Source organism: Pyrus communis, chromosome 11 (genome assembly GCF_963583255.1).
Source record: "Pyrus communis chromosome 11, drPyrComm1.1, whole genome shotgun sequence".
Lineage (NCBI taxonomy): Eukaryota > Viridiplantae > Streptophyta > Magnoliopsida > Rosales > Rosaceae > Pyrus > Pyrus communis.
The window spans coordinates 23,083,724-23,142,144 of NC_084813.1; the positions used below are offsets into that span (position 1 = coordinate 23,083,724).

General features: G+C 39.0%; 8 protein-coding genes and 1 non-coding gene across 13 annotated transcripts in view; 7 read left to right on the forward strand and 2 right to left on the reverse strand.

Annotated features, from left to right (window-relative positions):
* Positions 1-624, forward strand: part of LOC137749186 (alpha/beta hydrolase domain-containing protein VTE7-like) — an 8,619-nt gene extending 7,995 nt beyond the window's left edge. The window contains exons 8-10 of the mRNA XM_068489303.1: positions 1-27; positions 132-197; positions 496-624. The exon at positions 1-27 is cut by the window's left edge and continues 69 nt beyond it. Coding sequence (XP_068345404.1) covers positions 1-27; positions 132-197; positions 496-624 — 222 coding nt within the window. The remainder of the gene's footprint in view (positions 28-131; positions 198-495) is intronic.
* A 1,148-nt stretch (positions 625-1,772) lies between these two features.
* On the forward strand, positions 1,773-6,791 carry LOC137708514 (ribosome biogenesis protein WDR12 homolog). Its single transcript, XM_068447610.1, has 14 exons — positions 1,773-1,986; positions 2,092-2,192; positions 2,996-3,102; positions 3,535-3,570; positions 3,679-3,764; positions 4,098-4,156; positions 4,236-4,346; positions 4,481-4,606; positions 5,168-5,311; positions 5,463-5,571; positions 5,679-5,815; positions 5,920-5,955; positions 6,059-6,154; positions 6,477-6,791. Exons 1-13 carry the CDS (start codon positions 1,824-1,826, stop codon positions 6,149-6,151), a joined length of 1,308 nt encoding a protein of 435 aa, XP_068303711.1. The 5' UTR covers positions 1,773-1,823; the 3' UTR covers positions 6,152-6,154; positions 6,477-6,791.
* Positions 6,792-13,639: 6,848 nt separating this feature from the next.
* LOC137709241 (uncharacterized) lies at positions 13,640-19,125 on the forward strand. Its single transcript, XM_068448337.1, has 13 exons — positions 13,640-13,723; positions 13,813-15,310; positions 15,421-15,452; positions 15,714-15,846; positions 16,157-16,254; positions 16,559-16,603; positions 16,744-16,849; positions 17,187-17,313; positions 17,455-17,570; positions 17,785-17,861; positions 18,116-18,250; positions 18,415-18,483; positions 18,557-19,125. The coding sequence occupies exons 1-13, from the start codon at positions 13,640-13,642 to the stop codon at positions 18,827-18,829; spliced, it is 2,793 nt and encodes a 930-aa protein (XP_068304438.1). The 3' UTR covers positions 18,830-19,125.
* A 146-nt stretch (positions 19,126-19,271) lies between these two features.
* On the reverse strand, positions 19,272-19,344 carry TRNAA-UGC (transfer RNA alanine (anticodon UGC)). Its single transcript has one exon. It is a non-coding gene; the product is annotated as a tRNA-Ala (tRNA).
* Positions 19,345-21,213: 1,869 nt separating this feature from the next.
* Positions 21,214-29,105, forward strand: LOC137707596 (uncharacterized). Of its 5 annotated transcripts, none has more exons than XM_068446502.1 (10): positions 21,214-21,482; positions 22,268-22,545; positions 22,754-24,457; positions 24,539-24,998; positions 25,213-26,098; positions 26,165-26,982; positions 27,126-27,174; positions 27,280-27,527; positions 27,670-27,777; positions 28,253-29,105. In XM_068446502.1, exons 2-10 carry the CDS (start codon positions 22,392-22,394, stop codon positions 28,479-28,481), a joined length of 4,656 nt encoding a protein of 1,551 aa, XP_068302603.1. In that variant the 5' UTR covers positions 21,214-21,482; positions 22,268-22,391; the 3' UTR covers positions 28,482-29,105. The 5 variants fall into 5 exon arrangements, with proteins under 5 accessions (XP_068302603.1, XP_068302604.1, XP_068302599.1 ...); XM_068446503.1 differs by having other exon boundaries at positions 25,213-25,282; positions 25,418-26,982; XM_068446498.1 differs by having other exon boundaries at positions 25,213-26,982.
* A 3,664-nt stretch (positions 29,106-32,769) lies between these two features.
* LOC137749147 (UDP-glycosyltransferase 83A1-like) lies at positions 32,770-34,573 on the forward strand. Its single transcript, XM_068489260.1, has 2 exons — positions 32,770-33,270; positions 33,355-34,573. The coding sequence occupies exons 1-2, from the start codon at positions 32,790-32,792 to the stop codon at positions 34,236-34,238; spliced, it is 1,365 nt and encodes a 454-aa protein (XP_068345361.1). The 5' UTR covers positions 32,770-32,789; the 3' UTR covers positions 34,239-34,573.
* A 4,501-nt stretch (positions 34,574-39,074) lies between these two features.
* On the forward strand, positions 39,075-40,830 carry LOC137709322 (UDP-glycosyltransferase 83A1-like). Its single transcript, XM_068448407.1, has 2 exons — positions 39,075-39,570; positions 39,655-40,830. Exons 1-2 carry the CDS (start codon positions 39,087-39,089, stop codon positions 40,536-40,538), a joined length of 1,368 nt encoding a protein of 455 aa, XP_068304508.1. The 5' UTR covers positions 39,075-39,086; the 3' UTR covers positions 40,539-40,830.
* Positions 40,831-48,856: 8,026 nt separating this feature from the next.
* Positions 48,857-50,942, forward strand: LOC137709461 (UDP-glycosyltransferase 83A1-like). The gene is made up of 3 exons (XM_068448548.1): positions 48,857-49,249; positions 49,589-49,714; positions 49,799-50,942. Exons 1-3 carry the CDS (start codon positions 48,892-48,894, stop codon positions 50,680-50,682), a joined length of 1,368 nt encoding a protein of 455 aa, XP_068304649.1. The 5' UTR covers positions 48,857-48,891; the 3' UTR covers positions 50,683-50,942.
* A 1,456-nt stretch (positions 50,943-52,398) lies between these two features.
* On the reverse strand, positions 52,399-54,272 carry LOC137707770 (small ribosomal subunit protein uS9c-like). The gene is made up of 2 exons (XM_068446688.1): positions 53,839-54,272; positions 52,399-52,877 (listed from the first exon to the last, which is right to left on the reverse strand). The coding sequence occupies exons 1-2, from the start codon at positions 54,187-54,189 to the stop codon at positions 52,590-52,592; spliced, it is 639 nt and encodes a 212-aa protein (XP_068302789.1). The 5' UTR covers positions 54,190-54,272; the 3' UTR covers positions 52,399-52,589.
* Positions 54,273-58,421: the final 4,149 nt, after the last annotated feature.

Sequence of the window (58,421 nt, forward strand, 5' to 3'; positions counted from 1 at the left end):
TATAATGTCGTTTCCCAAATAAAACAGGTAAACTCTCGCCATCTTAATGGGTACGATATATAAGTGGTATGCAGAATTCCGCAAGTCGGGTAGGCAATAGTAAGCTTGTATTATGAAATTTTATTTTACAGGTGAAGCAGAAAGTACTAGTGATTTGCAGCGAGCAAGACAATATTATCAGCTACAAACAAATATTGGTGAGTTTTGAGCTCTACCTGCTACTTAACTTTTCCTGTCGTACTTAAACCAAGCATGTTTCGCAATCATTTTAAGACGGAGGACTTAATTTATTCTCTTAATCTTAAAAAGCGCACGAGAGATTGCAAATCCTACTTCAAAATCGTTGCAAATGCTTGATAGGCCTGTTTGAAGCGTTTTGGAAAACTTGAGGCGAAATGTATTGTGCGACCACTGACATTGCCGGTTGCACATGCTAAGATGTCAACATATATGCATGCCTTAATGAGTCTTCTTCTTGTTGTAATCAAAATACAGAGGCTGCGTTGTGAGCTTCCGTCTGCAATCATGCGTCTAATACCGGATAGCGGTCATCTCCCTCACGTTGATAATCCCGCCTCCATTGCAAAACTAATCGTAGGGTTTGCTCGGAACGGTCGTTGCTGAGAGAATCCCACCTCTGGTCCTCTGTGGCAGCATTATAGGACTTACTCCCTGCTAAAAGGCCCCTTCTTCTTCTTAGCAATACTAAGTTTTTCTTTGAACACTCCTTTTTTTATAGTTGTAAGCTAATGAAAGATTTAGCGCAAAACCGAGTGTAATGATGTTATATAGTTCATACAGCCGACCCCACTTAATGAGATGAGGCTTCGTTGTTGTTGTTGTACTTATTTTTATTGTTGTAGTTGTAGTTCCAGCACTTAACATTTATCATATTTGTTTATATAATATGAATCTGAATAAGAGATTGAACAGCAAACCAAGAAATATTATGAATATTAGAGACAAAAAATAATTACGATTAAATAGTTTAGTATACAAGTCTTGTGTTCAAAGTTCCCTTAACTGATATCACTTCTATTGAAAAATACAAAAAATATTGGTTTGCATCTTTCACTCAGTAAAATATCAACAGACTTATAGATACTTGCAATCTTATTTTTTCTTCACACTTCTAACATAATATGAAAGAAAAATTGCAATGTTTGTTTTGTGGTGCATATGATTGAGTGATCCAAAAAATTAATAGTTAGATCTTGCATATATGAATCTAATAGAACAATAAATTTTTGTAACAGTTAGATCTTGCGTAAAACTTATACTATTGAATAATAGGCGCTATTGTAGTCGAACCTAGATATCATTCGGTAAACCTACTTTATATAGATTGGGAAAATCGTACAGTTTTTTTAAACCATGTGCTATAGCTCAAATCCATAGTCAAATTTATTTCTATTTCCGATATTCGGATAATTCTGATTTCATTTAGAACATTGATGTATTTTAAGCTTTAAATATTTACTCACATTGTACTTTAAATTAATTTAAACAACGAGAGAAGATTCGAGCTTGGTGCAGGAACAAAACATTGCTCTAGCTAATATATTATTTGTCTTCTTCTATCATATATTTTAAAGAACTAAATTATTATTGGTTCAAAAATCCACTAAATATTGGAAAAATAATTTTCTCTCTTAACCACAACGGTGCGTTGCGAACGGCTCTTGTTATTTTCAGTTACTAAACCCTAGTTTCCTTCCCTCGCTTTTGTCTTAAACCCTGCTGCTAGCCTGCTACCACCTCTCTCTCTCTCTCTCTCTCTCTCTCTCTCTCTCTCTACAGTCTCATCCGCCAGAAGCAAAGCGATGGACGCCGACGGAAATTCCGAAGAGCCGTCGCTGTTGGTCCTCGTCCGCTTCAAAACGGACCTCGGCCAGCCCTACAAAGTTCCAGAATCCTCCATATCCATCCCCGCCAGTCTCACCCGCTTGGGCCTCTCCACCGTCGTCAACAACCTCATTACATCAGGTAGCCTCTCATGTTCTTACACTTGTTTTTCCCTCCGCCGTTGATTCTCTAAGAAAGGATTTTACTTTTTTGTGTTCTGAAGCTTTGATTGGTGATTGTGATCAGGAAACCCTGATTGGGAATCGGAGCCTTTCGATTTCCTTATCAAGAATGAGCTGGTTCGGATGTCGCTTGAAAAGTTCCTTCTTGCCAAGAACATTTCCGCGGTGTGTATTTCCAATTTGTCGGATTCAATTTGCAATTTGTTGTGTGAATTGTGTGCATAAGTTTTCTGATAAAATGCTGTATGTTATGCAATTGCAAGCAACGTGAAATAGAAGGCAATGCTGAGAGAATGGATAAAAGTGAACTGAGAGAATGGTAATAAATGACGGGATTGGAACAGCGGAAGTTAGAAAGTTATCAGCTTGGTTAATGATAGGGCTTCACTGCAGGATTTGTAATTTACTTGTTCCATCTTAAAACAAACTGACGTAAACTTTGAGAAAAAGAAACATAGATTTCCATTCGTTAGCGGGGTTTTCTGAACTACACCTTGTTAGGCGTAAATTGAACTCAGGAAATTCAGTTTCAGAGTAAATTGAACTACACCTTGTTAGGCGTAAATTGAAGAAATGGGATACTTGAAAGATTTGGGATTTGTACATCCCGTATACCATTAAATCCTGTATTGAAGTTCTGAATCCAAACTGGTGCTAAGAAACCAACAAGAGATAAGTTAATTGGATAAATTATTCCAGTTAGCCACATAATATGAGTTTTTCAATTATTTTTTTCGGTTTCACAACTATGAAAAATTGATTTCACCGATTATTTATTGTGTTTAAATTTACTGGTTGAGTTTGGAATTAGGGTTTTTTTTGGTGTGCATTTTTAACTTTAGTGCAAGTGCAGCTCTAGGGTTGCATATGTTGCTCTAACAAGCTGATTTGAGAGAAGTAATTTTCATCATTGTCATTTTATCCACCTTCTTATTTGATATCTAATGATGGGTTTATGACTATGACAGGAGAGGATATTGGAGATAGAATATATACGGGCTGTGGTCCCACGGAAAGAAGAAGAACCTTCTTTACACAATGAATGGGTTAGTGCAGTTGATGGTTCTAGTCCCAGGTACGCACATCACAATTTGTAATGTGCACTTCGTTGCTTCATTTCTTATCCTACAATCTGCATGGCTTGGGTTATCACCTCTCAAATTAATTTACTGTTCACATGGTGCTAGGTGATGTAAGTAAACGATAAGGATATATCTGTTGCTAATAAAATTTAAAGTTAAAGTAATTTATTTGAGCTGGGGAGTTTTAGTTAGGTCCTTGTACTATTAAATAAGGTAGCATGGAGTAGCTCCTTTCAGTTCAACTCCAAATCTCTTCAGAGGAAACCTCCAATTGTCCTTTTTCAGAATGTTTGCTATTCATTGGATATATTTTCTTGCATCCCAGCACAATATGAAGTTATCTCTGAAAACATTATTCTAAATTTGATATTCTTGTTTTGGCCCTAAAGTAGTTTGAAACTCTTGTAATTTGTATTATGTGGCAGGTTCTTTTTGACAGGCTGCTATGATGGCTTGGGAAGGTAATTGCACTAATTTTTTTCTTCTTTTCTTGTATACCTTGCGATTTCTTACGCAGATACATAATACCAAAGCTTGATATCTGATTTTTTGAATTTATCATCTTTTAGGGTGTGGAAAGCCCCTGGGGCATGTACACATATACTGGAAGGACACAGTGGACCTGTTACTTCAGTTAGTATAATCAATCCAAAAGGTAGCTATAAGATATAAGTGTTCATGATTGGCTTATTCCTTGTTGAATATGACCAGGATACTGTTGTTATCAGTTCTCTAGTGAATGTCAATTGGCACTGTCAACTACTTACAATTTTTCAGTTCTGGCCTTTAGAGGACCGAGTTATTATGGCATCCTCATTGTCTTTGCCTTTGGATTTGAAAACCTTTTCATGTCTAATGGGATACTTCTGTGCATGAATTTCTGTTTGTGTTAGGGAGGTGGTCTTTACATGTTAGCTGCTTGGGTAGTGCAGTTCCCAGTATCTATCTTGTCGTAAGTGCTTAAGCTGGTATTCATTTTTTTATGCAGGTGGAGAAAGTGTTACCGTAGCTGCTGCTTCGAAAGATCGGACACTGAGGCTGTGGAAGGTAATTGGATGACCATACTGTTTTCATAAGGATAGTATGATGTGTATACTAAATCTTTATTATTTGTTTTTTGGGAAAGTTCAATGCAGAAGAGACCCGAAAAAATCCTTTGAGGATAAGAGCATTCAAAATTTTACATGGACATACAGCTGCTGTTCAAAGTGTTGCTGCTCAGACGTCTGGAAACATGGTCTTGTCTACTTCTGATTTCCAACATATAATTTGACAAGCCCAATATATAATTTGACAAGTAGTGTATGTGAGATTGGGCTTTGGCATAAGTCTATAATTTACCTTTTCTTTTGTCTTCTTACATATGCTTAGGTATGTTCAGGCTCTTGGGATTCCACTATCAATTTATGGCAGACAAATGAGCCTGATGCAGAAGGTGATACTGTGTCAACAAAGAAGAGAAAAAAGATTGGTCAAGAAAAGGAATTGCAGTTGGAGGTATGTGATATGCGTTTATTATTTTATATAAAGGGGTTTAATAATTTTGGGGTGACATTCAGTTGACTAAGTGGGCACAAGCTTATTAAATATTTAACTCGGGGTGCACACGGTATATACAACTTCCCCCTAACAAATGGCTTAACACTTTGTTATCGATTGAAATTTTTGCACTAGTGAATTCTTGATGGTTTCTTTGGTTCTGCCATAAGTAATGGAAAGATTGTCATTTAAAGGAAATATCTATGTAAGAAAAAGAGGTTCAATTATTTCTTTGAACGGGATGTCTAACGGCTTGGTTATTTCTTTGAGAGTTGTTGAGCTAGAAATGAATGAAATGTTTCCTTTTTATTAAAGATTTAAAAGATTATTGCATCAATCATCCTGTTCTGACATCCTATGTCACTTTACTTTTTCCAAAATTTCATTTTAAATTAGACTAGCTTGTGTCCTTTTTGACAATTTTTTTTTTCTTCTGAAAATATTATAATATTAAGATTTTAGTGAGCCAGATTGTTTTTCCTGTTATTGATAGTTATTATACATTATATTACGTCACAGGGGGAGGCTGTTTCTTCTCTAGTAGGTCATACACAATGTGTATCTTCTGTAAAGTGGCCGGAGCCTAAAACAATCTATTCTGCATCATGGGACCATTCTATTAAAGAGTGGAATGTTGAGAGAGGCACAGCCACGTCGACAATAGTAAGTACAAATAGCCTTAGCATTCTGTTGTCTGAAGTCTTTTTCATAATCATGCTTGCATTCGTTCTGTGGCATCAAATCACTCAATATGTGGCATTGGCTCTCTCAGAGTTATTAAATGTTTGTATGATAAACATTCTCCTGGTGACAGTACCATGATAAAGTACTCAACTGCATTGATATTGGAGGTGAAGGTTCTGCTTTGATTGCTGCTGGTGGTTCTGACCCCATTGTTAGGGTATGGGATCCTCGTAAACCAGGTCCGTTAGATGAGTCAAGTGTTATGTTCTCTCTTTCTCTCTTCCATGCACACAAACAAACTAAAGAACACAAGCATCTGACATGAAAGCTTTTATTATTTTTGTAGGAACTTCTGCTTCTATCAAAACTTTCTCATCTCACACTTCTTGGGTTACGGCATGCAAGTGGCATGACAAGTCTCCGTTTCATTTAGTCTCTGCATCTCATGATGGAAAAGTTATGCTGTGGGATACGAGAACTGCTGTATGTTTTCTTCTTGTTTTTGTTTTCTAACAACAGTTCACGACTGCTGCCCAGCATGAACTTTAGATAAATTCGTTACTCAATAATAGTGTTTTCTCTTGCAGTGGCCCTTGTTTATCTTTGATTCACACAAGGACAAGGTGCAATGTTATTCTTTCTTTCTATCATTTTTCTTTTCTTTTTCCGTCAGTGTTCAAAAATTCAATCTACTTTTTATAATTCGGTGATCTTTGCTGTAATCAGGCACTCTGCGCCGACTGGTGGAAAGGTGATACTGTGCTTAGTGGGGGTGCAGATTTCAAGCTTTGCATGACGTCCGGGGTTTCTGTGCTGTGAGAGGTAAAAGTTCAACTTCTATAGGTTATTTGGAAAATTTAATTTAAGTTCGGGATATGTCCCTCCCAACTATCAAATCACAGAAAGTTACTACGCTCATTAGAGGAACAAGATAACATATATCTATCAGTTCTATGCCTTCTCTTTGTTCATCTGGGTGCATACCACATAGATGAGCTTTGTCTTATAAGCCTGTTGATTTGAAAATCCCGCTTTTTTCTGTGTTTACACGTAGAATCAAAAGCTCACAGATACTGTCTAAATATTTGCGTTAATTTGTGCTTTTGCTGGACTGTAATTTCGGTACTTTTGCCTTTGTTTCCAGCTATAAGCAGAAGAGTGATTTGAAGGCGGAAGGACTTTTGCATAATTTGGCACGTCGTTGGAGCTCTCTCTGCATTTTTCATGATCTGGAAATTGGTAGCGAGAATGGGCAGTCTTAAGTTTTGTGTCTAGTGGGGAGGTTTGACCGGGATTTTTGGTGCTCGGTTGTAACATGGCCGGAGGATATATTTAGTCTCGGAGCTATATTTCGGTCGAAGGCGGATACCATGGCTTGAGCAACATCAACAGACCGACTTCTTTATACCTGCGCTCGATGTATAATTGAATGATTTATATCTTATAATTCTTTTGGTAATTCTGTACTTTTGGAGGTTTGCTTGAATTTTGTAACTGTGTAAGTCTGAGAATCGAAGGCGACGGGAGGGGAGAATAGGTTTTTTATTTTAACGAAATTACAAAAACACCCTAAGTTAACGGATGGTTAATGGGTTTGCGGATTCACCTGACCAGACAGAAAAAACGATTGATTAACAGGTCCATTCGATATTTTTGTTGAATGCATGGTGTAGCTAGGATTTTCAAATCATGTATAACCCTAGGTTCAAACCGTCTTAATTTGATAAGGCGGAATGTTAACAACCCGATCCATCAAGTCTCCTCCCAAATGTTGATTTAAACGGATGAGTTGGGTCCGGTCCGGTTAATGGGGTTGGGTTGAAATTGCCACCCCTTCTCGGGTAGGGGAAGAATTTTGGCGCGAGAGTTCAGTTATTAGTTACGGGTGCTTCTATTTGTACCAATTAATGTCTCTTCCTACCCAATCCCAGCATTTTGAAGTTCCTATTTTACCCCTGCAGACAATGCCCGAGTGTTATTGGATAACGACTTCCGTTGATGAGTTTGTTAGAGGCGGTTCGCTTCCGTTGATAAGTTTGTTAATTAGAGGCGGTTTTAACTGATCAGTGTAATTAGAGAGAGAGAGAGGGAGGGAGAGTGTGAGAGTGAGAGAGAGAGAGAGAGAGAGAGAGAGAGAGAGTATATATAGCAGTACGTAGCTAGTTCATTTCTTCATAGTTCTTCATAGCACTCTGGCCTTCAACTTTGATTCTCTCTGAACTTCCCAAAACTTCCCAGAAACCCTCTACATCTCTGCCTCTCTCTCTCATCTTCTTTCTTTCTCTCACATCTTCTTTCGTTCTCCTTCTCGCTTTTCTCTTGTTTCCGTGCTTCTTGCACATCATGGAAGGAACCGCCACTGCGGCCACCGAACAGAGACCTGACTGGTTGCTTTACTTTGAGGTGTGGTTTCTCAATCTGCTCGAGCGCCTCCGCCAGACTGAAAGAAGTTGGGACGACGGATATCCACTGGCGTCTCTCAAACAAGATTTCCGCTTCGAGACTGGCTTTGAAATCGATCACCAAGCGCTCGGCTTCGACAACTTGAGAGGATTCATTGCCCGCGGTTACTCTCGCATCTGTACGGTGGAGACGGTCGGCCGTGGAAGGAATCAAAGGCTGATCATCCGCCCCATCAAGGCTCCTATCGGTCACATTTCTCCGGCCGCCGAGTTCTTCTGTGTCTTACTTTTTGCTGTCGCAGTCGGTTTGTGCGCTTTTTTCATCATCAAAAACATTCTTCCGGCTATGTAGGCGGCCTCTGATGATTGTTTCTTTAATTTCCGCGAGATCTTAGGCTAGGCTAGGCTTATTAGGTTAGGCTAGGCTTATTAGGCTAGGCTTGGCTTATTAGGCTAGGCTTGGCTTAGGGTTTGTATTACTTTCCGCGAGGTCAAGAAGGTGCATGCATGGTGAGGAGATATAGTGATTGTATAGGACTTCTTGACACATTGGTATTTTTTAGAATCTTGATGTAATAATAATCCAATACAATAATAATAAAAGAAGAATTTACGTTTTACTTAGTGGGTAATGATTGTGTCTTCTCGTGATGAACCGTCTATTTGTTTAAAGATTTCCAAATTAGATTTGAAATAGTTGACAGATATATTCCTGATCATCATCAGGCAGTAAGAAGTTGAAACACCGAGCTGTTTTCAGAAAACCCTCAGGACGCCACGAAGCGCGACCAATCCGGTCTTCTTGTACAGGGAGAAGCAAGGAGAGCGTAGATTACGCCACGGAGGTTGAGTTTTGCTTGCAACTGCCATGTAATTATCAACAGCGGCTCTCCAAGAAGGCATACGTACTCGACGAAACCAAAGATGATCTAGTGTCACTAAATGTCTTTCGGAAGTTTGGATTTCGAATAATTGTGATTTTGTTTGGAGGAGATCATCGTATGCTAAGATATGTTTCGATGAGCCTGCGGTAAGTAACCCATGGAAGAGTGAGGATTAGCAATGTTAACAACATAATTAACAAGCAGAAGCAAGTAAATATAGCTTGAAAAACTGCAGCAGAAAATACAGTCAAGAAACTTTCCTTGTATGCTTTCTTGTAATATATGTATCACATGTAAGATGCTTTAACGAAATTCTCGAATTTAATGTTCATATTTGGGAATTTTGTAAGTCTTTAGGGGCATAAAAAAAAGTTCAGGGAAGGGAAGTGGGAGGCCTGGATTGCCCTGAGTTGGAGGAGGACTTGAGGAGTGTAACTGTGTAAGTCTGAGAATCGAAATCAACAGGAGAGGAGAATAGGTTTTTTGTTTTAATGAATTTACAAAAGCACCCTTAGTTAACAGAAGGTAACGAGTTTGCGTGTTCACGCGAGACCAACTAGAAAAAACGAGTGATCAACAAGTCCAATTTTATATTGAATGCATAGCGTAGCTAGGACCTTCAAATCATGTTTGAGCTTATGGTCAAACCGCATTTTTTATGAGGAAAATAAATGAAAAGGGATTGAAAACTTTAAATTTTAACGATAAGGACAAAATAAAAGGTAAAATGAATAGTACCAGAATTGACTTTTTAGTGTAAAAATGTGATTTTTCGTTAAAATGAACAGGACCGAGAGTTTTTCGTTAAAGTTCATTTTTTTATAAGGTGGAATGTTAGCAACCTGATCCATTAAGTCTCCTCCCAAATGTAGATTTAAATGGGTGGGCTGGATCGGGTTAATGGGTTGGGTTGAAATTGCCACCCATAGGGGAGGGTATGGATTTTGGCGCGAGAGTTCGGTTCATTAGTTACAGGTTCTATTTGTACCAATTAAATCTCTCTTCCTACCCAATCCCAATATATTTTCAAGTTCCTATTTTACCCCTGCAGACAAAAGCTGAGTGTTATTGGATAGCGACTTCCGTTAATATGTTAGGCGGTTGACTTCCGTTGAAAAGTTTGTTAGAGGCGGTTTTAACCGATCAGTGTAATGTGAGAGAGAGAGAGAGAGAGAGTGAGTGAGTGAGAGTGAGTGAGTTGGAGAGAGTTAGAGGGAGAATATGTATATATATAGCAGTTACATAGCTAGTTCATTTCTTCATAGTTCTTCATAGCACACTGGCCCTTCAACTTTAATCCTCTCTCAATTTCCCAAAACTTCCCAAAAACCCTCTAGATCTCTGCCTCTCTCTCTCTCTCTCTCTCTCTCTCTCTCTCATCTTCTTTCCTTATCTTTATCGCTTTCTCTTCTTTCCGTGCTTCTTGCACATCATGGAAGCCACCGCCACTGCGGCCACCGTACCGGTACCTGAATGGCTGCTTTACTTTGAGGCGTGGTTGCTCAGTCTGCTCAACCGACTCCCGGGGACTGAAAGAAGTTGGGCCGACGGTGACGGATATCCACTGGCGTCTCTCAAACAAGATTTCCGTTTCCAGACCGGCCTTGAAATCGATCACCTAGCGCTCGGCTTCGACAACTTGAGGGAATTCATTGCCAGCCGTTACTCACACCTGTGCACGTTGGAAACGGTCGGTGGTGCAAGGAATCGAAGGCCGATCGTCCGCCCCATCAAGACTCCTACCCGTTTCATTTCTCCGGCGATCGAGGCCTACTGTGTCGTATTTTTCGCTATCGCAGTTGGTCTGTGCGTTGTTTACATCATTGACAACATTCATCGGGCTGAATAGGAGGCCTGTGATGATTGTTTCTTTAATTTCCGCGAGATCTTAGGCTTGGCTTAGGGTTTGTTGTATTTTCCGCGAGGTCAAGAGGGTGCATGCATGGTGAGGAGATATATTAATTGTATAGGACTTGTTGACACATTGGTACTTTTTAGAATCTTAATGTAATAAATCCAATACAATAATGTTAACAAAAGAAGAATTTACGTTTTACTTCATGGATAATCCTTGTGTCTCCCCATGATGAAACGTCGAATTATCAACATTGGCTTTCCAAGAATGGCATACTCGAAGACACCGAAGATGATCAAGTATCCCTAAACGTCTTTCGGAAGTTTGACTTTCGAATAATTGTGTGTTTTGTTCGGAGGAGATCATCGTCTGGTTATATGTTTCGATCATCGCGATCAGCTTGCGGTAAGTAAACCATGGAAGAGTGAGGATAAGTAATGTTAACAACATAATTAACAAGCAGAAGCAAAGCAAATATAACTTGAAAAACTGCAGCAGAAAATACAACCAAGAAACCTTCCTTGTATGCCAAGAAATCTTTCTTGTAATGAAGGTATCCACATGACTGGCCGCGAAGCTAATCGGCACATATATTCAACGCCAAAAAAGATCATCTCCAAAAACTCAAATCAATTTCATGTCGGTCGACCTTTTGGGATCGTTGATTTTGCAGGCTGTTAAGATTTGTATCTTGTCATTTTTTTATTCATAGTTGAAGTTTTTCACTCGTTCGATATGATGTGATCTATAAATTGTAAATATGAGGGTGTCTCCAAATCTAATAAATTTCAAAACCAGCATTCTAGAGACCTAATTAATTTAAAGAAACTATGTTTAAATTTAAATGATATATATCATTCAATAATACAAGCGTTTTAACTTTTAACCGTTATATCTAACTTCATAAATATTAAATCGTTTGTTTTCAATTACAATCACATCATAGATTCATAGGTATTATTGAAGCAAAATCCAGGAAAATAAGGTAGTGTTTGGTGCTTTGAATTTACTTAGACACCACCTAAAGGAGAAAAGCATTGACTCGAAACACAGCCTTCAAGGCTTCAACTAAAAAGAGGAGTCAGATTTGGGAAAAGTGACCGTGCTTTTCCAGGTGGGTCCGTGTGTGCTCGTGGGAACCCGTGAGTGTGAGCACAACCTTTAAAATGACTGAACTACCCCTACAATATGACTAAAATATCATTAATGTGATAATATAAGTAATTTTCGTATTAACTAATAAATACTTTAAACTCTAATTACATGTTTACTTCTCTCAAATTTTCAATCGATGCTCACACGATATCAAGAATTTGACTCCTAAAGAAATGAATTGAGTTCTTGAGCAGGGGGAGTAGCATTCTAATTGCTCGAGAAAAAAGGTTTTTCTGAGATGATTCTCTACCACAGTTTCTTCAGTTTCTTCCTTATGTTGTTCAAAATCGTTGATTAATTACCATGACTGTTGAGGAACTTTTTTATTAATTTTTTTATTCTAATAGATATTTTTAATCATTTTATCTTTGGAAACAGTTCTAGTTGCATTAAATAATAATTTTAAAATTTTGATTCAATATTCTGAATCAATTCTTACTTGTCGTGTTCTATAACTAAAAAAAGTCTCTTAAAATTTACGTTGTTGTGTGTCATTTCGATTTCATTTTTCGTGCTCATTGTACACTTACGCTATTTTTAAAACTTCAAATTTGCTTAATTTTAACCAATAATAATTTATTTAAAACATGAACTTTTAATAGTTTGATTCAGACTCACGTGAAATAGTAAAACAACGTATGTGAAGTTAATATTTAGACCTTTTTTATAGACTCTAAATTTTGACTCGCCCAATTGTCCTTAATTCATTGGAAGGTCGATTACCTAAGGAAAATTGTCCGTCTCTTTGCAATCAAGTTCACAACCCCCTCCGATTCTCTTTTTCTCTTCATCTAACTATTTAACCCACTAACATTTATCGGTCTCTGTGTGAAGATGCATACAAATAATCGAGGGGCATTAATGTCATTACAAGGATGGTCAAACACAAGGGAACCCCGAGCTTGATTCGAAGCCGCTCAGTCTGCGCGCCATTGCATTTCCTTCTCCTCCTATTTCTCTGCTCTGTCTCTCTCTCGCATCCTAATACAATAATCCAATAATCCATCCACACTAAAAATTCTCCACCATTTTTCTTATCTTTCCCAAAATCATGGGGTCTCTCAAGTTCCTTTCAGATTAGCTCCACCATTTTTCCATCAGGTTTTTATATCTATACATTTTTATATACGATTATATTTCTTTCTGCGCATAAATTTATTGGGAATCTCAAGAAAAAAAATGGATCAAATCAGCTGATCAAGTGTTTGATGTGAAAATTTGATGTAAACTGTTCTGTGGTCGTTAATGTACACATTGCATGCTGTTTGCTGAATTTGGTTTTCTGGGTTGTTATTGCTTGAATTTTTGAAATTCTACTTGAATACTATGTAACCTGGAATCATAGATTTGGGTTTTCTTGGAAAAAATCATATTTTTATTTTTGTTGTTTGTAATATTTTATTGTAAAATCAAACAATTTGAAGTGAAGATTTCTCCTTTCAGTCCCTTGCAAAGCAAGGTAAGGCTCCGTACAATAGACGTTGGCTACACCCTCGCAAAGTGGGAAGCTTTGTTGGCTTCGGTCGCCTTTTTTTACTCATTAATTTGATGAAATAAGTTTTCTGTGTTTACATTTTTTTAATTTTACTTGTAATTGAAAATTGTGGAACTTAAATTGTAGAACCTGGGTTTCGTTGGTACAACGTCATTTATTTATGTTTATGTTTTTGTGTGCCTGATATCTTGGTAAAGATCAAAACTTTGAATTCCTTGCAGGAAGAGATGAATACAATTTCATTGCCTGAAATGGCAGTTGGGGGTATTCGCCGCTGCTCCATTGCATCTTCAGGTCTACATTGCAAGTATGATACGAGTTTATGCAACCTGGGGCTTCGCCCTCTTGTCTTCAGAACTAAGTCGAACAGAAAAAAGTGTGTAATTTCTCTCCACTGATGCTCATGTGAATTTGTAATTTCATTTCTGTATTGTTTGTTGACATTTTACTATGTTTCCTTCTTTTACGTGAGGCGGAAACTGTTGCAAGTTATGTGAAGATTGCGTTTTCAATATCATGACCGAAATGAAATCGTGCAGGAACCTTTTCTGCACGCCACATTGGTTATGTAAATCAAGAACAAGTATTTTTTCAAGCATGGTAATGTCTTTTCATGTTAAAGGAATGATGTATCTCTCCTCGTAGTATTCACGGTTTTTGAGACTCATGGCTTCTGATTTTTATTACAGGATGATTCCAATGACACTTTTACCGACGTGGTTGATACTTTAGGAAGTAGTGAAGTGTTGAATATAGAAGAAGATGAATTAATCACAGCTAGAAATGGTCTTTTGGAGGCCCAAGCTAAACAAGAAGCCACTGAGAAAGAGAGAGATCAATTGCTTGAAGAGTTGGCCTGTTCCGAGGGAAAAGAACATGAATATGTTGCTAGCATATTGCACGACAAGGAATTGGCTATTGCACAACTCGAGGCAGCCAAGTCGCGGTTCCATCAGAAGCTGCGGGAATCTGTTGAAGAGAAGTTCAGCTTAGAATCTAAGTTAGTTCTTGCAAAACAGGATGCGGTTGAACTTGTGGTGCAAGTAGAAAAGTTAGCGGAAATTGCTTTCCAGCAGGCCACATCTCACATTCTAGAAGATGCCCAGATGAGAGTTTCAGCAGCAGAAACTACAGCTGCTGAAGCAGCTTATCAGATCGAAAAACAAATTAAGGAGGTGACAAAAGGTAGTATATTGTCAATTGTGGAACAGTCAAAACTTGCAATAGAGAAGGCACTGGATGTGGCGGAAAAAGCTGGTGAGCATGCATCAAAAGCAGTATTAGAATATACTGAAGGTATGAGTCCACTGGATGAGCTTGCTTCCCTCCAGTCAAAAAATATGATGTTACAGGGTGCCGTAAATGATTTAGAATCTCAGTCGTTGCTTACAAGACTTGACATTGATAGGTTGAAGTTGGAGTTGCAAAAGACCCATGCACATGCAAATGCGTTTGAGCTCCGAGCTAATGATGCTGAGAAATCATTGCTTGAATTTCAGGAATCAAGCAGGAAAAATACTCTCCAGAAAGAGGAGGAAATTATGTCTTTGTTGGAGAAAATGAAGAAAGATTCATCAGAAAGAAAGAAGTCTTCTTCCAAGGCTTTCAAGGCTGAGTTGCAAAGCATTATGGATGCTATTGGTGCTGCCAAAGAAATGGCACGTTCGAAGGATGACGCATACTTGAGAAGATGTGAAGCACTGCAAAGATCATTGAAGGCATCTGAAGCTACTACAAAGATGTGGAGACAGAGAGGAGAAATGGCAGAATCATTGTTGTTGAAGGAAAGACCGCTGGGTGATGGGGATGAAGATTCCATTTATGTTGTTAATGGTGGACGGATAGATCTTTTGACAGATGATGATTCACTGAAATGGAAACTTTTAAGTGATGGTCCTCGCCGAGAGATACCTCAATGGATGGCTAGGAAAATTCGTACTATCCGTCCCAGGTTCCCACCAAGAAAGATCGATGTAGCTGAAGCCTCCAGTTCAAAGTTCAGATGTTTGAACTTGCCCAAACCTGATGAAGTATGGTCTATAGCTCAGGAAAAGCCAAAGGAGGGTGATACACTTATTGAGCATGTGCGTGAGAAAGAAACAATACAAAAGAAACGAAAAGCTCTGGAGCACGTTCTTCAGAGGAAGACCATACAATGGCAGAGCACCGAGGAACAAACAAAGTTAGGTTAGTTTTCTTGTATTTGCAAAATTGCTAATGTTACCGAGAAAACATGTGTCCCAATTCCCAAACAAGGCCTGTATCTGACTTGAAATTGTGCATTGACTTCAATGCAGAGCCAGGAACTGGAACCGGACATGAAATCGTGGTATGTATTTTCATACCCGTTGGTTGAAACTTGAAATACCAATATGTCATCTCAATTGTAGTGAAGATTGGTTATGCAAGACTAGATTTTCAAGTTTTTCCCCCAAAGGTTTTCAAGTTTACTTCGATCAAAATGTGCCTGCTCTCTCTCTCTCTCCCGCTCCTTCTCCCTCCCTCCCTATATTTGATTGTTTTACACGGGATAAAGATGCAATTCCTAGATTGTTTCTTCTACCGACTGTTTATTCTATTGCTTTTGAAGTTTCAAGGCTTCAATTGGGAAAGCTGGAGAAAGCAGTGGTACCTGGACTTAGCTCCTAAAGCTGCTGATTTATCAAAAATTGGGGTAACGGCAGTGTGGTTGCCACCACCAACAGAATCTGTTGCTCCTCAAGGTTCATCTCTTCCTCGTCCACTTTGTTTTTTTTTTATCTGTCTTGTAATCGAATTTAAATATAGCAAGATTAATGCCTTTTTTAGATATTCCTGTGCATGCATATAATCATTCTGGATGGCAATGATACCGTTTAGGTGTTATTAACAATGTTGCACTCCTAACATGTCCCCTGCATGTGTGTGTTTATCTGTAGAAATATACTTAGGACCTGCATTAGTATATTTGGTGGCATTAAAACATGATTTGATGAAGTTTGCGGCTCTTCAATAATTGTACAGAATTTGTAACCAATATGAAATGTCCTGCAGGTTATATGCCTTCTGACCTGTACAATTTGAACTCATCGTATGGTACCGTGGATGAACTTAAACACTGCATTCAGGAAATGCATTCCCACGATCTTCTGGTATGTATAATCTTAGGCATCGAAGGTCAATTCTTGAACTATTTAATGGGTTTTTTTGTTTGATAAGAGGTTTCCTTTATTATTCTTTTGTTCTCTTTGTTCAAAAAAGTAAAAGTTGTTAAGAAAGTGAATTTGGCTCGTCATAGGCTCAAAACAGAAATCGTTTTTGGATAATCAAATCATGGGGCCAAGTGAGAATGATGCCGTGGATATGTATAGGAATATTATCTGCTTTAATTTTTTTCTGTTTGATTATCATGTGAATAGTCGTGTTGGATTAGTAACGTATTTTTCCTGTGAGCAGGCCCTGGGAGATGTTGTCCTAAATCATAGATGTGCACATAAACAGGTAAACACTTGATTTACTGTTCCTGTTTCAAAACTTTAGGGTATTTTACGACATTAGATCATTATTTTCATGTTGCATGCTTGGTTGGTCATATGTGTTGTCACTCCTCTTGGTAAAACTCACATTCTTGCCGATTTCAGAGTCCAAATGGCATTTGGAACATTTTTGGTGGGAAGCTTGCTTGGGGGCCTGAAGCAATTGTTTGCGATGATCCAAATTTTCAGGGCCAAGGAAATCCTTCTAGTGGTACTTTATTTTTTCTTTGATTGTTGTGTAAATTTTATGATCCTTGGAAGGGTTCATCGTTTTGATTGTTTTAGAATCCCTTCCAATCGACGTTATGATTAAGATGGAAAGGGTGAGAGTCTATGAGACATAATCTACGCTTCACTTCTGGTCTTGATCGTTTGGTTTAGTTTACCTAAAACAGTTCAGACCTGAACAAGACATGATATTTACCACCCCACATCAGTGTGGGAATGTTGGGATAACCTCATGAATTTTACCAGTATATGCATGTCTTAGAGGCTGCCGAAATTTTAAGCTTACCCGTGTACTCATCTGCTGTTAATGCTGTGTGTAGGGGATATGTTCCATGCAGCACCCAATATTGATCATTCGAAGGACTTTGTAAGAAATGACATAAAGGAGTTGCTAAATTGGCTTCGAAGTGATATTGGTTTTGATGGATGGCGCCTTGACTTTGTAAGGTGAAAGTGCTTTCTTTTGGGGGGGCGAAGGCCCAAGGTCTTTTCTTAGTTTGACCCAAAGTGCAGATGTCTGAAATCTTTAGAAATTTCTTTCTCCTTTTAATCCATAGCATGTGATTAACTCCTTTTGTATTGTTCCAGAGGCTTTTCGGGTACCTATGTAAAAGAATATATTGAAGCTTCGGTTCCTGCATTTGCTATTGGAGAATATTGGGACAGCTTAGATTATGAAAATGGAAATTTGTGCTACAATCAAGGTATGAACTTGTGAACCCTAGATTGAATTTATAACGTTGAACAAGAAGATAGAACAATAACAAAGAAGATAACCACAATATTGTTACTGCAAGATACTATTATATGCCTCCTTAACTTAGTAAAACTCCTTTGTGGCCAGAAGCAACGATATGATTACTGTTTTTCTTAGCATGGTGAACTTAACGAAAAAAATTAACTTTTCTGGTTCTGTAGATGCTCACCGGCAACGAATTGTTAATTGGATCAATGCCACAGGCGGTACTTCCTCTGCATTTGATGTCACAACAAAGGTACTTGCTAGACTGCATCTGCTACATCCTACATTAGTTTGACTCACAGAAACAAGGCTAAGAACAATGTCACTCGAGCCACGGGGAAAACTTGAAAAGTAGTGTGATAATTGATATGGTTTTGCTTGTCAAACCTTTGTTATCTTTTTATAAATAAAAACGAGAGTTATATCTGATAATTTACGTAATGGTGAAATTTATGTTATGTGGCTGCATATTTTAGCCCAATACATACTTAGTATTGCATTTTTCAGGGAATACTTCACTCCGCTCTTCATAACCAATACTGGAGGTTAATAGATCCTCAAGGTAAACCAACTGGAGTTCTGGGATGGTGGCCCTCTCGTGCTGTCACGTTTTTGGAGAACCACGACACAGGATCAACACAGGTCTCTCTTCCCTTTTCTCTCACACACACGCACACACACACGAGCACTGAACCCAAATATCCCTTATACGATGTCATTGTACCATTAACGAAGCAGAAGAAGCCAGTTACTGGTTTTTAAGTGCTAGAAGCCTAATGTAGGAACTTTCTTTGATTTTATTTCAGGGCCATTGGCCGTTTCCGCGAGATAAGCTTACGCAGGGTTACGCTTACGTCCTGACGCATCCTGGAACAGTGAGTTCTTAATCCCTTAGTTGCCATTACAAATGGCTGCTATTTAACTTTGCAATCTTTACCTCTGTTGCAGCCTGTCATTTTCTATGACCATTTATACGACTTTGGTCTCCATGACATCCTAACCGAGCTAATAGATGCTCGGAGAAGGGCCGGGATCCATTGCCGGAGTTCTGTGAAGATATACCACGCGAACAATGAAGGCTACGTTGCACAGATAGGTGATACACTGGTAATGAAGCTTGGAGATTTCGATTGGAACCCGTCGAAGGAAAACCATTTGGAAGGGAGCTGGCAGACGTTTGTTGACAAAGGGTCGGATTATAAATTGTGGGCACGACAATAGTCCGACTCAAATGGATACATATATACTTGTAAAACCTGGGATTAATTTATAATTGTAACTTCTTGGCACCAGAAATAAGTGCAAAATAGATGGGTGTGTAAATAAGTTCACCCACATTTGCCTCCGTTTACGTGGTGATGTTTGTGGATTTGTGTTCGTGGGGGAATTCTTAGGTTTGGATTGTTTAACTGCCCGATAAAATGATGTCACATCGTTATTTACTTTTCATTTAGATTCACAAACATTTCAAACATGTATAAAACATATAAAGCAATATGAACGACATGCAATTGCTCTCCGATAAAGTGATGTCACATAGTCAATAATGTGTTGATATACTTGTCCCACGCCCAATCGCTCTCCTTCCTGTGGGCATGAGATAGCAGCAAAACGGATTATTTTAGAGAAATAATAATAAAAAATACATAAAAACTGAATGACTTGGAGATGCAGGGGATCGAACCCTGTACCTCCCGCATGCAAAGCGGGCGCTCTACCATTTGAGCTACATCCCCGTTTTGGTGTTTATACCCAAACAAATTCTATTAATAAAAAAAAAAAAAATTTTCCCTCAAAAATCGTCGATCATGTGCTCTCTCTCTCTATCGGGGCAATTTAAAAATGTACTGGTTCAGCCACATCAATGTTATTGTGGCATGATAGGTGTACTAAGAATCAGAAATTCTATCACCAACCGCTGCAATACTCTACTATCTTTAAGCATGAACGAGGGAGATATTTTTTAAAGTGTTAGAAATACGATCAAATACATTAAGTGTTATACTAGTAGTTGGATACTTAAAAGAACAAAAATTTCAACTACCTATATTATGACACTTAATGTACCGAATTGTGTTCCCAGCACACTAAAAAATTTATCTATATTATGAAGTATCAAAATCCACTCTACCACTACATAAACGCATGTTATATATTACAATCACACAACTTGGTTATGTAGATGTTCTTCATCGTTGCTAACGCATTGTTCATAAATTATGAATCATACATGCACTAACAGTTAAATTGTCAATTTAAAGCAGTGTTTGGAAGAAGGTCGGTGTCTATCATTGACTTCTACTATAGCCAAAGCCTAAAAAGCAGTAGCTACTCTGTAGTGGATATCAACATTTTGAGTTTGTTTACTACATGCATCAATGATTACAAAAGTCCACCTGTAAGTTGTGTTCATGGGAATGCTATTGTCCATCATTGACCCTTATGATAGAATCAACTGGGGCCTAGAAGACGATGATGTACACTGTTATAAATGTCAGGTTTGAGTTCCGCTCATCTAAAAATTGTTGATTTAGTTAATATAAAGCTGCATGATAAAACACACCTTTTCGATTCAGCTAACGTTACATACTTCATTTCGTAGTTGGTCCTCAGATTAGTTAAACCCATGTTTTGGTTTAGCTTAACCAATACATAAACACGAATTGACCAAAGATGGTTGCATTTTTATGTTTCTCTTCCACAATCATAGTTGCTAAGAATGTTGATCTATCGATTTATTCACTATTGGGCCTTGAAAGTTAGGTGGCTTGGCCCAAACCTATAACAACCCTAGACAATTAAACACTTATGGCTCGTTTTTTTATTATGTAATTAGAATGAGATAAATTAAATTAAATTGATTAAGAGTTGGAATGAAGTGGATTCAAAATTATATTTATGTTAAAGTTGTTTATCTCGACCATAAAAATACGTTCTTCTAAAGTTTATCTCAAATAACACAATTATTGTTGACGTGTTCTCTTATCTATTGCCATTAAACCCAGGAAAGAGATCCTAGGGCATCTGATCAAGTGATTCAGACCCTTGAAATTTGATCAAACAGCTAAAGTTATTATAACTTTTAAAGAGATCCTCTGTTTTTAGCTGTTAGATCAAATTTCAAAAGTTCGGATCACTTGATTTCGTGATCTTGATGAAAGAGATCCGGAGAATATGTCATTTCTTAAACCCACTTCGATTGCTTAAACCAGCAGCGGGAAAATAAACCGAAAAAATAAGAAATAATATAAACTTATTATCTACAAAATTCTTAAAAAAAAACAAAAAGCTCAAAAGTTTGGCTTGAAAATAAAGTGCACCGCTCCACGCGTGCACAAAAGCGCGTGAAATCCGAATATCCCGTCCACTTTTCCTTTCAAAGCCACAAGCAATGACGCACACTTGCTACGTCTCCCCACTAAGCCAACCGTCGATCATCCAAATTTATTGATCAAACGGTTGAAAGATCACAGCACACCAACACCCGCGAAGCACACTAACGCCTCTAACCCCGTGCCGTAGGTTCGGTTGCTCGAACCTTGTCCGAACCTGAGATTCGGATTCCGAGGTTGGGGAGGCGTTTTCTTCTGAGACTCTCTGCAGTGTTTGTTGGAAGACAATTTTTTCGGAGCGGTGTTTTGGTTGGATCGCTTTATCTTCGACTTCGGGTCCGAAAAATGAATTTCGGTTTCTCACTCCTCCAGTCCTAGAGAGAGAAACTTCAGTACCGGAGAGAGAGAGAGAGATAGCCATTTGCGACGTCGTTTTGGAGCTTAAGCAACTGCTGTGTGAATTGGGAGCTGCGAAGAAGCAGAACGGCGCCGTACTGTCCGCGATTTTGAAGAACCCTAATTCTCCTGGCTTGGATCACAGCGTGAGCTCCCAAATCTCCGGTTTTTGCTCGTTTGTGGTTTTGAGTTCACACTCTGTTGCTTTAGCTTGTAAGAGTGAGACATTAGAGTTGGAGCTGTTAAGGTCTTCTGTTTGTAATTTTAGTCAAATTACCTGGGAATTTGTTAAATTCAGGTGGTTTCCTAGTATTTTTGCGAGAATTGAGGTTCCATTGGCTGTTGGGTAAGATTTTGTTGGATTTTTTAGGGTTTTTGGGTGGAAAGTTTGAATCTTGGTTTTGATTTAATTTGGGTTTCTGTTGCTTAATTATAGAGTTTAAGTGCTTTGTGTTTAGTCTTTGATTTGTTTTTTGAAATCCCGAGTTCGCATTAACTTAATTTTCTGCTGAATTTGCTATCTTTCTCATGTTTTGGTATTAGCTGTCATACTCTCATAAGATTCGTAAATTCGGGTGCTGAAAAGAAACTGTGAATATCGAAAAGTTCGAATCTTTTTCATTTCAGATGTTTGAGAAAGTTTGAATCTTGTAGCTGGACATCCAAGTCCCTAATTTGATCTCTCTCTCTCTCTCTCTCAAAAATTTTATTTTGCAAGCAATCGAATAAGACACATGCAACTTTGTTGTTGCGGGTACCAATTGGCAAACTGTTTCAGCGGTTCTCCATAATGAGACCGGCTTGAATTTGAAATCTGATGTAACTGTATGTTCGAGGTTTTCGTGTTTAAATTTTCAATATTTATTATTTGGTCTTTTGTCAAATTGTCTGTCAGTACTTCTCATCTCAATTTGTCCAATGAAATATGCAGGACAGTTTGGAGAGTGCCCAGAATTGGCGGGATAAGGGTGCCGTATGCATAATGGTCTCATATATAGTCGTAGCTATTTTTCTCAGAAACAATTAGCTGAGAAAATTTGGTGCCTGGGAATTTAATGCCTGGTAACGAAATTGAAGGCAGGATCCATAATTTTTATCAGCTAGACAACTATTCCCGTCAATCTCAAGTTGCAGACGGTAATTGGCCTGCGCATATATATAATCAATGGCAGGGAGAACAAAGAGAGACGAGTAATGTACATCAACTAGGTATAAGTGGCTTTACCTTCTATGGTCTTCTTGATTGCTTTATAGGTTCTGTGTTTTGATTGTCATGTCTGCATTGGAGTTCGCATTCTGTTTCCCAATTAGTGGATAAATCTTTAAATTTTCCCCCAGGACAATTGCATAATGTAACGTATTAAATACGAAGTTCGTGTTTTTGAATGCCCTAATGTATCTGTTGTGGTATTTGCAGATTCTGGGAGAGGACGGGGCGGTGAGTCCTTGAGGTTTGATAAAAACTATTCACAGTTGTCTCAGAGACCGGAATTGTCTAGAAACCAACTTCTGGAGACAAATGAGTTTATGCTTGGACAGCAGGATTTGCAGGAAAGCCAGTTTTTTGGTGATAGCTCAGGTTTCATTCCACATTCTTTAACCTCAAGAGGCTTATCTTTCCTTCAATCAGAGCAAGAAAATGCATCATGCGATAGTCCCACTTTGACTACCAATTCAGAAAGGTCTGAAATTACTGAAGCTTCCAGCGAGTTTAACTTCGTTGAAAGGCAGCAACAACTTGTGAGGGGACAACAACAAGGCATTCCACAGCTTCACTCGATGCAGCAGTCTGGGTACAATGACATGCAGATGTTGCAGCAGCACCTGATGTTTAAGAAACTGCAAGAACTTCAGAGGCAGCAGCAAGTACAACAGTTCGGTGATGCAAGGCAACATAATGCAGTAAATCAGCTCTCTGCAATCAATAAGCAGGGTTCTGGGGTTCATTTTTCCCCACTAATCAATGGAACACCCCTTAATGATACGCCACAAATGTTTATGAATTGGGTGCAGCGGGGTGGATCGCCAGCAGGACAAAATGTTTCTAATAGAGTTATTTTTTCTCAAGAGCAAGGTCAAACTTTGAGCTCAATGGGTCTTACTTCTCAGCAGTTTGATGTATCTTTATATGGTACTCCTGTTGCTAGTGGAAGAGGGACTATGAATCAGTACCATCCCCCGGCAATGTCTCAGGATTCTGAAAATTTGTTGACCAAGGCTAATGATCAAATGCAGAAGCCTGCTATGCAGTCATCAGCCTTCAGTAACCCCTTTGTAGGTGATCATTGTATGACTGCTTCTCCGGACCAGATTTGCTCACCTCAAGGGGGTTTCGTATCCCGACAAGACTTTCAGGGAAAAAATGTATTTGGACACGTTACTACTCAGGGTTCAAATTGTGGATCCCCATTGGGTAACCTCCAGCTAGGGAATACCTTGCAAACAAATACATCACTTCAAGAACTCAGTGGAAAGCAAGATCAAGCTGGCTGGCTGGGAACCTTTCAGCAAAAAACAATGCAGCATGGCCCTTCACAGGGTTTGGTTCCCCTTGATCCAATGGAAGAGAAGATTTTGTTTAACATGGATGATAGTACTTGGGATCCTTCTATGGTAAAGCACAGTGATATTGGGGCTGGAGGCTTTGGAGATGCATTCGAAAGTTCATTTCCTTCTCTCCAAAGTGGAAGCTGGAGCGCGCTTATGCAGTCTGCTGTAGCAGAAGCTTCTAGTAGTGATACTGGCCAACAAGAGGAGTGGAGTGGTTTGACTTTTCAGAATACCGAGCTGTCAACTGGTAATCAGCCTTCAAACATCGTGGACAATGAGAACCAACAAGGAAGTTGGGCTGATAACAATCTGCAGAGTGTCTCTTCCTTAAGTTCAAAACCTTTTCCCATGCTTAATGACTCAAGTGTTAATTCTAGCTTCCCCGGCTTTCCGCAGCCAGACATCCAATTCACATCTGAGCATCGAGAAGGGATTTACCAGGATGAATCTCATGAATCCAATCAGAAGTCTCCCAAAAACTCTAACGAGTGGTTGGATTGTAACCCTCAGAAGGTTCAGCCACATATGTGTTTGGACGGCATATGGACCAGTCAAAGCAGTAAACCAGAAGGTAAGATTGTTCATTTTTGACCCTGTAATGGAAATGATGCTTGTTTACGTTTCCCTGACATTGTGGGTGATTGTTGGACAGGTGATATTAACGAAGGCACGTACAATAGGAACTCTGAGAGTCATATGTGGAATAGGGAAGGTGATTCCAGGGTAACTTCATTTTCCAGACCAACTGGACAATTGGAGCAAGTACAATTGGGCTCAGAGGATACTCTCAGGAACAGAGAAAATTCAAATATTTTTAACTTTCATTCCGTGCAAAATTCACACATGACTAATGTCCATCAGGAAACCAGTCACCAAGTCCAATATAATAATAAGCTTGATTACGGGAAACATTTTATATCTAACAAGAAGGAGGATAATGAGGCCATTGGAGAAAAACAGCGTCAAATGAGTGACAGCTCTCGTGTTATGCGTAACTCTTATGGGAGGGAAGGTGGAACATATGAGCAGCAGCAAAATTGCTACCAGAGGGACAACTCGTATGACCGGAAATCAGAGGATTCTAATGGCATGCGTGTGACCGCACAAACAAGGTAGTTTTCTTTCGAATACTAATGAACATTAAACATTCTCTCTGCAGCCTTCCTTATTATTTACCTTACATATTCGCATTCGTTAGCATATTTACTATTGCGTTGTTCCAATATAATTTTATTGTACATTCACTCTCTTCTATGTTGTATATTCTTGTGGAATCTTTGGATGGCTTAACCGCAACAGTCAAAATATGCTTCATCTTCTTAACAGGGTTCACCAGTCGAAGGAGAATAGTTCTATCGTGCAGTTTGGCCCTTCTGGATTTAATCCATTATCTGAGGTAACTGAGGCAAAAACTCCTGGAGCTTCTGGTTCTCATATCTACAATCAGTCTTCTGCTTCTCAAGGTTTTGCTTTGAAATTTGCTTCCCCATTTCAACAACAATCCAATTCAAACACTTTTTTCTCTTCTCAGGGTATGATCCAACCAGCTACTAATTCCAATCAAATGCAAATGGATTCTAGTTTAAGAGAGAAAAATCAGACCTGGTCTACTCCGTCCCCTTCTCAATCTTTGCCCCAATCACATGAATCATCACCAAGATCCCGTTGGGATGATAAATTTATTATCGGTGGACAATCGAGCATCCCTGCATCTTATATGCATGGAAGCTCTATAGCAGAAATTACATCCAGTCCTACATTTTCAAGGAATCAGCTTCAAACGCAGCATCTGTTTAATGTACCTGGTCCATCTAATCAGACAACATTAACTGGTTCTGCTGCAAGACATCCACCTTCCAACCTTGCTCTATCTCAAGATATTTCTCAGCAGTCTTTTGTCAACTCTGGTGGTCAACAATTCCCTGTTCTTGAAGCTGCTCCAGTTTCTCAGCCTCCTTTTATGTCAGGCATACCTGCACGGGGTGGAGTATCAGTGAAGCCACAGAGTTTATGGACAAATAACCCAAGTCAGCAACATCTTTCTGGCATGGAAACTACTTCGTTGGCTTCGAAGGAGCTAAATGGTCTGAATACCCAGGATGGTGGATATGGGTCATCCGAATTTGGCCATTCCTCTACAAGTTTACAAGGCTTTATTTCTGCACAAGAGCAGCAAGGGAAAGAGAGGATGCTTGATGCTTCACAGACAGGGGTAAGGAATGTCTCCGATCCTAGTGCTTTTGCCTCTGGTTCATTGTTGAATCATTCGCAACTGCAGGATCTTGGTGGAATACAACATAGCAACAACAATGGCCTGGCTCCCTCTGCAAGAAATCTTGGATTTCTTGGCCATGCTTTAAAACATTCACATGGATTTCATCATGACTACTCCCGGCTACACCAAGTGCAGGCTACAAAGAATGAAGAGGCCGATCCAAGTAGGAGGGACCTGGATGTACAACAGGTAACTGCTATGGAAGGACAGCAGTCAATTTATGGTCATAACAATGATGGTGAACTGAATTCTACACCAGCTCACAAGTTATCGCCACTTGGAAATTCCAATGCACCAAGTTTCCTGGCAGATGCAAGAGAAGGTCCAAGTGTAAAAACTTCTTCACAAGCTGCTTTCCAAGCCCAAGGCATGGTTGCATTCGGTGAAAGTGATTCTCAGAGTCAATCTACTGGCAATAATGAGTTATCTCATAATGGTGAAACTTCTCGGGCGAATCTAAGCATGGCATCGAACTGGTTTAAACAGTATGGGACTTTCAGAAATGGGCAGATGCAACCAATGTATGATGCAAGGCCTGCTACGGGGCAGTTCTCACTCATGAAGCCTTCTCAGAGCCTAAACATACATTCTTCTGTGGAACAGATAGATGCTTCTAAAGCTAGTCAAAGCAACAGAGACTGGCCAAGTACAGCGACGAATTTGATAACAAGTGAACCCTTCATAGATCCTTGTGTGTTACCTTCAGATGCCATTGATGAAAGTATGGGTATTGTGAGACCAAAGAAACGCAAAATTGAAACATCAGAACTTCTACCATGGCACAAAGTGACACAAGGTTCCAAAAGGGTTCAAGATGTCGGGTATTTAATATTGCTCCCCATTTATTTTCTTTACGTCAAATTTGGTGTGTAGAAGATGAGTTACTCCTTTGTTCATTGAAGCGCACAACCCTTGGGTCGTTTCTGCTTGTTTATTAACTTTTGAATTGCATTTGTTTATGCAGTATGGCAGAGCAAGAATGGGCCTTGCCATGCAATCGGCTGATTGAGAAAGTGAGCTTCTAGTTAAATGGGTCAACCATGCAATTCATTCCACTTTAAAAAATTTCCCAGGTATTTGGATCCTAGTGTTTATGTGTTGTTCATTTTTAATGGCAGGTTGGACATGAGTTTGAAATGATTGAAGATGGACGTCCGATCCTTCGATCTAAGAGAAGGCTTATCTTCACAACACAGTTTCTGCAGCAATTGCTCAGCCCTGCACCAGCATCCATTCTCTCAGCAGACGCTGCACTGTACTATGATAGTGTGACATATTTTGTTGCTAAATTATCATTAGGAGATGCATGCACCCTGACCTGCAGCAAAAGAAATAGTATTCATGCGCCACTGAACGACAGTGATATGTAAGTCACCTTTCATGGTTTTTTGAGAGAGCCAGAGAGAGAGATTTTAAATATGAAGTTTATTAAAAGTTCTAGTGCTTCGAGTTGTATGGTTTGAGGTTTTGGCCTTCTAAGAATTAATTCCTCTGCAAATGTTTTGTAGGATTGCGGAAAAGCCTAAAGTTTCTGAAAATATTGATGAGCAATACTTGTCAAAAGCTGTGGAAGAGTTCATGAATAGATCGGAGAAGCTGGAAAATGACTTACTGAGGTATGCCAAAGTTTTCTGTTCATGAAGTCTTCATCGGGAATGAATGGTAGAAAAATGTTTCTTGTAACTGACCGTAAGCAGTTGGACTAAGGCTCAGTTGTGTATGCTTTTTCCTTAATAACCAGATCTGCAATCTGCTAGAAGTTTACAGGGGTACTCAACCATTTTTTTCAAATTCTGGTATAGTCAGAGATGTTAGTTATGTCAGACGTCAGGTACTTACCCTATTTCTAAGGGTAAAAAGATTAGGTGCTTTTGGATTCAGAACTGCATGTGTTCCTGCGAAAATTGGATAAATCCTTAGAACTATGCCTTGTCAATCTGCCAGAATAACCACATTTGGTATATGAATCTGCCAGAATAACCACATTTGGTATATGTAGCTATCTTTGGAACTATGCCTTAGAACTATGTCTTCGGCCGTTTAGTTAAATTTCTTTTGTATCATGAATCATGCTATCTTTTAATGATGCAGGTTAGACAAGGTATCAATTCTAGACTTAAGACTGGAATGCCAGGAGTTGGAAAGATTTTCCGTCATCAACCGGTTTGCCAGGTTTCATATCCCCCAAGCAGCTACGTCTGGGGTCTCTTCTTCATCCGGTACAGTTCCAACTGCACCAAAACCATTTCCCCAACGATATGTCACTGGACAGCCACTGCCAAGACATCTACCAGAAGGGGTTCATTGTCTTTCACTGTGATTCTGAATTGAGTGCTCCTCCCGCCTGAATGCTCTCCCCTTTTCATCCATATGCATTCCATATCCCGCTCATGCACCCGTTTATGATCGCTTTTACTGACATATATGCTGGCATTGAAGAAAGAATGAAAAGATGGAATGCAGGAAGTCGACCCCAAGTAACCAAGGCCGCTCGTTCATTTTTGAACCAACACCTATTGTTGTCATTTTTGAGAAAGTACATATGGTTCTCTTGTATATTTTGATGAAGTTGCAGAGGAGAATAGGTAGAGTGCCTGAAGTAGCAGGGGGATCGTCGTTGGATGTCTCTTAGTTGCCCTAAGTTGCATAAATTAGTTTTTAATCTAGCCATACCTAATTTATACAAGAATCTCCGGTAGCTACGGGCACTGTCAGTGTCGCATTTCCTCTCTTTTTCTCTTCCTCCGCCGCTCTTTTCACCGTTTTCACAGGTCTTTTTCTGCATAAAGCTGTGCTGGATGAACCAGGAGAGAGAGTTGAGATGTTGAAGATGAAAAACAGTTCAAGTTAGCTAGGAAAATTGAATAATATTATGAAAGTTGGTTGTAATTTTAACTTTTTTTTTTTTTCCTGACATTAATGATAGTATCTTTCTTTATTCTGATTGGTCACGTGTAAATGCTTTGGCCTTTGAATTTTCGGTGGGGGAACCCAGAAAATCTATCTGAAAAGGTTGCCGAAGCTTCCAACTTCATGGGGACTTTAAAAATAATTTGTTTGTCTTTTGTTGTTCTCTTGAAAAGTACTTGTGTTGTCTGTCTGTCTGTCTGTCTGCATCATCAGAATCTGATCCGTTCATGATCCACCAAAGTGTTTTATTTTTTTATTTTTAACGAAAATGACGAAAAAATTCTGTGGGGTTACTTACTTGATTGGTTGGTTATGTACGAAGAAGCTTGGGATTTGGTGGGATTATTTGGTACTTTCCCAACAAAAATGTTGACTGCTGACAACACCATGGATTTGGTGTTTTTACTGTAAATTTCACCATCATTTTCTGTTGTCCACGTGGGTTTAGATTAGGACATGGGACTTTCAGCCACGTGGAATGTGGGACGTGAATAACCAAGGTCCTTTTCCTTCTCCTGGTCAGCCCTGGATTGCTCATGGAATGGAATGTATTTCCTTGTACCATAATGGTTTGGTTTCTTCTTTGTAGTTAATCTTAATTATGATTTTCTTTAATTAGGTTTTGTAGTTTAATTCCTTGACGTATTATTAACCAACGGATGATGCTAAGGAGACTAAATTTAAGATTTCTTAAAATGGAGGAATTTTATTTTTATCTTTATCGGATTTTGTAACAACCTATCACGGGATTTACGGAACAAAAAGGGTATTTTTGTATTTTCACTAAGTTTTGGGATATTTTCTTTTTAAAAATAGCTTTTTTGGGTCTTAATAGGTGTGCCCAAGGGGACCACCTTTTGTTTGTTGTTCCCGGGTCCAAGCCTTTCACCTCTCTCTCTCTCTCCTCTCATTCTTCCCGGGCTCTCTCTCTATCTCATTTCTACCTCTCTCCCTCTTGGTGATCTTCTCTCCGACAAGAACACACACACGCACCCATACATATATACACACAGCCATCACGAGGACTTCACCATCATCTTCATCATCTGAGCTTCATCTTTCTCTCCCTCACCTTTAGTATCCATCTCGGCATTGCGCACAATCACTATGCACGAGATCTCTGTTGTGGTAAGTGCAAAGCACACCTAAATCTCCTTAGATCGTGCTCATTATTGTGTTTAGATAGTGTTTGAATTGTTGTGGTACGGTTTAAACACCAAATAACTCAGGAAGGCGTTTTCTAGATTTTCTAGCGAGGTCTGACAACTTTCGAGCCAATTTCAGGCCAAACCACGGTAAGTGGGCCTGCGTGCAAGGTATCAATCTCTTCATCTCGCTGAGTACTACAACTTTCGTTTTTGAATCACCCAATTTCGTTGAGTATTGAAGAAGTTATATCCATTTGAATCTTACCCAGTTTCTGGCGACCTTCGAGGCTTTAGAGGTGTTTTTCGGCCTAAATCCGGCCTTCTTCTTCTTGAGGTCCGGCGACCCAACAAACCCAAGCCCTTCGGGCCATTCATACCAAGCTCAAAAATCCAAGGAACTCAGGCCTTTCAAGTCTCCTCAAAGATCATTGGGGCCTTAGGCCCGTTTCAGACCCAAGCCTAAACCCCTTTTTATTATTTGTTTTGTTTTAAATTATTTGTTAAAGGCCTTTGGGCCGTGAGCTGTTGAGGGCCCCGAGCCCAAGTCCTAAACCCAATTTCCCTCAGCCCTTTTCTTTTAGAACCTAAGGCCTTAGCCTTTGGGCCTCCCACCTAGGCCCGAGTAACCCAAAACCTAGTCCTAAACCCATCAAAATCCTAGCCCACCTAAATAGCTAAACCCTTAACCCATTAACCTAAGCCCAACCTACCTAAACCTAAACCTAACCTAAGTCCAAACCCTTTAGGCCCAACCTGGTCCAATCCAAAACCCTTGACCCGGATCCATTGACTTTGAAACATTGACCATTGACCCGGTCAATGTTGACTTTGACCGATCAACGATGATCGTTGACTTTTTGGGTTGACTTTCAAGTTTTCGTCCAGAACCCCTCCTAGGCTAATTTCAACATCCTGAACCCATTTCCGATGTCCGTTTTCCCAAATTAAGTTGTTCAAGTAGAGTTTGACTAAATGTACCATTTATGTGCTTAGGGACAATTATTTGTGGTGTTTCTGTCTTCGCTAGTTACGTGGCTCTTCGGCAGCGAAGTACTGTGAGTGGACCCCTTTAAAAATGCATGTTTTAATAGTAGAAATGCGTATATGAAGCATGATTTGATGACTATGTTTTATGAAACGTTTTATCAGATAACATGCTTACTAAGGCTAGTTTGAATTATTACTATTTTTCCTATAACCCGTGTTCTTATAGAGTATCCGATGGATGACGATATGATATTTAGAGCATGTTTAGAACACCTCTTTATAGTATAGATGATGAATGACTTTATACTATGAAGTTGCTTTTCAATATATATATATATGTTCAATGGTTTTGTACTTACCTAGTGGTCATTTTTCTGCTACGGGACGTAGGGATAGATTCCGGTCCGTCCCGGGCAACGGTTTGGTGTTAGCATAGGGCCTGGAGTGAGTTTCCTCTAGCTATTAGCACATGGACGGAGAGCCGGCATGAGGCCTGGAGTGTATTTTCCCCTGACTATCTGCTCACTTGGTTCACTCATGTTTTATTATATATAAATAATAATAATTGTTTTATTATTTATATATATCAACTTGGTTCACTCATGTTTGTTTTGTGCCTAATTCAGGACTTATAATCGAGACATACAATCCAGGCGTGCAGGCACTTCTGCATCAGCATCTTCGAGTCCTCTCGATGTAGGATCCATCCTTTGTTTCATTCAATTTTGTATTATTTCTTTTAGTGTTCTAGTTAGTTGTATGCTCTGAACACGTTCTTTAAATGCATATTCTTTATTCTTTTATATTTATAAGTCTTATCTACCCCTTGTTTTTAGCATTTGCACTCAATAAATGGTTTTTATCACCCTTGGGTGTCGGTCAGTACGTGCTGATCCTGGTATTCAGGGAATATCGGGATCGGGGCGTGTCAGATTTGACATCTGTCAATCTTTTTTATTCTGTTTCTTTCTAGATCAGAAGATGGAGAGAGGAGTGGCCCCAGACCCAGAGTTTCACAAATGTGGTCAAGGCCCGTTTCAAAAGTTCAAACTTTCAATAATTCCACTAGCATATGAAAAGGCAATAAATCAAAAGGAAGATAACAATTTAGATAGAAAAACAAAAGGAAGAAAACAAAGAAATCCGCAGCATAGCTCAGCATAAGGCAATAAAGCATATAAACCAGAAAAATAACAACAAAATTAAGGACAATAATGAATTTAATTACCCAAAAAGAAAATGAAAATGAGTTTGTGTTTAAATCTTTCAGTGCGTCCAGAAAAAGAAAATGAAACCTAGTTCCATCAGTAATAGAACAAAAGTATACAACAATAGATTGATGAAACTAAAGCCGTTCGCTGAATGTACCAGCAAAACAACATCCTAATAAACCAAAGAAAGGAATAAAATCACGTGTAAAACGGGTAAATCTAACCGGAATGAACCCTAAATCAAAGAGACAAAATGGTGGATTCCCCAATGAATCCTAAACCGATGCTCCGGGCTTCTTCTATATATGATACGATAGAGAAGCTAAATTCTAAAACATCTCATAGCGGAAAAAGGAAAGATAAAGAACAAAAATGAGCAACCTACATATAATAGCTGTTCCTTTTCCGGCACAAGGCCATGTGCTTCCCTTGATGGAGTTGTCACAATGCTTAGCCAATCATGGCTTCAAAGTCACCTTTGTGAACACAGAGTTCAATCACAAACGCATCGTGAACGCCTTGGCTGGCAAAACTCAAGTAGGAGATTGTATTCATCTAGTTTCACTTCCAGATGGCTTAGAACCCGGGGAGGACAGGAATGACCTAGGCCTGTTGTGTGAAGGAATGCAACGAGTCATGCCGGGGAAGTTGGAGGAGTTGATAGAGAAGATCAATGAAGAAGAAAGTGACAATCTCACTTGTGTCCTTGCCGATGAGAGTTGCGGGTGGGCTCTGGATGTTGCAGCGAAAATGAAAATCCGGCGGGTTGCCTTTTGGCCTGCATCAGCTGCAGCTTTGGCATTGAGTTTCAATATTCCAAAGTTGATTCATGAAGGAATCATCGACGATGATGGTACCGTAAGAATAATTTGATTAACAAAGAAATATTTTGATCTAATTCACTAATTATATTTTTGTTATGATTCACTTATGGCAGGAACTCCGTTGAAAAGCCAAGAAATTGAGTTGGCAAAAACTCTGCCCAAAATGAAAACCGCAGACTTGCTGTGGACATGCTTTCATACACTAGCCACTCAGAAAATCGTCTTTCAAGTTATAGTAAGAAACAATAAGTCTGTGAAAGCGGCAGACTGGCTTGTTTGCAACTCGGCGTATGATCTTGAACCAGCAGCGTTCAATCTGGCACCCGAGATTTTACCAATAGGCCCGCTTTTGGCAAGCAGCCGGCTCGAGAACTCAGAAGGAAACTTCTGGCCACAAGACTCCACTTGCTTAGAGTGGCTGGATCAACAGAAACCCAGATCAGTGATCTATGTTGCATTTGGCAGCTTCACGGTTTTCGATCAAACACAATTCCAAGAGCTTGCGTTGGCTCTTGAGTTGTCAGGGAGGCCATTTCTGTGGGTTGTGAGGCCGGATACCACTGATGGTACAAGTGATCCCTACCCGGAAGGATATCAAGAGCGAGTAGGCTCTCGTGGTCTGATGGTCGGTTGGGCACCTCAACAAAAGGTTCTCAGTCATCCTTCGATTGCTTGCTTCATAAGCCACTGCGGTTGGAACTCTACCCTGGAAGGCCTAAGCAGTGGGCTTCCTTTCTTGTGCTGGCCGTACTTTGCTGACCAGTTGCTCAACGAGAGCTACATTTGCGATATTTGGAAGGTGGGACTGAGATTCGATAAGAATGAAAGCGGGATCATCACGGAAGGAGAAATCAAGACCAAGGTGGAGCAACTTCTCAGTGATGAAAACTTCACAGCAAGAGCTTCGAAACTGAAGGAAGTGGCCATGAACAACATCAAAGAAGGCGGACATTCGTACGAGACCTTCAAGACCTTTATTGAATGGATGAAGTCTTAGACGAGACGCCCATCGATCTTCGTTTTCTTCGAAATAAACAAAAGGAAATAGGCAGCAAAGAAAATGCAGCCATGGATTCAACTGAGACCAACGTAAACGGCAACCCTATGTTCATTAAATAAAGTTTTCCAACAGTACCAAAACAAGAATATAAAACAACAGCGTGATGTTTTGGGCGGCTAGATCTAGAACTACCTTCAACGGTTTGTATAGGTCGTAATATTTTATATTTAGTAAGATCTGTTGACTTTGTATACCATTCCAACCTATCGTCGTTTGCCCTAAAGCATCAACAAGACCAATGCCCATGAATACAAAATCTACAGTAAGGGATCCTAAAGCTCCTTCTATTTATAGTATCACGTAGTATCACTTGTGTTCTTGCTGATCAGAGTATTCGCCGGAAGTTGTTGAGAAAAAGGCGATCTAGCGAGCAAGCTGCTTTCGCCCAGTACTTGAATTTATGCCCGAAAACTCTAGGATCATATGATACAACACTAGAAACATAAATATGTCTAGCAATCAAGTTATGGGAAGTAGCAAATTAAGTTACCAAATTCCTTGCTTTCAATCTACATTCACATTTCCAAATGAAAACCTGTTCATATAGTGCACAAAAAGATTTACCACAAAGGCCACTTAATCTACAATGGAAGCCGAGATCTTTCTATGGCTTCTATGGCTTGCGATGTTCACAGCATAAAAAAAGGAAAGACGAGTCTAACGCTTTGAAAACTGAGGGGCTTTGCGAGCTTTCTTGAGACCAGGCTTCTTCCTTTCAACTACTCTGGCGTCTCTGGTCAGCAGCCCTTCCTTTCTGAGAGGTCTTCTATGGTCTTCGCTGACCTTTAGCAAAGCTCGAGCAATGCCAAGGGATATCGCCTGCGCCTGACCAGAAAGGTCACCACCATGAGCCTTGACAAACACGTCGTACCCACTTTCGTATCCCAAAGTAACCAACGGTACTCTTAATTTTTCCCTTACCAGCAAAACGGTACCAGCACAGCATGCTGAGATGCTGTGGACCTCTGCTGATGCTTTTGCACATGGTTTCCTTTTACAAGCTTAACACGCATAATTACACGTAGCAGAAAGAACGTTAAGTAACATACAGATTTACTTACTACATGACACATCCAAACGGGCAAAGATGACATTATTGTCGTCTGACGTGTTGTCGATCAACGCATGTTATACTATATGTATTTATTTAGTAAATTTTTACTCTAAATCCACATATATTAGTTTTACTATTCACCCATATAATAGTACTTCAATTAGTAAAACCACGTAGTAATTCATACAACTGCCACACCTAAATAAACATGGAGCACACGTGGCATCCAAACCGGCAAAGATGAAATTCTTCCGTATGAATATCGTACATTAATGCTGGTAATCAATCTAGTCATGTTATATCACATTCCTATATTTAATAATATTATATTTCAGAATATGTGAATTAAAGTAGTTGTTTAAGGTAGTGTGTTCAACCCTTTATACCAAAATTCAATTTCTCATTGTAAAATGATTTTTATACCAAACCAAAAGAAGTTAGAAAATATCAACTTAATCGTCTATAATACATAAACTAGCAACGCCTTTTATGTCAGTGAGACCGCCACACCTTGAAATTTTTCCCAGGCAAAGACCCCTCAAATTTGGCTTTTGCTCATGGGATTCTTGAATGTGCTGAGAAATAAAAACTTGCCACTACAATCACAAACACTGCATGCCACAAGGGGCACTGCTGTCAATTTCATGGAGAGATTATGTGAAATATCCATCACATTCAAATTTGCTACGTGCACCCATCCATCCCCATTCCTTTAATTTCTAGTGTAGTAGCTCTGCAATAACCACCATCACCATCACTACCATGCTCTGTTCCCACAGTTAATACTGAAATATGTGTATATATATAGATTCATCAAATATGTGTGTGTGTGTGTACAGAGAATATCGAGGCTTCGTTGCAAGGCTTTATTGAAAAGTGAGGAGTCTTAGGTGATGTGATTGGTGGCCCGGTATTCAAAATTCAAGACTTTATAAATATGAAATTAACAGAAGCAACAGTAAAAGGAAACAGATTTGCAGCTTTTGCATAAGCATTGTTATCACCCGGAGCATGATTTAAATTTAAACAAAAGTAATAAAAAGAACTTGAAAATTTTGAGTTTTAACGATAATAATAAAATAAATAGTACAAGGATTAACTTTTTAATATAAAAATATAATTTTTCGTTAAAATAAATATTATCGTAAGTTTTTCGTTAAAACTCTCTTAAATTTATCATAGATACAGCTTGGGCAACTGTTGAAGCTGTTCTGCTGAAAGTCCTTCCAGAGCATTTGATTGAGACATGTGTGGTTGAGGGGGGGCAGCTGCTGTATTGGCAGCAAGATGAGGACCATGTGCTGCGTTGGCAGCAAGAGAGGATGACCCAGCAGCGGCATTTGCAGCAGAAAGGCAGCACGTGGGTTGCTGATATGGGACCACGGGAGTGAGGTTTGGTTTTTTGTTTTCTTGTCTTGGTTTCCCCCCTAACTAGAGACCTCGGTCCCATTCTTTATTCTACAGTGTAGCCTCTTTTATTACAAAATTTGCAATAATATTTTCGAGTTCTACAATTTTTAAATGTGTGTCCGTCTTTATCATAGTATTCGCAACGAAGATTCTTGGAACTATTAGAGGAATGGTTCGATCGATTTTGGACTGCAGCAGCGATTGAGAAATTTTCAGTTGATCCTGATGTCATTTGTCGTTGTGTTTCATCTTGAATGACAAGTGAATATGCTCGACAAACTTTAGGTAATGGTGTCATCATAAGGATATTACTGCGAACTCCATTGTAAACGTCGTTAAGACCCATAAGAAATTGCATCATCTAATCTTCTTCTATTTGCTCATTATGTGCCTTTGTTTGATCGCAGGTAAGAAGAGGTCGATATGTCTCTAATTCATCCCAAAGGTCTTTAAGTTTTGTAAAATAAGCCGAGATCGTCATGGAGCCTCATGAGAGAGATGTGATGGACTTCTGAATCTGATAGATTGTTGGTGCATTCTTCTGTGAAAACTGATTTTTGAAATCTTCCCACATCTTTTTGGGCGCTTTTGGCATGAACAACTCTTTTAGATAAATCAGATTCAACTTATTACGAAGCCATGACAAAATCATATTGTTGCATTGATTCCAGAGAGCAAATTCTTTCGATTCACTTGTTGCTGAAGGGGGTTGAATGGAGCCATCGATGAAGCCAATTTTATTCTTGGTTGTGAGAGCATGGATCATGGATTTACTCCAAGATGAATAATTGGGACCATTCAATTTTTCTGAAACGATACCGGGGTTATCTGAATTAGGGGTGGTTCGGTATGGGATACTAAACCAAAACCTTAGTCCCGATTCCCAAACCGAAATTTTCAGTATTCCTAATTTCAAGACCGATCCCAAACCAAAATTTCGGGAATCCCGAAATAGTTTCGGTATTTCGGGACAATCAGGAATCCCGAAATATTTTTGGGCTTTTGGTGATTCTGTATTCCCAATTCCCATAGCTGTTATATTTTCACTGAAATAATCAAGTACATACTTCAAACATTACTGTGCTCCTTGTTTTCCTTTGTTTCGTGATTGTTCTTCGATTACTAGTTTCAACTTCATACTCCCGATGAGTTACTTGGCATGAAGTTGAGGAGGTAGAAGGAATAATGCATGAATAGATCAAACGATATTGGTAGGCAACATTAAACTCTTAAACAACCACTAGTGCAACTGCGGATAAGTTTTATGTGATATCTTATTTTTTAGTACTGAGATGCATTTATAAGTTTATAACCTATAAAACAGAGTTGTTTTACCATTTAAGAATACACTAGAAGGCAAACCTATTATAGAAGTTATATACCTTTTTGTGATTCTGTGGAATACTCATTACACTTCCGGTGTTTATGTTCTCTACTTTCTTCAACAACTTTAACACTGGTGTTTGTGTTACTTCCAGTAAAGGTGACTCCTATCAATGAAATAGAATGACACATAACACATATCATAATCTTTCATATCTTTATGTTGCAGGGATGAAAAATAAAATAACATGATTTTTTCATTAGTGTGCCAACATGATTTATATATATTATCTGTGTGTGTATATAAAATAATTAAAATTTTATATTTCGGTTTGGTATGGGAATACCGAAATATTGGGAAAACAATTCCGATTCCCATACCAAATTTTTGGTATTTTTTGAGGATAGCATACCGAAAATTTTGGAAAAATCGGTTTGGGACATTTTCGGTTTGAAATCAGTATTTTTTCAGTTTGGTTCGGAATTTTTATAAATTTTTTCCACCCCTAATCTGAACGATGAACATAATATGGACTTGATGAATTGATGCGGATATTGCTATTGTTTTTATTTTTCTGTGGTTGAGGTTGAACAAATGTGTCTGACATGATATTTAAAAATTGATGAGAGTTGAAAACGTGGGCAATCAGGCACGAGAACCTTATGCTCTGGATACCATGTTAAAGTAGTTGAATATTCAAATGGCTAGATTGGAAGTCTAGGACAAGTGATAGATTGAATGCTTTTCGTCTGTCTCAATTAGCAGAGTATACTGTACAATATACACACCACCTAATCAACCCTACATTAACAGTGACCCATATTTTGTGAGATTTGACTCAAATCTATTTAGGTAAATATAATACCAGATATTTACATATAATACCGTATATAATATTTCCTAATACGATGCTCCGGGCTTCTCCTATATATGACATGATAGGGAAGCTACATTCGAAAACATCTCATAGCGGAATAAGGAAAGATCAAGAACAAAAATGAGCAACCTACATATAATAGCTGTTCCTTTTCCGGCACAAGGCCATGTGCTTCCCTTGATGGAGTTGTCACAATGCTTAGCCAATCATGGCTTCAAAGTCACATTTGTGAACACAGAGTTCAATCACAAACGCATTGTGAACGCCTTGGCTGGCGAAACTCATGTAGGAGATCGTATTCATCTAGTTTCACTTCCAGATGGCTTAGAACCCGGGGAGGACAGGAATGACCTAGGCCTGTTGTGTGAAGGAATGCAACGAGTCATGCCGGAGAAGTTGGAGGAGTTGATAGAAAAGATCAATGAAGAAGAAAATGACAAGGTCGCTTGTGTTCTTGCTGATGAGAATTCCGGTTGGGCTCTGGACGTGGCAGCGAAAATGAAAATCCGGCGGGTTGCCTTTTGGCCTGCATCAGCTGCAGCTTTGGCATTGAGTTTCAATATTCCAAAGTTGATTCATGAAGGAATCATCGACGACGATGATGGTATCGTAACAATAATTTGATTAACAAAGAAATATTTTGATCTAATTCACTAATTATATTCTTGTTATGATTCACTTACGGCAGGAACTCCGTTGAAAAGCCAAGAAATTGAGTTGGCAAAAAATCTTCCCAAAATGAAAACTGCAGACTTGCTGTGGACATGCTTTCATACACTAGACACTCAGAAAATCATCTTTCAACTTTTAGTAAGAAACAGTAAGTATGCGAAAGCGGCAGACTGGCTTGTCTGCAACTCGGCGTATGATCTTGAACCGGCAGCGTTCACCCTAGCACCCGAGATTTTACCAATAGGCCCGCTTTTGGCAAGCAGCCGGCTCGAGAACTCAGAAGGAAACTTCTGGCCACAAGACTCAACTTGCTTAGAGTGGCTGGATCAACAGAAACCCAGCTCGGTGATCTACGTTGCATTTGGTAGCTTCACGGTTTTCGATCAAACACAATTCCAAGAGCTTGCTTTGGCTCTTGAGTTGTCAGGGAGGCCATTTCTGTGGGTTGTGAGGCCGGATACCACTGATGGTACAAGTGATCCCTACCCGGAAGGATATCAAGAGCGAGTAGGCTCTCGCGGTCTGGTGGTCGGTTGGGCACCTCAACAAAAGTTTCTCAGTCATCCTTCGATTGCTTGCTTCGTAAGCCACTGCGGTTGGAACTCTACCCTGGAAGGCCTAAGCAATGGGCTTCCTTTCTTGTGCTGGCCGTACTTTGCTGACCAGTTGCTCAATGAGAGCTACATTTGCGATATTTGGAAGGTGGGATTGAGATTCGATAAGAATGAAAGCGGGATTATCACGGAAGGAGAAATCAAGACCAAGGTGGAGCAACTTCTCGGCGATGAAAACTGCAAAGCGAGAGCTTTGAAACTGAAGGAAGTGGCCACGAACAATATCAAAGAAGGCGGACAATCGTACAAGAACTTCAAGAACTTTATTGAATGGATGAAGTCTTAGACGAGACGAGACGCCCATCGATCTTCGTTTTCTTTGAAATAAACAAAAGGAAGTAAGCAGCAAAGAAAATGTAGCCATGGATTCTGAGACCAATGTAAACGGTAATCCAAAATCTTGTGTTCATTAAATAAAGTTTTCCAACAGTACCAAAACAAGAAAATAAAACAACGGCGTGATGTTTTGGACGGCCAGATCTAGAACTACCTTCAACGGTTTGTGTAGCCATGATATTTTATATTAAGTAAGATCTGTTGATTTTGTATACCATTCCAATCCAACCCATTGTCGTTTGCGCGAAAGCATCAATAACACCAATGCCCATGGATACAAAATCTACAGTAAAGGATCCAATGCTCCTCCTATTTAGTATCACCTAGGTAATGAAATTTGACTAAACCTACAGTAAAGCATCAAATCAATCAACAAGACCAATGCCCAATAAGAAATCAAATCAATAATCACGAAAGAAAAAATCAAAGAATAAGACTTGGCTGCTGAACATTTAATCAGAAGATAGGTTATGAAATTTGACTAAACCGACAGTAAAGCATCAAATCAATCAACAATGCCGAATAAGAAATCAAATAAATCATCACGAAAGGAGAAATCAAGGAATAAAACTTAGCTACTGAACATTTGACTAGCGAAGCAGCGTCCGAAATCAAGACCAATGCCCATGAATACAAAACCTACAGTAAAGCATCAAATCAATCAACAAGACCAATGCTCCTTCTATTTATAGTCTCACGTAGGTAATGAAATTTGACTAAAGAAACTTTATAGTTTCAGAAATCCTAGTTGGATCGGTGATTTCTTCAATTTAACAGAGATTTTTCACAGGACTAAAATGATTGATTTGATGGTAGACAATCTCATAATTACTTCTATCGATTTTCAAGTTTAGGAACAAAGTGATGAGTTATGTCAATTTCAGAGACCATTTTGCTAAAAATCCTTATGTTTTTAGGTTGACAGAAGAAAATAACTTATATTATAGGGTTTTAGGGTTTATAGAAAACGTACCAAAAAAGGATGCAGCATTAGATCCAAAACTAACCAAAATACGTCAAAAAATAAGATACAAAATATATAAGAAACTAATCTAAAATATGGGCTCGAAAAACTTCCAATACAACCGTATAAATCACGTGTTTCGTCTTATTTGACATATAAATGTCTTTTTAACCTCAATATTACATCTCACCCACTAACTCGTGCCCCTCACCTTTTGTATCTGATACTCTCTCCTTTTTTTAAGGCTGGTCCATAACCCTAATGTTGTGCGGAAGCTTCAAATATGAAACCAAAGCTAATACGGCAAAATATTACAAGACAAATAATCCAAAAGACACAAGGATTTATACTGGTTCGGCGTAAGCCTACATCCAGTTTCGAGACGGCGAGGAAATTCCACTAATATCAAAAGGAGATTACAAATAGAGTTTTAACTCTCAAACCCAAATCCCACATACAACCAATAGCTCTCACTCAAACTAAGAAACAAATGGAGAAGAAGAAACACATATCAAAATCCTTCTCTCCCAAAAGCTACACAAGTAGCACCAACATCTTTGATTGAGTGATTACTAACAAAATGGGATTGTTACAAATGGTGGGAAGGAGCAGCTCTGTTCAAATGGGAGAGCCGAATGCTCTCCCTGGTTTCTCTCATCTGCCGCTCCCCCCACATACGAAAACAATGAGCTCTTCTCCCTATATACCAAAAAGAAAAGGCTCTCTTTCTTCTCTTTCTCCTAAAGCACAAGCACTTGTCAAGTTGCAAAAGAAAGAAACAACCCAATTCCATCTGCCTTTCAACAAAGGCTAAAACTCACGGGTGATGATGACAACAAACACAATAATGAAAGGTGTTGTTGCTTTTCCCTTTTCTCCCCAAAACAAGGAAGACACAATGATGTTGTCCACCTTCTTTTTTTCTTTTCAACAAACATCATCATGTCCACTTGGCCACTAATACAACACCTAAGAGCATTCCCACCGTAGCAAATTGCTCAGGGGACAGTGTGCAAAACAAAGGCCCGAGGGCCGGTGGCAGGCCTCCAGCGTGAGGAAGCCCGGCGTAAGGGGGAGGCCCGAGCAAAGGGCCCGTGAGGGATTGCCAGCCCTTGAGCCCGAGGTGGGGATGACGTCATGCTGACGCCAGGGTGGCGTCAGCCTAATATTTTATTTTTTTGTGTCAGGCGCGTGCACCCCACCCGCGCGTGGGGGCGCGTCTGACAGAAAAATCAGAAAAAAAAAGGTTTTGTCAGTGACCGTTGGGAAGCCACGTGGCTTCCCACGGTGCGTTAGATCTTAACGGTCACTTAATGTGGACCGTTAGATCTCAACGGTAAAAAAAAAAAATTAAGTCAGATTTTAATATCCACCGTTCGATCTGAGATCAACGGTGGATATTAAAATGCTTTATAAATAAAAAAATAAATGAAAAAAATAGTTTTAAAAATCTGAAAAGTTACCGTTGTGCCACGTGGCACAATCTGGAGCGTTGGAATTCAAATTTTTTTATATCCAACGGCAGAGATTAATTAATTGAATAAAAAATTTAAAAAAATTGTCAAAAATTGTAAAAAATTCAAAAAAATTCAAAAAAAAATCTGAAAAAAATTGTAATATTTTGTATTATTTAATAATACTTCGGATAATGACACGTGGCGCAACGAGAACGATTAAAAATCTTATCCGATATTACAATTAAAATTATTTTGTATTATTTTATAAATAAAAAAAATACTAATATTTTATTGCCTATTGCCAGGGCTATTGAAGTGTAACGGTGGAGATGCAAATTCTATTGCCAGGGCTACTTACTGTTCATTAAGGGCAGTTACTGTTCATTAGGTGGATTGAATAGTGTATTGCCAGGGGGGAGGGCTCCAACGCTGGAGTTGCTCTAAATGTCTCATCACTCGCTCCTGTCTTGTAAAAGCCCTTGAACTTCAAGCGACCTTCTCCTCGCTTGGAAAACCGGCATAAATTTTAGTTTCAATTTTGTTATCCTCGGAGCCTACAAAGTTATTGTACTTTTTATGCAATGATGTAGGGTGCATATCACTTGACGCCTAGGTTTGGAAAAGAAGAATTTGGGATATAGAGCATTTTCTATAGCTAAAATTAGTGATAATCTACCATTAACTGAAGAAGTAATAACAAGTCTTACCTAATAATCTAAAATTACGGCCGAATAACTCGATGGATCAATTCAATTGTGTTCTTGCTGATCAGAGTGTTGGCCGGAAATTGTTGAGAAATAGGCGATCTAGCGAGCAAGCTGCCTACTGCCCGGTACTTGAATTTATGCCCGAAAACTCTAGGATCATATGATACAACACTAGAAACATAAATATGTCTAGCAATCAAGTTATGGGAAGTAACAAATTAAGTTACCAAATCCAAATTCCTTGCTTTCATTCTACATTCACATTTCCAAATGAAAACCTGTTCATATAGTGCACAAAAAGATTTCACCACAAAAGCCGCTTTAATCTACAATGGAAGCCGAGATCTTTGTATGGCTTGCGATGTTCACAGCATAGAAAAGGAAAGACGAGTCTAACGCTTTGAAAACTGAGGGGCTTTGCGAGCTTTCTTGAGACCAGGCTTCTTTCTTTCAACTGCTCTGGCGTCTCTGGTCAGCAGCCCTTCCTTTCTGAGAGGTCTTCTATGGTCTTCGCTGACTTTTAGCAAAGCTCGAGCAATGCCAAGGGATATCGCCTGCGCCTGACCAGAAAGGCCACCACCATGAGCCTTGACAAACAAATCGTATCCACTTTCGTATCCTAAAGTAACCAACGGTACTCTTACGTACTGTAACCACAACGGGTTGCCTTGCAGATATTCCTACACAACATTAATCTTCAGAATCATAAGTGTTTCGTTTATATTGTCTACAAACAAACAAAATTCCCTAACACGTAACTTTGGTGCTTGTACTTCGCCTACTGCTATACTTGTTCCATGATCATGATATTCACGACAGGAGACAATTATTTGTAGACCATGAGATACAAAAAAGAAAGCATTGTTGAAGGAACAGTGGATACTGAATGCTGTAAAAGGACTCAGACCATAAGAAATATCACAGTATTCGGAAACCATGAACGAAACCATTAACACAAATCATCGCAGTCCACTCAGAGTTGTATCTAGAAACAGATAACAGATTATATACAAGATTAGATGAACTAATTAACCACTACCCGTTAACCTTTCCATCATAAACATAAGCCCCACAGAGTAATGCTTGGATTCAATACATAAAAATCATTGGACACTTGGAGCATAAAATGAAGAGACCAAAACAAACAAAGCAAAACATAAGGAACTAAGAACATCATAGTAGATAAATAAAGGGCTATCCCCCACAACCGCATCTGCTATCGTAATGTTGTTAGGGGGTTTTGTCCAATGCGGGATAGTTGCAGGACGTGAATAGCCAGCGCACAATCAACCAATTAACCAACAAACTGTAGACCAGCCACTCACATCCCGCAACATTCCTCTAGCATTGAAGAATTTCTGAATGTTGTTGACCTTACAACATTTATTTTACTTATGTCTAGACTCAGCAACATTTATATTACTTATGCTCGTTCTCTAACTCTCTCCTCTCTCTGACATAACAGGATCCGAATTAGGGAAAGAGAGATTCTGTTTTTGATCGAGTTCTTCAGGCAACAACAAGGTACTTATTGTTTCCCTACATTTCTTTAATTGTCTTTTGGATTTTCTTCTTCAATCCATTATTTGGTTGCCAAGCTTGGACACCTAGATATCAATTTCCTTTCTCTTTCGAAAATCAATGAATAATGGGTGAAACTCTACAGTTTTAACCAGCTGATCCACAGAATGTGAAACTTTAATTTTAATTTGTTACTATTTCATTGCCTTCGATTTTTGTCACTGCTAGTGGCGACCAAAAACAGCAATGAGCAGATGGACATGGGAAGTACAGAACTTTCTGGATGAATGTTAAGAATGTACGATCACCTTCATACGCTCAACCCAATCTGATAGGATTGAAGTTTCTTTTCAAAATTTTTCTATCATTTTTTTTTTTCTAAATTTGGTTTTGAATTTGCAGGTACTTGTGTGACATCCCACATCGCCCAGGGGAGTGATCCTTAAATATATATTCCCATCCCTACCTAGCACGAGGCCTTTTAGGAGCTCACTGGCTTCGGATTCCATAGGAACTCCGAAGTTAAGCGAGAAGGAGGCTAGAGCAATCCCATGATGGGTGACCCACTGGGAAGTTGCTCGTGAGTTCCCAAAAACAAAATCGTGAGGGAATGGTAAGTCCAAAGCGACAATATCGTGCTACGGTGGTGGAGCGGGCCCGGGAAGTGATCCGCCCTGAGCTGGGATGTGACAATTTGGTATCAAAGCCTAACCCTGGTCGCGTGTGTGCCGACGAGAACGTCGGGCCCCTAAAGGGGGTGGATTGTGACATCCCACATCGCCCAGGGGAGTGATCCTTAAATATATATTCTCATCCCTACCTAGCACGAGGCCTTTTAGGAGCTCACTGGCTTCGGGTTCCGTAGGAACTCCGAAGTTAAGCGAGAAGGAGGCTAGAGCAATCCCATGATGGGTGACCCACTGGGAAGTTGCTCGTGAGTTCCCAAAAACAAAACCGTGAGGGAATGGTAAGCCCAAAGCGGACAATATCGTGCTACGGTGGTGGAGCGGGCCCGGGAAGTGATCCGACCCGGGCCGTGATGTGACAACTTGCCTCCAGCAGCCCTCTGCCTGCACATCCGCACTCGGCAGCCTCTAATTTGGCTAAATTTTGGTTTTGATTTTTCTAGATCTGTATGTATTTGTGTCTGGCTGTTTAATTCTATGATTGAGGATTTTTAACATAATATGACAAAATTAGAAATTTAAAACATAATCGACTTATAAATAAATACATGGTTAAGAAATTTATATATCAGAAATTTAAGAGCAAGAATTGACTTATATAAAATCGATTTTTAATTGGGTAGATGTAATTTGTTAAACAAAAGTGTTTAAAACATCTTTTTCGATGTTAGGAGTGGAACCTAGAACTCTTAACCATAAGAATAAAAAAAATAAAAATGGAAAACTCTCTTCTTAGATTACTTTTAATGTACTCACTTTGCTTCCTTTTGAGTACATAAGGATCCCCTTAACTATGGAGATTACAATAATTGATAGGATAAATATTTAATGCTAAAGATTATAGTTTCTAAACATCTAATTAAAACATGACTTTGAAAGATGGAAAGCCACCAACAACATGTTTAATACATAGACAATATTAATTGTCTTGGGCTGCATCAATGTATCAGCAAAACAACATCCTAAATTCCTAATAAACCAAAGAAAGGAACAAAATCATGTGTAAAACGGGTAAATATAGGGGTAAATATAGGAGTAGAATTTTCTATTTCCTATTCTTATTTCCTTTCTTCCCCTTCTCTCACATATTATTTTTTATCTTATTATCTGAAACGATAATAAGATGAATATAGTATGTAACCTGATGAATCGATGCCGATATTGCTATCGTTTTGATTTTTCTGTCGTGGTGTTGAACAAATGTCTCTGACATGACATTTAGAAACTGATGAGAGTTGAAAACGTGGGCAATCAGCCACCAGAGCCTTATGCTCAGGATACCATGTTAAAATAGTTGAATATTCAAATGGCTAGATTGGAAGTCTATGACAAGTGATAGATTGAATGCTTTTCGTCTGCCTCAATTGGCAGAGTATACTGTACAATATACAAACCACCTAATCAACTAATCAACCCTACATTAATGACTAGGTAACAGTGACCCATATTTTGTGGAATTTGAAACTGCATTGTAAACGTAGTTGAGACCCACAAGAAACTGCATCGTAAACGTAGTTGAGACCCACAAGAAACTGCATCATCCGATCTTCTTCAATTTGCTCATTATGTGTCCTTGTAAGAAGAGGTCGATATGTCTCTAATTCATCCCAAAGGACTTTAAGTTTTGTAAAATAAGTTGAGACCATCATGGAGCCTCGTGAGAGAGATGCGATGGACTTCTAAATCTGATAGATTGTTGGTGCATTCTTCTGTGAAAACTGATCTTTGAAATCTTTTCACACCTTTTGGGCGCTTTTGGCATGAATAACTCTTTTATGGCGTGTTTACGTAACAGTAATGAAAATAGAACGAATTGAATTGAGGAGGAGTTCGAATGAGGAGAAGTCAGAATCGGATTCCTGTTGAAGTTGTTTACTTAAAAGTTCTGGAATCGGAATAGAATTTCATAAAACTATTTACTAATTCAACATAATTGGAATATAAACTAGTATGATTACTAAAATGTCCTTGTCTCAAGCCAAATATTTTATATACTTTAATGGGTTTATAAAGGATGGTCTTGGAAATAAAAAAAAGTAAGTGAAGGCATAAAGGGAACAAAAGTGTCATTCCGATTGTCCAAATAATTAAGAATCAAATTATCACTTATATCTAAGGAATCCAATTCCATCAATACAAGGAATTGAATTCCAAAATTTGTGTGGGCCCCACTGCTTTTTTGATTCCTCCATGTTTAGTAAACACCGAAGTACTCCGTAATCAGAATTCAATTCCACATTCTCAATCCGATTACGGATACGTAAATACGTCCTTAGATAAATCATATTCAACTATTATGATTATGAAGCCGTGACAAAATCATATTGTTGTATTGATTCCAAAGAGCAAATTCTTTCGGTTGACTTGTTGCTGAGGGGGCTGAACGGAGCCATCGATGAAGCCAATTTTATTCTTGGCTGTGAGAGCATGGATTGTGAATTTACTCCAAGATGAATAATTGGGACCATTCAATCTTTCTGAATTGATACCGGGGTTTTCTGAATGATGAACATAGTATGGACTTGATGGATCCATGCAGATATTGCTATTGTTTTGATTTTTCTGTGGTGGTGGTTGAACAAATGTCTCTGACATGATATTTAGAAAATGATGAGAGTTGAAAACGTGGGCAATCAGGCACCAGAACCTTATGCTCTGGATAGCATGTTAAAATTGTTGAATATTCAGACGGCTAGATTGGAAGTCTATGACAAGTGATAGATTGGCAGAGTATACTGTACAATATACACACCACCTAATCAACTAATCAACCCTACATTAATGACTAGGTAACAGTGACCCATATTTTGTGAGATTTGACTCAAATCTATTTAGGTAAATATAATACCAGATATTTACATATAATATTTCCTAATACGATGCTCCGGGCTTCTCCTATAGATGACACGATAGGGAAGCTACATTCGAAAACATCTCATAGCGGAAAAAGGAAAGATCAAGAACAAAAATGAGCAACCTACATATAATAGCTGTTCCTTTTCCGGCACAAGGCCATGTGCTTCCCTTGATGGAATTGTCACAATGCTTAGCCAATCATGGCTTCAAAGTCACATTTGTGAACACAGAGTTCAATCACAAACGCATCGTGAACGCCTTGGCTGACGAAACTCATGTAGGAGATCGTATTCATCTAGTTTCGCTTCCAGATGGCTTAGAACCCGGGGAGGACAGGAATGACCTAGGCCTGTTGTGTGAAGGAATGCAACGAGTCATGCCGGGGAAGTTGGAGGAGTTGATAGAAAAGATCAATGAAGAAGAAAGTGACAAGGTCGCTTGTGTTCTTGCTGATGAGAGTTCCGGGTGGGCTCTGTGATGAAATTGAGGTTCCACCATAAAACCAATTGGCAATATGGGGAGTAGCCCAAGACCATATAAGCACATAGCAAACCTTGTCCCTCACCGATGTGGGACAACTCTCAACACGCCCCCGCACGTGTGGCGGATTTTCAAGCCTACACGTGGACAACAACTGAGTGACGTGGAGCGCGTGTGGCCGTTTGGCTTCACACGAGGACAACCTGCTCTGATACCATGATGAAATTGAGGTTCCACCATAAAACCAATTGGCAATATGGGGAGTAGCCCAAGACCATATAAGCACATAGCAAACCTTGTCCCTCACCGATGTGGGACAACTCTCAACACTCTGGACGTGGCAGCGAAAATGAAAATCCGGCGGGTTGCCTTTTGGCCTGCATCAGCTGCAGCTTTGGCATTGAGTTTCAATATTCCAAAGTTGATTCATGAAGGAATCATCGACGACGATGATGGTATCGTAACAATAATTTGATTAACAAAGAAATATTTTGATCTAATTCACTAATTATATTCTTGTTATGATTCACTTACGGCAGGAACTCCGTTGAAAAGCCAAGAAATTGAGTTGGCAAAAAATCTTCCCAAAATGAAAACTGCAGACTTGCTGTGGACATGCTTTCATACACTAGACACTCAGAAAATCATCTTTCAACTTTTAGTAAGAAACAGTAAGTATGCGAAAGCGGCAGACTGGCTTGCCTGCAACTCGGCGTATGATCTTGAACCGGCAGCGTTCACCCTAGCGCCCGAGATTTTACCAATAGGCCCGCTTTTGGCAAGCAGCCGGCTCGAGAACTCAGAAGGAAACTTCTGGCCACAAGACTCAACTTGCTTAGAGTGGCTGGATCAACAGAAACCCAGCTCGGTGATCTACGTTGCATTTGGTAGCTTCACGGTTTTCGATCAAACACAATTCCAAGAGCTTGCTTTGGCTCTTGAGTTGTCAGGGAGGCCATTTCTGTGGGTTGTGAGGCCGGATACCACTGATGGTACAAATGATCCCTACCCGGAAGGATATCAAGAGCGAGTAGGCTCTCGCGGTCTGGTGGTCGGTTGGGCACCTCAACAAAAGGTTCTCAGTCATCCTTCGATTGCTTGCTTCGTAAGCCACTGCGGTTGGAACTCTACCCTGGAAGGCCTAAGCAATGGGCTTCCTTTCTTGTGCTGGCCGTACTTTGCTGACCAGTTGCTCAATGAGAGCTACATTTGCGATATTTGGAAGGTGGGACTGAGATTCGATAAGAATGAAAGCGGGATCATCACGGAAGGAGAAATCAAGACCAAGGTGGAGCAACTTCTCGGCGATGAAAACTGCAAAGCGAGAGCTTCGAAACTGAAGGAAGTGGCCATGAACAATATCAAAGAAGGCGGACAATCGTACAAGACCTTCAAGAACTTTATTGAATGGATGAAGTCTTAGACGAGACGCCCATCTATCTTCGTTTTCTTCGAAATAAACAAAAGGAAGTAGGCAGCAAAGAAAATGTAGCCATGGATTCAACTCAGACCAATGTAAACGGAAATCCAAAATCTTGTGTTCATTAAATAAAGTTTTCCAACAGTACCAAAACAAGAAAATAAAACAACGGTGTGATGTTTTGGACGGCCAGATCTAGAACTACCTTCAACGGTTTGTGTAGCCATGATATTTTATATTAAGTAAGATCTGTTGATTTTGTATACCATTCCAACCCATTGTCGTTTGCGCGAAAGCATCAATAAGACCAATGCCCATGGATACAAAATCTACAGTAAAGGATCCAATGCTCCTCCTATTTAGTATCACCTAGGTAATGAAATTTGACTAAACCTACGGTAAAGCATCAAATCAATCAACAAGACCAATGCCCAATGAGAAATCAAATCAATCATCACGAAAGAAGAAATCAAGGAAAAAGACTTGACTGCTGAACATTTCATCAAAAGATAGGTAAAGAAATTTGACTAAACCTACAATAAAACATCAAATCAATCAACAATGCCGAATAAGAAATCAAATAAATCATCACGGAAGGAGAAATCAAGGAATAAGACTTGGCTGCTGAACATTTGACCAGCAAAGCAGCGTCCGAAATCAAGACCAATGCCCATGAATACAAAACCTACAGTAAAGCATCAAATCAATCAACAAGACCAATGCTCCTTCTATTTATAGTCTCACGTAGGTAATGAAATTTGACTAAAGAAACTTTATAGTTTCAGAAATGATTGAATGATTGATTAAAATGATTGATTTGATGGTAGATAATCTCAGGATTACTTCTATCGATTTTCAAGTTTAGGAACAAAGTGATGAGTTATGTCAATTTCAAAGACCATTTTGCTAAAAATCCTTATGTTTTTAGGTTGACAGAAGAAAATAACTTATATTATAGGGTTTTAGGGTTTTAGGGTTTATAGAAAAAGTACCAAAAAAGGATGCAGCATTAGATCCAAAACTAACCAAAATAGGTCAAAAAATAAGATACAAAATATATAAGAAACTAATCTAAAATATGGGCTCGAAAAACTTCCAATACAACCGTACAATCACGTGTTTCGTCTTATTTGACATATAAATGTCTTTTTAACCTCAATATTACATCTCACCCACTAACTCGTGCCCCTCACCTTTTGTATCTGATACTCTCTCCTTTTTTTAAGGCTGGTCCATAACCCTAAATGTCTCATCATTCGCTCCTGTCTTGTAAAAACCCTTGAACTTCAAGCGACCTTCGTCTCGCTTGGAAAACCGGCATAAATTTTAGTTTCAATTTTGTTATCCTTGGAGCCTACAAAGTTATTGTACTTTTTATGCAATGATGTAGGGTGCATATCACTTGACGCCTAGGTTTGGAAACGAAGAATTTGGGATATACAGCATTTTCTATAGCTAAAATTAGTGATAATCTACTATTAACTGAAGAAGTAATAACAAGTCTTACCTGATAGTCTTACCTGATAATCTAAAATTATGGCCGAATAACTCGATGGATCAATTCAATTGTGTTCTTGCTGATCAGAGTGTTGGCCGGAAATTGTTGAGAAATAGGCGATCTAGCGAGCAAGCTGCCTTCTGCCCGGTACTTGAATTTATGCCCGAAAACTCTAGGATCATATGATACAACACTAGAAACATAAATGTCTAGCAATCAAGTTATGGGAAGTAACAAATTAAGTTACCAAATCCAAATTCCTTGCTTTCAATCTACATTCACATTTCCAAATGAAAACCTGTTCATATAGTGCACAAAAAGATTTCACCACAAAAGCCGCTTTAATCTACAATGGAAGCCGAGATCTTTGTATGGCTTGCGATGTTCACAGCATAGAAAAGGAAAGACGAGTCTAACGCTTTGAAAACTGAGGGGCTTTGCGAGCTTTCTTGAGACCAGGCTTCTTCCTTTCAACTACTCTGGCGTCTCTGGTCAGCAGCCCTTCCTTTCTGAGAGGTCTTCTATGGTCTTCGCTGACCTTTAGCAAAGCTCGAGCAATGCCAAGGGATATCGCCTGCGCCTGACCAGAAAGGCCACCACCATGAGCCTTGACAAACACATCGTACCCACTTTCGTATCCTAAAGTAACCAACGGTACTCTTATGTACTGTAGCCACAACGGGTTGCCTTGCAGATATTCCTACACAACGTTATAATACAGAATCATAAGGGTTTCGTTAACATTGTCTACGAACAAACAAAATCCCCTAACAAGTAACTTTGGTGCCTGTACTCCAACTACTGCTATACTTGTTACATAATCATGATATTCACAACAGATGAGACAATTATTTGTAGACCATGAGATGCAAAAAAGAAAGCATTGTTCAAGGAATTGCTGATACTGAAAGCTGTAAAGGACTCGGACCACAAGAAATATCACAGCAGTCGCCAACCACGAACGAAACCTAACACAAATCATCGCATTCCACTCAGAGTTGCATCCAGAAACAGATAACAGATCAAAAAACAAGATTAGACGAACGAATTAACCACTACCCAAACCTTTCCATCATAAACATAATCCCCAAAGAAGAATGCTTGAATTCAATACATAAAAATCATTGGGCAGTTTGAGCATAAAACGAAAAGAACAGAACAGAACAAACAAAGCAAAACATAAAGAACAAAGAACATCGTAGCAGATAAATAAAGGGCCATCCCCCACAACCGCATCTGCTATCGTAATGTTGTTAGGGGGTTTTGTCCAATGTGGGATAGTCGCAGGAGGTGAATAGCCCGCAGCATTCTTCCGGCATTGAAGAATTTCTGAACGTTGTTCATCTTACAACATTTATATTACTTGTGTCTAGACTTAGCAACAAACAATGTAAAAAGTACAAAAGCAAACATCTTTGGCTGCCCAAAGAAGCAAACTTTGGGCATGAAATTGCTTAATCGCAGAGATATCAGCTTAACTATACATTATTCATAAATCAACTACGCTAAAATCATTTTTATTTTTTAAAAAAGAAACTCGATTTCAGTCGCTGACAAATCGGTAAAATTGGATGAGCATGGAAGCCCCAATTGGAAACCCCAAACTACATGTGTTAACAGAGAGAGATACAGAGAGAGATAGGGAGAGAGAGAGAGGAGACCTTGGCGTCGCGATAGTTGATGATAACTTTTCCGCTGCCCTCCTGGAGTACAACACGAGCAATCGCACATTTCCGACGACCGGTGCCGATGATTGTCTGAGCCGCAAACCCGCCGGGAAGCCTCGATTTCACGTATTTCTTGAGGTTTTCAGTCTCCACCACTTCCGTTGGAGGAGCTGCCGCGACGGAAGCCACCACCAGACGAGGGGCATGTGTGGGGGCTCCGCACACGTGCGAAACAGACACTGATTTGGAGCCGGGAAACGACACAATGCTGGGTTTCTGAGCTACGTGGGAGGAAAACGAGAGAGAGGATAAGGACGACGTGAGAGCCGTTATCGAAACCGCCATTTTTGCCCTAACGTTTCACACCACTGAGCCTGCTACTGGTGGGAAGATGAAGGGGATAACGTTTGTAGTTCGAGATGGGAGGATTAAGGGGATAACGTCTGCAATTGTTATTATTTCGTAAAATTGCACGAATGGCACCCATATTATTGGGCATTCGAATTCCCACCCCAAATAAAATATGATTAATGTCATGTCACTCGTATTGACATTAAGGATTTATATCAACTTTGCCCCCATGAGTTTTTTAGGTTAGTTCACTTTGGTTCTATTTAAGTCATGCTGTTAAATATTCTAAACTATTCTAATTTAAAAATAAAAAAATAAAAAAATTAAAAAAAATTCAAACTTAAGTGTTAAGGGACAAATTCGATGGGAACACGGTCCTTGACTAATTGGCCTAATCGACATCTGTGTAGAAAAATTAATTTTCTTGGAAGGGAATTGAAACCTGTGAGATCCTCTATCACTGGTTATTCAACCATGCTATGTAAGTATTTTAGTCCAACTAGTTCTAAAGTAAGTTCGTAAAGCTCACTCATTTGAAAGATAAGTTTTGGAAGTCTAAAAAGCGCTCATAATGTTATTAAAAGCGCTTTTAGTTGTCAGAAAACACTTTTAACTATGCCATAAGCAGTTTCAAATTGGTCCACTAGGGATAGATTTAGACGTCCTTGCTAGTTACTATTTGAAATTGTTCTAAATTTTTTGTTACTATAGTGAAACTTTGGGTTGTGTGGCGTGTGTCACATCGGTAACCTAATAGATCTAGCATATGTAAGTGATTATCGAAGCCTCGCCAATACGTGTTACACAAACGACGCATCTAACAAACAAGTAAGCGCATAGAGAGCGGGTTCCTTGGGGATTAGTGGCTAGTCCTCTTGACAGTTGAAACCTCCATAATTAGTAATAGGAAATGCAACACTTAAGTTCTGTTTCTATGGTCATCTTTCAAAAACGTTCACTTATAGCAGGAACCATGTTGAAAAACCAGGAGATTCAGTTGGCATCAAACATGCCCACCTTGAAAACTGCAGACTTTGTGTGGGCATGTGTTGGTAATAAAACCAATCACAAAATCATGTTTTAATCGATGTTAAGAAGAAACAGCCACCCAGCTCAGTGATCTATGTTGCATTTGGCAGCTTTACAATTTTGAATCCACCAATTCAAAGAAATGGTTCTGGCTCTTGAATAATCCGAGAGGCCATTCCTCTGCATTGTGAGGCCAGATTTCACTGACAGGGCAAGTACTCCCTACCCGGAAGGATATCAAGAGCGAGTAGGCTCTCGCGGTCGGATGGTTGGTTGGGCGCCTTAACAGAAGGTTCTGGCTCATCCTTCGATTGCTTGCTTCCTAAACCACTGTGGTTGGAACACTACTCTAGAAGGCCTAAGCAATGGGGTTCCTTCCTTGTGCTGGCCATACTTTGCAGACCAGTTCGCTAATGAAAGCTACATTTGTGATGTTTGGAAAACCGGCATCGTCAGGAAGGAGAAATCAAGAACAAGATCTTCAAGAATTTTGTTGAATGGATGCAATCATAGGCGTGCAAGTGGAAGAGGTAAAGAAGAGAATGTGCTGATCATCTGGTTTTTAAGAATTAATATAAGACTAGTGGCTTAGTTGATACAGTGATACAATACTATTTGCACCAAATTGCTCAATGTTCACATCTCTCACATAAATGAAATCTATTTAAATCTCAATTATTTCCGTCAATCGTGATCCGAAAATTTAATCTCCACACATTAAAATTCTACAATATTACATAATGAACAGTTCAAGATATATATACTTGTATTTGAAATTATTTATATAATTAGGGTTTATAGGTCGGACTGGCATGGCTAATAGGATGAAGATGAATCAAATTAAAGAGTGTTGATCTTACTGATTGATAAACATTTGTACGATGTATAATTTCCGATCTTATATGTAACCAATCGAAATGACTCCTTGATTCGACTTTCGTGTGTCATTCAACTACAGTGATGGCCAACAAGGGTATCCAACTAGAGGGCAAACGCATTTACGAACCGGCAAAAAGCATACTTTTATTGGAGCTATTCGGAAGGAAAAAAAAAAAGAGGAGCAATATTTTCTCCCAGCTTCAATGTATAGACAAATGGTAGCTGATGAAGATGTGACAAAGATGATTGTTTGCATCTAGTCATGGTTGTGGAGGTTGGACCCTTTTTGAAATGAAAGATCATGGAAGTATCATCCTTCTTGTTTTAAGTGAAGTAAGAACAACACCAACAACAACAAAACCTTATCATACTAAGTGAGCTGTATTTATCGTAGAACGTCACTGCGCTCAATTTTGCACATTTTTGCAAGATATAATTCTTAAATGCAAACATTAGCTAGTACTAAAGCTAGCTTTAATAGAAGATGTACGCTTCCCAACAAGAGTAATGCTACAATTAGTCGGCCACATTTAGTTGTTGTCAGTTGTCAATAAAGTGAATCTCATAACGTAATGACAATTGACCTTATCCTCACGCACGTAGACCCTCACTATTTCAACAATTGTCGCAATTAGGTTAAGAATCTACAAAGACTTAGGGCAAAAATTACTAAAATTTGGTCAACTAATTGCTACCAAAAAAGCAAACAAATGAACAAATATTAAAAGCGAGCTCTGAACTCCATGTTACCAAATTTATCGAAAAGCAACCGAAATTAGATTCACCAATATAATGAAGCCTGTGACATGGTTGATCAATTTTTCCCTTAACCAGCAAAAACAGCACAGCACGCTGAGTTGCTGTGGACCTCTGCTCATGCTTTTGCACATGGTTTCCTTTTACAAGCTTAACACACAAAATTACACATAGCAGAAAGAACGTTAAGTAACATACAGATTTACTTACCACATGACACATCCAAACTGGCAAAGATGACATTACTATCGTCTGAAGTGTTATCGATCAACTCATGTTACACCATGTGTATTTATTTAGCAAATTTGCACTCTAAGTCCATAATATATTAGTTTTACCATTCACCCATATAATAGTACTTCAATTAGTAACACCATGTAGTAATTAATACAACCGCCACACCTAAAAAATTACATAGCACACGAGGCATCCAAACCAGCAAAGATGAAATTCGTCGGTGTGAATATTGTACATTAATGTTGGTAATCAATCTAGTCATGTTATATCACATCCCTATATTTAATAACATTATATTCCAATGGATTAAAGTAGTTGACTAGAGCAGTGTGTTCAACCCCTTGCATCAAAATTCAAATTCTCGTTGGAATATGATTTTTTTTTTTTTATACCAAACCAAAAGAAGTTAGAAAATATCAACTTAATCATCAATTCATACTATAATATATAAACTAGCAACATCTCTCGTGTCAGTGTGACCGCCACACCTTGAAATTTTTCCCAGGCAAAGACCCCTCAAATTTGGCTTTTGCACATGGGATTCTTGACTGTGCTGAGAAATAAAAACTTGCCACTATCATCACAAACACTGCATGCCACAAGGGGCACTGCTGTCAATTTCATGGAGTTATTATGTGAAATATCTATCACATTCAAATTTGCTACACGCACCCATCCATCCCCATTCCTATAATTTCTAGTGTAGTATCTCTGCAATGACTGTCACCACCATCACCACCAACCCATACTCTCTTCCCACAGTTAATACTGACACATGGCTTTCAAGGCTTTCCTGTGAAAATGCCATGCCATTCACTCATGCATTTCTTGGATTTATATGTGCATACATAGATTCATCATATATATTGCTCTTTTGTGATGAAAAGGTAAAACTACGTACGATAAACATTTTTTACTCTTGATTCTCGTAAAACGGGAGCCTTGTTGGCTTAGAGTCTTCCTTTTTTTTGTTCTTTTCTCTGCAATGCATGTCCGTGTGGTTAGAAAATGATGTGTGTGCAGTGTGTGCCTGCAAGAGAGACATATATGGAGAGAGCCAGAAGGGATGTCTAGCTCTTGGGTGCCAAACAATTCCTGCAGTTTTTGTTTATGCATTTTAACTCAGACATAAAAGCAAAAACCCAGAAATAAAATATGATTAATATTCAAATTCAACCAATTTCAAGCAAAAATATTTCAAGTAGAAGGAAAATGATGATAAAAAGGGAAAAATTATAAAACTTTCAGTCTTATTTAAGATAAAAATTACCTAAGCTAAGCTGTTTTTTAACGAGCGATATTTTAAACTACTCTAATCAATAAGA

Excerpts from the sequence above, each read along its gene's own strand:
- LOC137708514 (XM_068447610.1), top strand. The coding sequence starts at position 1,824 with ATGGACGCCGACGGAAATTCCGAAGAGCCGTCGCTGTTGGTCCTCGTC. Across the intron at positions 3,571-3,678 it reads TGCTATGATGGCTTGGGAAG|GGTGTGGAAAGCCCCTGGGG; the intron begins GTAATTGCACTA and ends ATCATCTTTTAG. Across the intron at positions 4,607-5,167 it reads AAAAGGAATTGCAGTTGGAG|GGGGAGGCTGTTTCTTCTCT; the intron begins GTATGTGATATG and ends ATTACGTCACAG.
- LOC137709241 (XM_068448337.1), top strand. The coding sequence starts at position 13,640 with ATGACCGAAATGAAATCGTGCAGGAACCTTTTCTGCACGCCACATTGG. Across the intron at positions 13,724-13,812 it reads CAAGTATTTTTTCAAGCATG|GATGATTCCAATGACACTTT; the intron begins GTAATGTCTTTT and ends TTTTTATTACAG. Across the intron at positions 16,850-17,186 it reads CCAAGGAAATCCTTCTAGTG|GGGATATGTTCCATGCAGCA; the intron begins GTACTTTATTTT and ends TGCTGTGTGTAG.
- LOC137707596 (XM_068446498.1), top strand. The coding sequence starts at position 22,392 with ATGCCTGGTAACGAAATTGAAGGCAGGATCCATAATTTTTATCAGCTA. Across the intron at positions 26,983-27,125 it reads AAAAGGGTTCAAGATGTCGG|TATGGCAGAGCAAGAATGGG; the intron begins GTATTTAATATT and ends TTGTTTATGCAG. Across the intron at positions 27,528-27,669 it reads CCACTGAACGACAGTGATAT|GATTGCGGAAAAGCCTAAAG; the intron begins GTAAGTCACCTT and ends AATGTTTTGTAG.
- LOC137749147 (XM_068489260.1), top strand. The coding sequence starts at position 32,790 with ATGAGCAACCTACATATAATAGCTGTTCCTTTTCCGGCACAAGGCCAT. Across the intron at positions 33,271-33,354 it reads AGGAATCATCGACGATGATG|GAACTCCGTTGAAAAGCCAA; the intron begins GTACCGTAAGAA and ends CACTTATGGCAG.
- LOC137709322 (XM_068448407.1), top strand. The coding sequence starts at position 39,087 with ATGAGCAACCTACATATAATAGCTGTTCCTTTTCCGGCACAAGGCCAT. Across the intron at positions 39,571-39,654 it reads AATCATCGACGACGATGATG|GAACTCCGTTGAAAAGCCAA; the intron begins GTATCGTAACAA and ends CACTTACGGCAG.
- LOC137709461 (XM_068448548.1), top strand. The coding sequence starts at position 48,892 with ATGAGCAACCTACATATAATAGCTGTTCCTTTTCCGGCACAAGGCCAT. Across the intron at positions 49,250-49,588 it reads TGATGAGAGTTCCGGGTGGG|CTCTGGACGTGGCAGCGAAA; the intron begins CTCTGTGATGAA and ends CAACTCTCAACA. Across the intron at positions 49,715-49,798 it reads AATCATCGACGACGATGATG|GAACTCCGTTGAAAAGCCAA; the intron begins GTATCGTAACAA and ends CACTTACGGCAG.
- LOC137707770 (XM_068446688.1), bottom strand. The coding sequence starts at position 54,189 with ATGGCGGTTTCGATAACGGCTCTCACGTCGTCCTTATCCTCTCTCTCG. Across the intron at positions 52,878-53,838 it reads TCAACTATCGCGACGCCAAG|GAATATCTGCAAGGCAACCC; the intron begins GTCTCCTCTCTC and ends AACGTTGTGTAG.